The sequence below is a fragment of the Populus euphratica genome, unplaced genomic scaffold (assembly GCF_000495115.2).
Source record: "Populus euphratica unplaced genomic scaffold, PopEup_1.0 scaffold2.1, whole genome shotgun sequence".
Classification (NCBI taxonomy): Eukaryota; Viridiplantae; Streptophyta; class Magnoliopsida; order Malpighiales; family Salicaceae; genus Populus; species Populus euphratica.
Genome location: NW_011499846.1, coordinates 3,434,365 through 3,495,746, shown reverse-complemented (window position 1 = coordinate 3,495,746; position 61,382 = coordinate 3,434,365). Strand labels below are relative to the sequence as shown.

General features: G+C 32.3%; 6 protein-coding genes across 9 annotated transcripts in view; 2 read left to right on the top strand and 4 right to left on the bottom strand.

Moving 5' to 3' along the window:
* Positions 1-1,160: 1,160 nt before the first annotated feature.
* Positions 1,161-4,065, bottom strand: PDLP8 (plasmodesmata-located protein 8). Of its 3 annotated transcripts, none has more exons than XM_011035694.1 (3): positions 3,206-4,064; positions 1,478-1,585; positions 1,161-1,387 (listed from the first exon to the last, which is right to left on the bottom strand). In XM_011035694.1, exons 1-3 carry the CDS (start codon positions 3,957-3,959, stop codon positions 1,383-1,385), a joined length of 867 nt encoding a protein of 288 aa, XP_011033996.1. In that variant the 5' UTR covers positions 3,960-4,064; the 3' UTR covers positions 1,161-1,382. The 3 variants fall into 3 exon arrangements, with proteins under 3 accessions (XP_011033996.1, XP_011033988.1, XP_011033977.1); XM_011035686.1 differs by having other exon boundaries at positions 1,161-1,378; positions 3,206-4,063; XM_011035675.1 differs by lacking the exons at positions 1,161-1,387; positions 1,478-1,585 and adding an exon at positions 2,402-2,808 and having other exon boundaries at positions 3,157-4,065.
* A 7,480-nt stretch (positions 4,066-11,545) lies between these two features.
* On the bottom strand, positions 11,546-12,601 carry LOC105132279 (uncharacterized). Its single transcript, XM_011035661.1, has one exon. The coding sequence runs from the start codon at positions 12,213-12,215 to the stop codon at positions 11,703-11,705; it is 513 nt and encodes a 170-aa protein (XP_011033963.1). The 5' UTR covers positions 12,216-12,601; the 3' UTR covers positions 11,546-11,702.
* A 12,604-nt stretch (positions 12,602-25,205) lies between these two features.
* On the top strand, positions 25,206-30,145 carry GOS12 (golgi snare 12). Its single transcript, XM_011035650.1, has 6 exons — positions 25,206-25,491; positions 25,629-25,825; positions 27,173-27,262; positions 27,350-27,421; positions 29,650-29,779; positions 29,883-30,145. The coding sequence occupies exons 1-6, from the start codon at positions 25,350-25,352 to the stop codon at positions 29,978-29,980; spliced, it is 729 nt and encodes a 242-aa protein (XP_011033952.1). The 5' UTR covers positions 25,206-25,349; the 3' UTR covers positions 29,981-30,145.
* Positions 30,146-39,672: 9,527 nt separating this feature from the next.
* Positions 39,673-42,621, top strand: AFO (Plant-specific transcription factor YABBY family protein). The gene is made up of 7 exons (XM_011035638.1): positions 39,673-40,078; positions 40,247-40,399; positions 40,637-40,757; positions 41,607-41,655; positions 41,837-41,912; positions 42,045-42,119; positions 42,255-42,621. Exons 1-7 carry the CDS (start codon positions 39,983-39,985, stop codon positions 42,321-42,323), a joined length of 639 nt encoding a protein of 212 aa, XP_011033940.1. The 5' UTR covers positions 39,673-39,982; the 3' UTR covers positions 42,324-42,621.
* A 6,077-nt stretch (positions 42,622-48,698) lies between these two features.
* LOC105132248 (uncharacterized) lies at positions 48,699-51,175 on the bottom strand. 2 transcript variants are annotated; one of them, XM_011035626.1, is made up of 2 exons: positions 50,316-51,175; positions 48,699-50,231 (listed from the first exon to the last, which is right to left on the bottom strand). In XM_011035626.1, the coding sequence occupies exons 1-2, from the start codon at positions 50,578-50,580 to the stop codon at positions 49,120-49,122; spliced, it is 1,377 nt and encodes a 458-aa protein (XP_011033928.1). In that variant the 5' UTR covers positions 50,581-51,175; the 3' UTR covers positions 48,699-49,119. The 2 variants fall into 2 exon arrangements, with proteins under 2 accessions (XP_011033928.1, XP_011033920.1); XM_011035618.1 differs by having other exon boundaries at positions 48,699-51,174.
* Positions 51,176-59,735: 8,560 nt separating this feature from the next.
* LOC105132239 (uncharacterized) overlaps positions 59,736-61,382 on the bottom strand; it is a 2,554-nt gene continuing 907 nt past the window's right edge. The window contains exon 2 of the mRNA XM_011035605.1: positions 59,736-61,339. Coding sequence (XP_011033907.1) covers positions 60,228-61,339 — 1,112 coding nt within the window. The 3' untranslated portion in view covers positions 59,736-60,227. The remainder of the gene's footprint in view (positions 61,340-61,382) is intronic.

Below are 61,382 nucleotides of genomic sequence, written 5' to 3'. Positions count from 1 at the left end.
CGAAGTTAAAATTTAAAATAATCTACACAGCACAAGCGAATCCACGAAAACTGGAAATCTTTTTTGTTTTATAGTTAAGCGTTATTAAGTTCACTTTTTATCCCATAAAAAAATAATTCTTCATATAATAAAAAGACTTATAAAACTTTTTACTTCTTGCTGTATTCCTGATCATAAGGCATTAAAAAACAGGGTGTCAATATTGGGCCTATTATTGGAGTGGTACAGCAACAGAAAACTGATAAATCATCCAAGATTTTTAACGGAAGGCCATGCATGGAATTGGGTTCTGGCTCAAGAGGAAGAACACTCAGAAAGGATTGAATTTAAGATTCTTAATTTAATTGTCGAGACCTTATAGATATTGAAGAGAGCTCATTGACCTGCAGGTGATCGTGATCGCATATTCCATCAAAACCTAAAGAAAAACCGTTTCCTGATCGAAAAAACCAGAGATTTTTTCAAAAATTGAAGAAATGCAAAGTGAATAGTCAGAACAATTCCATTTTAGTTAGTCCTGATTAACTAGATTAACTTGAACAGTCAGTTAACTCATTTCTAGGGCTGCTGACAGAAAACTGAATTACCCCACGATATTTAATACACAATAGAAGGTGGTAGTAGGCTAATAGCTAACATAATTGTTTAATCCAAGGCCAAATAGCAAAAGAACTCCCAACTCAAGATGCAGCATCAGAGTTGGAGATAATCATAATTTGGATCAGTTTCCACTTTAACATCTTCTAGACTCAAGATGCAGCATCAGAGTTGGAGATAATCACAATTTGGATCAGTTTCCACTTTAACAACATCTTCTAGACTTGATCTAGAAATGTATAGCCTTGTAAATGAGGTTTCCTTTATTTATGCGTAGCGGTCCGGTAAAGTTTGCGTTTCGTTCCATGAATTTAAAATTATTTAATTAATCAATAATTATCATAATAATTTTTTATGAATTCTCCTAAAAATCTTTTTAACTTTTTGAAAACCTCTATATATTTTCAAATTAAAAAACTTATTATCAAACACACACCCAGCAGTAATAAAATAAAATAATATGCTAAAGGATTCTGATAGGGTTTTGGATAGCGTGAATTGAAGAGAAGGGAATCAGCAGATTTTAAAGTTCTGATAGGGTTTTGGATAGCGTGAATTGCAGAGAAGGGAATCGGCAGATTTTAAAGTTGATTGAGGTTAGTGTTACTTTATACCAGAGGATAACACCACCTTTTTTTTTTGTGTCAAAATTCATTACATTTGAAAGGACAAAAGTAAAAACGGATCTCTCACAGAAATATTAAAACAACGATATACATAGGGACCTAGCAGCTTCCACATGACTACCCTTCAGTAATTTGCGAGATGTCTGTCCTTTACTCTTCTTAATCTGCATTGAAGAAGCTATCATTCAATAATTTTTATCATATATAATTAAAATGAGACTAAAAGTAACATAAATTTGCAGAAAAATTCTTACCCATAGCTCTTCTGCAAAATGAGAGGAAAACGATGAGGATGGCTAGACCTGCTAGCACACCAACAATAATGGCTACTGTTTTTCCCACGTCATCCTCGCTAGGGGAATCTATACAAACACCAAAAGCAGCAAAAGCAATAGAATTAGTCCTCTGCAAACGGCTTGAAAAGAGACTAAACAAAGCTGCCACTAGCACATAACGTTGTTCCTTTTAAAGCATATATCCTCAACCCTTTAACTCTGCTGTGTTATTAATAGATTCTACATAAACAAGTATTGTGGCAAATAATTTAGTGAAAAGGAGATTTTCGCACTTGGAAAAGTTCAGACATTTTTGTTCTTTTAAGTCCATTGAATTGTAACAAGACAAAGGAATTAAGGATCATAATCATTCAACTAAATGGGGTATAAAATATCGATTGTTCTGAGATTCCATCTTGCTCTTCTTTTCGTGCATCCAATCAGTCATCAAGTGGAACTTTGAGGAAATCATGACACCTAATTGTGCCAACTGCATATAGTAGAAGTGTGCAAGTGACCTGATCACTGAAAAATAATGTAAGTCGACACCTTTTCTATCCACCGGACTATTTAACCACGCCTCATACAAAGAAGACATCTCTTTTTGAATAGTTAAAAAAGAAGAAGATGGGGGAAAAGCTAGATAGAATAGAGAAGAATGCATTAAGAAATGAAAGTGCCTAAAAGAAAGCGACCAAAGTGCCCATATCCCTTGATGCTTTACTTTATTAAAGAAATATTTGTTGACTTCTTGCTTGGGAAGAAAATTCAAATGGTCTCCTACCACCCTTCTCACTGCTTAGAAAAAAAAAAAAAAAAAACCTAGAGAGGTCACTTTCGTTTTCTTAACTTAATACAACCAAGGATTTACCACCCTTCTCACTGCTTAGAAAAAAAACCTAGAGTGGTCACTTTCGTTTTCTTAACTTAGTACAACCAATGATGAATGGATCCACAAAATGACAAGGGATGTAATGGCATACAGTGTCACTACGGGCAAATTCTAGTGTGCTTTTAGAGCAATCCATTGAGGCATGGCGACACAGTTGCATATAACAACAACAACCAAGCCTAGATTTCGAACTAGTTAGGATGGGTTATATTAATCAATTTTATGCTATTCGATAGGATCATAATGTAATACAGATTTAAAGATTTTAAACAGATATTAATATCTACGAAACTACTACAAAAATCTTGCTCTGCTTTTCAATACCATTGCAATATGTTTTAAGCCCCTTTTTGTAACAAAGGGACCATGTGTTTGTTTGCAGCCTACCTCTATAATTGGTGAACAGAAAAAACATAAGCTTTTGTTTTTTTGCTAAATCCATTATTAATTTGCACCTTGCGTTTTTGCTAATTTATCAAGAAAAATCCCTCGATCAATTTTGTTTTTTTAGCCAACTGAATACAATTTGCTAGCTTAAAAAGAATATGAAAGAAAAATTGATGATAATAATCAAAGGTGAAATTTGTTTTTCAATTGGCTAGATAAATATTTAATTTTGACAGAATGTATTTAATTTCTTGAAATAAAAAATATTATAGTTCATTTGAAAAAAATCAATAATAATGGAGCTCTTTTGATGAATTTATGAAAATAACGGATGAAATAATACATTTTACCTTTGTGTTTAGTGAAAAAATCAGGGCACCTTTCTACTTTTAGAATCACATGAAGAAAGGAGGAAGCATGGAGCAAACCTGAAGAGCGATCATAGTAACCAGATGCCCAGTAACGAGCATAGCACTGACCCAGGTACACATCAGCTGCAGCAGCTGATCCACATAGATTCTTCAACTGCGCAACAGCAGCCACGAGGCAAGCAGAACAATCACTTGAGCTCAAATCCCCTAAACACTGTGCATAGCCTTCTACTGAACCTGAACTACTAACTTTAAATCCCATAGCTGTTGGCAAGTCAGCAAGAACATCATCTCTACGCTTAAAGAACTCAACATCATTGTTTACACTTTTACTGCACTTCTTGTATCTCAGGCTCGTATCAGGCCTTCCCAAGAAATCAACATGCTCATATCTTACATAGCAACCTTCAAGTTGTAGAGTAGCACCATAAGAGTATGGACAAACCAAACTTATCTGGTTAACAGCACTTTCAATGCATCTTGAACAATCAATAGTCCTCAAATCTCCCCTGCACTGGTACAAGCCATAGCAAACTCCTTCGGGGGGTGTTGAGCTTCCATTTCCAATGGCAAAGCTATGATAAGAAGCTTCAGAAGATGAGCTAAAAACTGAAGACAGAATCGAGTTGTGGTTTCCTTCATATGAAGAGTTGGGATCATACTTTTCTTGAGAGCAGCCTGCATAGATGAAAACATAAGCTTTGACAAAGTTGCCATAGTTACTGAGAGAAAGGAAGAGAAAGAAGAGTGCAGTGAGTCTCAGAGCTGGGGTTTTTTTGTGAGTGGAGTGCAAGTGAAGCCTTCTCAACATTTCTTTTCTCTTGTTTTTTTTTCTAGCTTGGCCTTCCTTTCTTTTGTTTTTGTTTTGTGCTTTGCTCTGATGGCGAGAGAGTGGGAATGTGGTTGCTTTTTGGATTTCTATTTGGAGAAATATTCCCCGCCAAGAAAAGGGCCCATTTAGTCTTCATGGCCTTTTTTTTTTTTGCTTACATTTCAACTTCTTACTTCAACCTCAATAAAGATTAGCATGTACCATTGCTTTTAATTCTAGCCAAGACCTAAAAAGTAGTTACAAATCAGTATTATTCCGATTTGATAGTGAGAAAATTGTTGCCACAGCCAATAAGATTGTAACGATGCCTTCTTACATATTTGCAACACGATATAAAACACTCTGCTTAGGTAACTAAGCTATTAACCAGCTGTCTAAATCATGAACAGATGATCAGTTCCACAAGAATCAAAAACCAGATCAGGGAATGCTATGCCGGAACTGCTTCTTCTTCTTTTTTTTATCGCGAAAAGAAAGCGTAGTTTATTTGCCTGTTACATTTATCTTGTTCTTGTGTTTGTCTAATTACTTCCGGTGTACAATGCTCTCCAGAGTAGATCCATTCCATCTGTCTCGACCATTGTTTTTTTGGCACGGTAATCGGAAGTTTCTGAAGATTAAGCTCCTCTACAGTGAACGCTGCAGGCACATCGGAAACCTTAAAACAGTCATCGTTAATAATTAATCTTTCAAAGAAGGAGGTAAACAACAGAAGAAAGTCTTGCCACTGTTCCTACTCAATTATTCAGTTTGATTCCCGCGTCCTAAACACTATCACAAGAGAAGAAAATACATATTGATTCTGCGAATTGTGCCCCTTCGTAGTTCGTGGCAATTTTCTTGACCAAGCGGTGTATATGTGCCTCTTGACTCAATTAGGATACAGAAGATGACCTGTCCTATCTCAAGTTGTTGCGTTACTCATTCTGTACCTCGCCATCATCAATTCTATTGTGTGAAATGTGAATACTGCAATGTGGATCCTATTCGTTGTTCATGTGTCGTGGAGAGGGAGGTATAAAATTACTTCTACATAACAATTTATTAAAAAAGATAAAGTTGGATTAAAGATTATTGAAGTTGAAATTATTTAATTAATTTTATATAAAACATAGAAGAAAATTTATAGTGTTTATGGAGTAATTAGTAGTATTTTATTAATTACTTTATGAACCGACTTTGAAGAAATAGATAACAACTAGTAAATGTAAGAAATTCTAAGTGAAAACATTTTTAATTATTACTTTTTGTTCATCATATTTTTTTTTTTACTTGTGTTTGTTTTTTTTTCTTCAAAGTAAATCTAGTAAGTAACTAATAGTATATCATTAGTTATTTTCTAAGTACCATAAAGATTTTTAAAAAATATAAACCAACTTTGTGAAAAAATAACAAAATGACTTAAATTTCAATTATAAAAAAAATACAAGAATAACAAAATTAAAATTAATAATATTATAAAGAGCTAATGACCTTGTAGCTCCAAACTCATGAGTACTATTTATTAAAATAGTATAATAGTATTTTATCTTTTCACCCAGAAAACTTAATACTTGCTTTTGAAGTCATTGCAATCTTTCATATGCTTCATTTATTATTTTTGAATCGACTAAAAATCAATAAATATTTTCTCATCTTAATTGTATAGTGAAAATGACCAGAATATATTTGAAAGCAAAACATTTAAACCTAGCATCAAAGGATATTTTAGTATTTTTACCATGATTTTTTTGTCATTACAATTAAACTGAGGGATAATTTGATATTTGATCAAATATAAAAAATAATAAGCAATTAAAATGGATAATAAAAAAATAAAAATACTCTAAAAAAATAAGTCTAAGGTCAAAAGGTGTTTTCAATTTTTTTACAATTATTTTTTTATAATTAGAAAGTCATCTTATGAGCACTTTAATATTTAGCTAATTACAAAAAATAAAAATAAATAAAAGATATGAGTAGGTGACATGCTAGAGGATGTGTAGGAGGCATATGCGCCGTCTCCTAGCATTCAAAAATGTCTTTTTATCATGTTGTTGGAAGCATTATTGTGTCCTTTTCCTGTTGATGTGGTGCTTATCTCTCTAGTGGTGATTCAATTTGTCATCAATTGATTTTTTTTTCCTTTCCTTTCCTTGAAAATTAAAGTTTTGCCTTTTTAATTGTTAATATTTCAACTTTAGTTTTTTTTTCTCTTAGTCTTTCTATATAAGTTTTTTTATTTTATCTTTTAATCTTAAATAATCTTTATTTTATTCTCTGATTTGATCCTTATTCTTTAGATTTTTAATTTTTTGCCTTAGCTCTTTTGTAAATTTTTTATTAATTTGCAATTTCATCTTTAAATTTAAATTGATAATATTATATTTTTTAATTTGATTATCATTTTTTTGATTTCTAACTTTTTTCTTACCTTTTTTAAAAATTATTATTCTTTTTAATTTCATCTTTTAATCAAAACATTATTTTTATGTTCATGTTAATTTTGGCTCTTATTTTTTTTAATTTTATCCTATAATCAAATATGATATTTATTTTATATTTTAATTTTGATCCTCATTTTTTTAATTGTTATTTTTTTAATTTTTTTATATAATTTTTTTTTTTAATTTTATCCTTAAATATTTGATTGATTGAGAATTAGATTTCACGATCTTTCTAGATTGTTTATTTCAAGTCTAATAACTTAGGTTATAAATTTTTATGTATGAGTTTTATTATTTTATTATTAAGTAATTTTAATCTCAATTATTGATATCTCAAGTTAGCTGAAACATAGTTATTATTGCTGAACCGACTTTGAAGAAATAGATAACAACCAATAAATATAAGAAATTCGAAGAACAATTTATTAAAAAAGATAAAGTTGGATTAAAGATTATTGAAGTTGAAATTATTTAATTAATTTTATATAAAACATAGAAGAAAATTTATAGTGTTTATGGAGTAATTAGTAGTATTTTATTAATTACTTTATGAACCGACTTTGAAGAAATAGATAACAACTAGTAAATGTAAGAAATTCTAAGTGAAAACATTTTTAATTATTACTTTTTGTTCATCATATTTTTTTTTTTACTTGTGTTTGTTTTTTTTTCTTCAAAGTAAATCTAGTAAGTAACTAATAGTATATCATTAGTTATTTTCTAAGTACCATAAAGATTTTTAAAAAATATAAACCAACTTTAAAAAAAAAACAAAATGACTTAAATTTCAAATATAAAAAATACAAGAATAAAAAAATTAAAATTAATAATATTATAAAGAGCTAATGACCCTGAGCTCCAAACTCATGAGTACTATTTATTAAAATAGTGTAATAGTATTTTATCATTTCACCTAGAAAACTTAATACTTGTTTTTGAAGTCATTGCAATCTTTCATATGGCCCATTTATTATTTTTGAATTCACTAAAAATAAACAAATATTTTCTCATCTTAATTGCATAGTGAAAATGACTAGAATATATTAGGAAGCAAAACATTTAAACTTAGCATCAAAGGATATTTTAGTATTTTTACAATGATTTTTTTGTCATTACAATTAAACTAAGGGATATTTTGATATTTGATCAAATATAAAAAATAATAAGCAATTAAAATACATAATAAAAAATAAAAATACTCTAAAAAAATAAGTCTAAGATAAAAGGTGTTTTTGATTTTTTTATAATTAGAAAGTCATCTCATGAGCACTTTGATATTTAGCTAATTACAAAAAAAATAAAAATAAAGGATGTGAGCAGGTGACATACTAGAGAGTGTGTAGGAGGCATATGCACCGTCTCCTAGCATCTGAAAATGTCTTTTCATCTTGTTGTTGGAAGTATCACCGTGTCTTCTTCTTGTTAGTGTGGTGCTTGTCTCTCTAGTAGTGATTTAATTTGTCATCAATTGACCTTTTTTTTTCTTTTTTTTTTTGAAAATTAAAGTTTTGCCCTTTTGATTGTTAATATTTCAACTTTAGTTCTTTTTTTTTTCTCTTAGTCTTTCTATATAAGTTTTTTTATTTCATCTTTTAATCCTAAATAATCTTTATTTTATCCTCTGATTTGATCTTTATTCTTTAGATTTTTAATTCTTTGCCTTGGCTTTTCTGTAAAAATTTTATTAATTTGCAATTTCATCTTTAAATTTAAATTGATGACATTATATTTTTTTTTAATTTGATTATCATTGTTTTGATTTCTAACTTTTTTCTTACCCTCTTTTAAAAATTATTATTCTTTTTAATTTCATCTTTTATTCAAAATATTATTTTTATTTTCATGTTAATTTTGACTCTTATTTTTTTTAATTTTACCCTGTAATCAAATATAATGTTTATTTTGTATTTTAATTTTGATCCTTATTTTTTTAATTATTTTATATAATTGATTTTTTTTAATTTTATCCTTAAATGTTTGATTAATTAAAAATTAAATTTCATGATTTTTCTAGATTGTTTGTTTCAAGCCTTATAACTCAGATTATAAACTTTTATATATGGGTTTTATTATTTTATTATTAAATAATTTTAATCTCAATTACGGATATCTCGAGTTAGGTCATAATTATTATTGAGTTATCATTATCATGAATAAAGATTTATTATTTTACTCTATTTTGTCAATCGAATACGTTAACGGAGGCTATTACAGACTAAGGACCGATGAAACCTCTTTGTTATTACTGTTTTGTGGCTTGAGGCATGGAGGCTCTCCCAAGAATGTAATTCATTGTAAGAGACAAGTAGAAACATAGTATGCCAGGTTGCTAATTAAACAAGTAAAAATACTCTAAACAATCTTATCTTTTCCATTAACTGACAACATACTAGCTATTGGCTAACGGTTTTGCAGTCAGTGAAATTGTCGGAGTGACATAAAAACTTGCTTTACCACCTCTGCAACTACGAACAAGCAGCATTGAATACAAGGGAAAACATTTCAATAGTCAAATTTGGTGACGAGACATTTGCTTTTTACAAATAAGCTTTGCAATAGCAACAAAATTCCCAATTCGCTAGAAACACACAGTGTCATAATGGTAGAGTTCTAATGATTGACGCAACATCATTCACTATCAGATGTACTAGTTTTATATACAGTAAATTCTGTCGGTGTTCACAGCGTAAAACTTTCACCTCTTATCTTAAGCTAACTCAAAAAGGCAATGATGTCAGTTTGATTACGGGAGAGGGGTGAAAGGTCTCTTTGTATATTGGCAGAAGACAACAGGCATCATGCAGCGCTAAGTAAAATTCTTTCCTCTAATTTGATGAATAGAAAAGGAAAACTTAATTTCATCAAATGTAATTGGCGTAGCATCACACGGAGGTTCTATAGGAATCATTATGCATGCATGATATGTAAGTTAGTTTGGTGCAGCACAAAGGCACATGAATGATTGAAACAAGGAATAAATGATTTACAAAGACAAATCACCTTTCCAGGTTTTCCATCTAATTACAAAGACATGAAAAAAAAAAGAGAGAGAGCTAATGGTTTACACGTAAGTAAATCATACTAAATCTTCATACAAAACTAATATCAACACTCGTCGCTTTGGCTAGCGAATGTTGGGAGCGCTATGCTTTAAAGAGACGTTGTTCCTGCTTATTATCGTTTCCTTTCAAAACGACGTCGCACTTGTTTATAAATTTTCACTGCTAGAACGGCGACGTATTTATTGGGGCCTTGCAAATCGGGCTTGGCCCATTGGACCACTTCAGCTACCTGACCAAGTGGCCTTTACGCTGGTCGCCCTCGCATCAGCTACTTGCTTAGTTTTTGGCAGAAACTTCGTTGGAATGGACAAATTGACCGATTCCTGTAGTGACACGCATAACATAGCCTTCTGCCGTTATGTACGAGAAAAGAATGAACCTTTCCGTGCTTGGGCATACCTGCCTTTAAGAACTCAATTCAGATTGGATCACAAAATGAGTTTGTTTCTATTGGTCCAAATCCAGTGCAAATTGGCAAGTCTTGAACATGGCAACAATTTTTTGTGATTTTGTTCTTTTCCGCTTCATGTGAATAATAGACACCGGATTAAAGATATTCCTTGCGTAAGGAAGGACTCAAGTGCCGGGAGCTGAATGCTCTAGTTTGTTCACTGACCTTGACAATTATGAGCCTTGATGTTGCCTTTCTTGACCTTATCGAACCATCCACACTTCGACTGATAGCTACACCAGCTAAACCAAACCACGAGGAAGTTTACTGGCCATTATATATAGATATTTTCTTCAGAATATTGCCAAAGGCCTAGAGGCTAGAGTAAAATCTTCCAATCTAGGCATTTTTTGGTCCCTTGGTATTATTATTTGCCAAGGTACTTCTTCATCTGTATAATTGTTGCTGCTCCTTGCAATCAATTGTCATAAGAACCCAACAACCAATCCCACTTCCTTTTCCAGATTCTGCAAGATTGCTACCATCCTAGAAAGTGGAAACGTGATGCAGTACCTTGCCAATTGATAGTTTTTCCTGGAAGGGTCGCTCACATCCATCCACCAAGCTTCAATAGACAGCAATACACCATTTGATCCGTAGATCTTGACACAATCAAAGGACTGGCATTAGCCCCATCAAGTTGTGGTTGGTATGCGTAATATTCAAGTTGATTCCGGCCATAGGATTCTCCACTACTGCTGATAAGGACACGAATGGTGATTAATGAAGGGACGGCAAATTATCTATATATCCCTTTTAATCAAAACTAAAGTTTTAGGTGAAATTGGAAAAAAAACAGAATTCCTCAATCTTTGTCCAATCGTGTAGCATTTAGGCGCTTCATTCTGACCTAAAATCTTACCCTAAAAGAACCTTTGAAAACTCTGCATAACAGAAGAATCCCTTGCATTCTTTAGCCTCCCACAACTGTAAAAACAGTATGCTATCTATGATTGCAAAATTCACCTAAAATCAGACTATTTTTCTAAGCAGGAACCAGAACTTCAGATCTGTAGACGTAAGTGAACCCATCATGCCACCCAAGTCAAGCACGTTATCGGTTCGACTTTATGGACCTTTCATGCCACCCAAATGAGTACCGTAAGTTCTATGCACTGTGCCCTTTCTATCCGAAGGAGAGAAGCCAAAATCTAACCTTAATAAACTATGAATAATTATTTTCCGTACAGAAAAAAGTACTGAAAACATAGAACATCTAAATTCAAGTCTCCATTATTTATAACTTTTAACACACTGTGGTTTTGGTGGCCATTGGATGCCGGCACCCATTAATTTTCACTAGGTTTCATGTTAGAATCTCTTCCTTAAACGTGTTGTAAATAAAAGTCACTAATCATCAATAAAAGAAGATTGTTTGGATGATCACAATTATAAGGACTGTGTGATCACAATTATAAGGACTGTAATCATTAATCATAAGTTCTTTCGATATTCTTAATTTGATGAGATTATATTATATAGTAGAATTAATAACTAATCAACTAAAATGGCAAGCATCATTCTACTATCAACATCTCTATTATTATTATTATTATTATTATTATTATTATAATCTTCATCATCAACTCATCTCTACCAATTTACACCTGCAAATCCATCACTAAAAAAAGAAAAGTGAAAGACAAATGTAAAGCTTTAAAAAGTAAAATCTGACAGAAAAAATAATGTAAACTACTACCTAAATAAAAATTCCATACATAATCATCATGTAAACAGCATTATCGTCATCATCGTCATCACTAGGGGAAAAAACCCCACTTCCTCAATAGTGGTTACGTTTCCACGTCGGCTTCCTTCCAGACCCAGCTTTAATACGGGTTTGGACACTCTCAAACTCCGAGAATCGGCAAGGAATGGTAATCCCACCTTGTTGATTAAACCCATATTCCTCTTCGGCTTCTCTTAATAACTCACCAAACAAAGGATGATTAAAATAAATCACAGGCACCAAAACTCTATGAAAGTCGCCGTCTTTTTGACCAACGTAAACAGCCAGATGCCCTTTTGGTACGGTAACCGGTTTATCGCAAACCAGTTCGTGACCCATGGGTATGTAACCCGACCCTGGTTTTGCAGCGCAAAGTGATTTAGCTCCTTTAGTTAAACGGCGACCCCAGTTGATGATTTTCGATATGGGCTTTGGCTTGGACCTGCATGTTGATTCTGATAGGCCTAAAAGGTTGGAACCCGGTGGGTGGATCCGGGTCCGACGGAAGACCCATGTGGAGATCCGGACTAACCGTTTGCCAATCTTGAAACCTCTTATCTTTCTCATAATTTGTTATATTAACAGTACGAGAGAACAGAAAAGAGGGGTGCTTTTTGAGGTTGTAAGGGGTAGAGGGGAGCTTATTTAGAGTGTGATGAGGTTCAAGAAAAGGGCCATGGGTCTGCTACGGACATGGTTAAACGAGAGAGAGTAAGACATACTTCAGAAAGAGAAGTTGGTATGTTGGACATCTCAGTTTATGCTGCAAAATGAGATTTTCATTCCAGAAAGTATCAAGATGTGTCTATCTAAACGTTTCTTCTGCCAAGCTCGGTGACGGTAGTGGTAGACGTCGGTGGTGATAATTGTGGTGATGCTAGTTATTCTTGTGTGGTGGTGGAGATGAGGAATAGAGCTTTAGGGGAGATAAAGAGAAGAGGCATATATAAAGGGATGCTAAAGAAGAATCTACCACTAGCAGAGACACGGGGGAAAAGCAATTGCTATGGGAATTTTTATTTTTGGGTAACTACAAATCTGTCCCCGTTCTTATAAAATATAACGTATCGGTCACCGACCTTAAATATTTTTGTTAGCTTTCCCCTGATCTTGCTTTGGTTTAACAAGATCATCCTCCTTGTTAGCTCTATAAGGAAGTGTTAAAAGAGACACGTAAGATTATAAACACATATTTTGATTATTTATATAGGAAATAATCGAGCAGTTTCACCAGATCAAGTGATAAGAAATATTTTTCTTTTCATATTTTTTTAAATAAACTTTATTATATTTTAATTAAGGTTTTTAGTGGAAGTAAAAGAAAACATAAAAAAAATCAAAACCTCATACTTCATAACCAATTTAAAAATTATATGACAAACAAAATCTCAAAATAAAAATCTATGTAGTAATGAATTTTAAAAATAAAAGCTTATTTTATTAAATGTCTATTTTTTAGTCAAGTTTTAGCCCTTTACGGAGCACACACTACAAGTTCTGTGGGATTAAAAGTACGGACGAATTTTAAATCAAGAAATGCAGGTGAAAATTAGCAAAGTCTTAACATTGAGGACTAATTTGTTACTAAATTATACAGCAGGGACTGATCATTGTTATAGCTTTTTCCTTCAGTTAAGTTAATTGTATGGGAATTTTAACGGGTCAAAAGGGAAGGAAAGAAGAAAGAGAAGTGGCGAGAGTTGATATTGTCGGCCACGCGATTCTTTTCCTTGAAGATATGAAAAAAAGTGTTGAAATTTAGAGAGAGGAAGTCAAAGGTCAGATAAATGAACGGTCCGATGAGCATGGTTGCGGCGAGATTTACCCGAAAGTCGTTAGAAAATTAAGGAAGAAAATCGTTGATTTGTTATAGCAAAGTCATTTTAGACCGTTTGATTGATCTACGATACCAGATTTTGACTGGAGTTTTTGTTGCTTCCGAGAAATTGTTTGATTCTGCCACGTACACTATTGGGAATACAAGAATTAAGGGACGTGGGTAAGAGAAAAGTTATTGTACGGGTGGTTATGGTACCACGCGGCCCTTGATTTTATAATGCTACTCAGTTCACTTTCAACACGTAGCAAACCCCTATTTGAATTAAATAAGCTAGTGCATGTTCCGTATTGCCAAGTATGTTATTTTAAAAAATTATTTTTTGGTTGTAAATATATTAAAATATTTTTTTATTTTCTATATTAATATATTAAAATTATTAAAAATACTAAAAACATCAATTTAATTTTTTTAAAGGAAAATATATTCTTTCAAAAGACACCCAAAGGCATATTATATAGGCACAAATTATTAGATTGAAAACATAGATTTCTTGCCAATAATATAACAAATATATTAATTTGATTTATTTAGTTGAACAAAATTAAAATGTGTGTGTGTATATATATATTATTGGTATTATTATTCTATGAATGCATTATTGAAAATATATACGACTAAGTCATGGAGACATAAATAAGCTCGTTATTAGTCTCTTTAAATCCTTTTCAACTTTTGTATTGGGGTAATTTCATCTCGACTTGTCCAGCATGACAGTCAAATAATATTAACAATCAATTAACTTATTTATTTTTCTCGTTTGGGTTTTCTACTTTTCTTCTTGTATGAGAAATTCTACTTTTCTTTTTGTATGAAAAAAATTACCGAGTCAAAAAATAAATGAAGAATATGGAAATTAAGAGGTTAGAGTAAAATTCCTATTTCGAGGGAGCCATTATACACCGTTCAGTCTCATTCATACCCATCATATATCTCCCTTTCTTAAAATGGTAATATTATTGGCTGGGGATGGAAGAACAAAAACTGATGCTAATCGGATATTTAAGACTACACTGAAAGCTGATGCTAATCGGATATTTAAGACTACAATGGTGATTGTTTTTTAAAATATTTTTTTATTTGATAATATGTTAAAACAATAAAAAATGAAATAATTAAAAAAATATTTTTTAAAAAATATTGCTAGCAGCATAATTCCAAACCACAATAGAAAATAAAATTGTGCTTTAAACATGGGAAATTAAGAAGCGAAATCATGAAAGGAACCTGTTACTTACATATATTATTTCATTTGTAAACGAATTTGACGCGTCAATCAAGTCATCATCATCTAAAAGAATGTCACATGTTTGGTGTACAAAGAAAAGAAAACATGAATAGTGTGTAGGTTGAAAATGGGCAAATGGTAGCCCGAGGATATTTCCAAGCCATAACCTAGTTTTAAGACAACAATATTGTTGACCTACATATAGAGGTAAGGCCGTAAGGCACGCAAAAAAAAAAAATGTTTCCTTTATGACTTGTCTTGTCTGTTTTAAACACCAAAGTTAAATCCTTTATTATCATATTTTAAACATGTTATCCATATTTGCATGAAATTTTATATATATAAAAAAAACTGATCCAATATTTTTCGAATAAAAATAAAATAAATCAAAAAATATTTATTTTGTATTGATACTAATTGCAACAAAGCAAGTAAATCTTATTGGAGGGCTAAAAAAAGGAAAATACCATTCATTCCCAGCTCAAAACTTCAGCACATACAGAGGGGGGGGGAGGTCACCGTTAATTTGTATCTCTCCTTAGGTGCATCCCGCTCACACTGTAGGATTTGCCCATTTGAGAGGAAAAAAAATAAAAATAAAAAAAGAGCTTGTCGGGCAGTTGCGATAGGTTTGAAGCAAGAAAGGTCCAAAACTCCGTAGACCGTACACTGTATTGTACTTTTACCTTACACAGCGAAAATGCTGATGGTAATGTGGGCCATTAGCCATGGAGTCTAGTGCCGTGAAAAATCCAAAATGGTGGGCCCATCTGGCTGCTGGCTGAGTTTTCCGTTTAAGATTGTTTTTGATGTTATTTTTTAAAGTAATATTTTATTGAAATAATACAAAGATAATATTTTTTATTTTTGTAATATTAATATATTAAAATAATTCTAGAACATAAAAAATAATAAAAAATCAAGATTTTTTTTAAAACACAATTCAAACGTAAAGACAACCACAGATTCTGGACACATGTGGCGTAGGTTGGTTTTGAAAAATGGTGGGGACTTGGCTGTCTGATAACTAGACCCGAAACTCCCAGGTGGCCATTTGGCTGTCTCTTTCCATACCCAGCCAGAATTTTTTTTTTCCAAATAATCTATGATACAAGACAAAACAGGAAAGTTCAGTTGAAAATCTAAACTGTTTTATCTTTCAAAAAGCTGGCAACGTTTTTCAAGGGCAGTCATCTTTCCAGATTTCGTTTCCCACATGAAATCTAATGGAGCGATGTCTATCCATATACTGTTCCAAGTCCTTTCTTTTCCTATTTCTTCAGTACTTTCTTTCCCTGAGCTGAGTTTTGTTTTTTTCTCTATTCTACTTCGCTTTAATCAAGTAAATTAATGGCTAGTTTGGATATTTAAATTTTAAAGTATTATTTATTTAAAGATATATATTTTAAAATTTATTCTTGATATAAATATATTAAAATGACATGTAAAGTGTTTAAAAAATTTTGAAACAAAGAATTTTTTTAATATTTTTAAATGTAAAAACACATAAGCTTTATTATTCTCTTTTAAATAAAAATCTCTCTTAAATAAAATTGAGTTTATTATCATGGTTTCATCTTCATAATCATACATATACAGTACCTGTTGTGCTAATAATAGGCTGTTTTGTATAGAAACCCAGGTTAAGAATATTTTTAGAGTCTGTTTATTTGTTTTTTAAAATATTTTTTTATTTTAAAATATATTAAAATAATATTTTAAAAAATTATTTTTAATATCAACACATGAAAATAATATAAAAACACTAAAAAATATTAATTAAAAAATAAAAAAATTTAAATTTTTTTAAATATACTTTTAATACAAAATATAAAACTCTTCTTAAATTAAGTTTCAGATATGATATCCACCTCCTCAACTCTTAGTAATGTCCAAATATCAGATCATGTTACAAGAAGTACAATTATCATCACCTTTCTTTGACAAGCAATGAAATTTTTGTTTTGTAAACAGTCCCGGTCATTCTCAACCACCTTTATTTTATCGAAGCTAATTATTACATCCTTGGTTTATTGTTTCTTTTGCTCTAAATGATGCGTGTTCTTCTGCTGTCTCCATCCTCTCATCAACGAGGGCACTTTGAGATCAAAGTTCTAGTCTCCTTTCTCTAAACGCTGCCTTGGAGTACCTCTAGTTTGAAAAACTTGAAATTAATGTGAATAATGGGAGAGTATATATGTCCTAGTACTTTAGCACAAATTAAATTGAGTACGGAAACATGATCCCAAACTTTGAATAAGTGAGGTATCTCAACGGCGTGTGATGTGGAAATTGACTAGTTAAGTTAATTTGAACAATACTGTAAGAGCAGAAAGTTCTCAACTTTTAATTTACGCGTTGAAAATGTGAAGCCGCTGCAAGCATAGTATTAACTTCTAGATTTCAATAATATTTATATGAGGACGATATGGTTGGCTCAAATTAACAAGAAACACGTATAATACGACCTCAAAATGATGCACAAAGCATTTTGGAACATCCAAGCTTTCTAGCCGTCCTCTTCTCCTCTTGATGGTTTCTGAATTTTACCCCCATATGTTACTTGTATGCTAGAGGTGGGATATGTACATTCTTTTTAATGTTTTTCTTAACAATTCACGGACTTAATTTTATATAAAATATCACGAAGTGGATGGTTTACAGTTTTTATACTGGGATCTCCTTGCAATGTGTTTGAATTAAAAAAAAATGAATATAATAAAAAAATATTTAGTTAATAGAAAATTATTTAGTATTTTTACTAAATTTATCCTAATGATTCAATTTTAAAATCTCTTGATTTAACTTCTTACTTAACTTGAGTTTAATATTAAATTATATTAGAATTGTTCCAATGTGCAAATATATCTTATTCAACTAATTAATTAAAAAATAATAAAATTAATTTTAAAAAAACCTCTCAAATTGAATTGACTTGATGTGATTATCTTAACCGATTCAAGCGCAACTTGAATGATTATTAAAAAAGAATTGAGATGCAATTAATAAAAAAATAAATAAAAGGAGGAATGAAAAAGAAAAAAGAATGAAAGGGGAGGGGTAATTGAAAAGAAGAAAAAGAAAAAGAAAAAATGGGCTTCAGTGAAGCTTCATATTAATTCTCAATCAATCTTTTTAGTAGAGAAGAAGTAATTTTTTTTTCCACCCAACACATAAAAAAAATGAATATAATAAAAAAATATTTAGTTAATAGAAAATTATTTAGTATTTTTACTAAATTTATCCTAATGATTCAATTTTAAAATCTCTTGATTTAACTTCTTACTTAACTTGAGTTTAATATTAAATTATATTAGAATTGTTCCAATGTGCAAATATATCTTATTCAACTAATTAATTAAAAAATAATAAAATTAATTTTAAAAAAACCTCTCAAATTGAATTGACTTGATGTGATTATCTTAACCGATTCAAGAGCAACTTGAATAATTATTAAAAAAGAATTGAGATGCAATTAATAAAAAAATAAATAAAAGGAGGAATGAAAAAGAAAAAAGAATGAAAGGGGAGGGGTAATTGAAAAGAAGAAAAAGAAAAAGAAAAAATGGGCTTCAGTGAAGCTTCATATTAATTCTCAATCAATCTTTTTAGTAGAGAAGAAGTAATTCTTTTTTCCACCCAACACAGACAAGATCAAATTGAACAATCCTACACTTGAAAAACAAATAAACTCCTCGATGTCTTCCATGTTCATGAAGCTTGTGCTATTTCTCTCTACAAACGTCATCTCTTGTATGTGCGTGTTTATCCTGGAACTGGCAATAAATAATGAAAAAAATCACAAGCATATGATCAAGATGTAATTTCTCAAGGGTTTAAGAAGACAAAAGGTCTTTGGGATCACCAGCCAAATCTCCCTCAGTACAACCACAGACATTCCGAGCTGACTCTCAGGGTACAAGAAATGAACTTAGCTTTTTATGTTCCAAAATTGCCAAGAGGACTCCCTCAAGAGCTAGGGTGTGAAAATGATCTCGAAATGTGAAGATAAACATAGCAGCGTCAGCCAATATGATCCCATTTTCCTTGTCAGCATGCTCGGAAAAGTAAACCTCAAACTTCAACGTCGGTTGCGGACATTGAAAGCCATGTCTCACCGGTGCCGTGGGGTATTAAAATAAATTCATTGACTATTCCAATAATGATGATAAATATTTGATTAATTAATTGCTAAAAATATTGCTTTAATAAATGTAACCTTCCTAGCCTTTTCCGCTGACATGGAGTGTTTGATTTTATTTGTACGAACACATGCACCGTACCCACCGTTGGAGGCCTATTGGCTCTCTTTCTTTCTTTTCATTTTTTCGAAAAACAAGATGCTTAATTAATTGCATAACGTAGCGTTATTAGTTATTTTCTTGGATCATCAGCCGCTGTCTGCAAATTTTATTAAGCTTCCAGCAGCTGAAGCTTTATAAAATTTGAAGTTGTTGCGTGGCATGGAGCACGAGAGGAATATTAGATAATCCGAAAACTATCCATCATTTAGAGGTAAAATTCATTAATTATTTTTTATGAAAGCAACAATCAGAAGTACATGGCCAATCTATGATTTAGACGGTACAAGATTAACTCCAACGTTACATGAACAAACTGATACGAGAATATTTTAACCATTCCAATAATTTGCTTAATTGAATATACATGAACAAACTGATACGAGAATATTTTAACCATTCTTGAATATGTGTGTCATTGTTGAATTACTAAGAAGCACTGTTTAACAAAAATGGGAGGAGAATCTTTATTAGGGGTTAATATTTTTTGTTTGGTTTGGTTTTTAACTAAAAAAACCAAACTAAAACTAGTTTAAATTGATCAATTTCAGTTTAATTTATTCAGTTAATTAAAGAGAAAAACTAATTTTTTTATTTTTACTTTTGATGGGGCCATTTAAAAGTTTCATGATCATATAGAAAATTTATATTTATTATTTAACTTTTCTTTATTAGAATTCATCTCCATTTACAGAAGAAATATCTTTTAATTTGCATCAATCAACTCTAATTAAAATTCAAAATTAATTACATAGCAAATAATATAAAAAATGATTAAGACATTGAAAACAGTGGGTTTAGACTAAGAAAACAATACCCCTAATAAAACTTTAAAAAATACAATTTACAAGAGTCCTTGAAATTGGAATAAAATGCATCCATTATCTTTATCTCAATATCCATAAAAACAAAACAAAAGAAAAGATTTTACTATCTTAATATTATTGTTAACTAAACTATATGATTTTAACATTTTATTGCTTGTATTTTATTAGAAATCAAGTGAGAAGAAACTGTATAGAAAAAAAAATCAACTATTGAGATGCATTTGCATGGATAGTAAAACTATATCTGATTCTCTTGAATAATTCACCTGAAATGTTTAACAAAATAGATTAATATAAACTGATAAAAATTAAAAACAAAAACAAAAAAAAAAACAATTTAGAAAAGACAATAAATAAATTTCTTATCAAATTTGAAGAGACAAGGAACTTAAAAAAAAGTACCTGTTAGCTTTGATTAAGAGACAAGAAGATTGAGAGATGAAAATTTTTATTAGAGAGATTAAATAAAAGAGAGTGAGGGGGGAGAGTTAACTGGGTTTGGAAGCGATTTATAGTGATGAATTTTGCGCGGGGGGAGGGGGGGGGGAGTTTGGGAGTTATTTATATTACCACTAGTTTTTTTATTTATATTTAAATTAGTTTGGTCTGGTTTATTTCATTTTAGATTTTTAAAATTGAAATTATATTGAAATGAATTATTTTTTAATTAGTTTTTTTTTATGATTCAGTTTTTTAAGTTATTTTTTTCTAGTTTAATCAGTTTTTTAATTTTTTTCTCACCCCTAATCATTATATTTACTTACATAAACCAAATTATTTTTATACCATTTGCTTCAAGATTTTATTTTAATTTAATCAAAATCCGTGTAGTTGTTTGCTTTTTCCCTCGTGAGAGATGGAAACATCACTATTCTGTATTGTTAAATGAAATCACATATATTAATGATAACCCGTTAGCTAATTAACACATGGTTTATCATGTCCTTGCCTCTTGTTTTGATATTAAATTAAGAAGCATCTCATATTCAGCTGCCTAGCTAAAACGTACAATGAAGAACCTGTACACTTTTCCCATGCATTAACCACAGTTTGGGTTTTGCTGTGGAAGTTCTTCAGCCACAGTTTGGATAGCTGGCTTGAGTCTCTGCCCAAGTCAAGCATCCTAGCTAGAAGACGAAGACTTGCTAAAATTTACTCTACTTCGTTTGATTGACTGTCAAGATATCAATAATATATTTGTTAGTATTTTCTAAAAGAACTTAAGTAAATCAGGTTTATCGGGTTGAAACTTGATTTGACAAAAAAAAAAAAATATATCTGATGCCATCCAAACTTTATTTTTTGAACCAATATTTTCTTGAACTTAGGAAAAAAAATATCAGGTGGAGAACTTTTTGATAATATAACTAGATTTAACTTAGCAAGTTAACTTGAAACCTTCTTAATTATATATTGTTTATCCAATATAAGTTTTAAATTAAATATGTGGAAGCTGTAATTAGCACGTTTAAAAATAGACTAGACAATCAGTTAAATTATTGGATGGTTTTAAAAAATATCAAGAAATTTTTTTATTATTATTTAATATAAAAAACAAAACATATTAGATTACACCTAGTTAACTCAAACATGATCAAAATATATTAAGCTAGATAAGTGGTTGTCTCTTTGTTCTTCTATTTGGGCCTTCTTTGAACTTTAGATCAATGAATTTTGATACTAAATTAAATTAAAGAATTGTTAAAGATTAAGGGGAAAGATTTAAAGGAGATGAGATAAGCTGAGGTGAGATAAGATTAAAAATTCAATTAAAAATTAAAGGAAGCAATAAAAGTTGAGTGTATATAATGCAAGTATTAACATGAGTCGAGTTGTAAAATTTAAGTGGTGTGTGTAACATTCTACAACATTAAACAACCTTATTGTTGGTGTGATTAAAATCTCCATAATGAGGCCTTTCTTTCAAGATGAAGCACGTTGGTTAACTCATTTTAAGTTGAATTAAAAAAATAACTAAAAAAATGATCTGAGTTAACCAAGTAATCTGTTAATTTCATAACCAGATCATGAAACTGAATGAATTAAAAAAATAACTAAAAAAATGATCCGAGTCAACTGAGTAATCTGTTAATTTCATAACCATATCATGAAACTGAGATAACCTTATAAAAAGTAAATCAAACTAAACTATGGACCCCAATTCCAAATCAACACAATATTTAAAAATTAATTTAAAAAATCTGATTTAACTCGAGAAATTGGTCAAACTTGTGACCTGTCCTATTAAACTAGAATAACCTTATAAAAAGTAATCTGAAACAAATTATAAAATCTAATTTTCAATTAAAATAATGTTAAAGAATGAAATTTAAAAAATAATTAAAAAATAATCATAGTCAACCAGGTTAATCCATAAAATCGACAATCCGGATCATGAGACTAGAATAATATCATAGAAAGTAAACTAAACAAATTATAAAATCTAATTTTCAAACAATCAAATATTAAAAAATAAAATTAAAAAAAAAAATCAATTACTAAATAAATCTGGAACCATGGTATTGAGATAACCTAATAAAAATCATATATAAAAATTATAAAACTTAATCTCCAGTAAACTATTATTAAAAAAAATAAATTAAAAACTAAAAAATAAAACATTAAAACATTAAAATAAAAAAAAATTAAAAACTAAAAAATAAAACATTAAAATAAAAAATAAAACTAGGAAAAAATCATCAATGCTCCCATGTTTCCCTCCTGAATTAGTGCTTGTTGTAATATCGTTATTTTTTGGGTTTCTATGGTCTTCTCTCGCATTAAATATTTGATATAATGTTGATAATGGTACTTAATCCTTAATGTTTTACTGTGGGCATTTGCTAGAAAGATTGTTGGCTTATGCTAAATTGTCATGAGTGCTGAACAGGTTTTCCTAAATTCTGCCTATCATTTTGGGTCAGGCTTTACTGCTTTCATTATGGTTTTCCATGGGATATTTTTTGCCCCTGAAAAGAAGAAGGTTAGTACATTGATTTGTTGATTCATATCTATGCAATTAACCTTTTTTAATGAATGCATGTATGATTAATCTTCTTGTTTGGATATCTTTTGCCCACCACGAATATATTAAACAAATAAATGCATTAGAAAATACAAGTTGGTAAACAAATCTTCGCTCGTCTATGATAGATACTTCTGGACACTTTATGTCTATTATGGTGAGGTAAGATTTTTTATTTTATTTATTTTATTTTTTTTAAGGAAAAGGATGCTTATATATAACGGAAAATACTATGTGATTTAACCTAATTAAATTGTACGATTACTTCAAGCACATTTTGTGAGAAAACGGGAGTTTTCCCCGCATAAAAAAGAGGAAGTTTCAGTCGGTAAAGACATCAAAGGAAAAATGAAGGAAAGACTAATTCAACTTTTACTCGAAACACGTCGTTTTGCATCCAAATTAAATTCATGCAGTACAATCTTCTAGCTGTAGTGTATGAAAAACTATTACACAATCAGCTTGAATAACCTTAACATGTTCAACTGTGCATTTTAATTTAAATATAACGACTAATCAAATTATCTCTAGAATTGTTTGTTATCCGAAATTCACAAGTAAAGATCGGACAAGCAAGAAGAATACGTTTAGTTTATAATTATACAAACATATAAAAACATTGTAATTATTTCAAAAATCTAGTACACATATTAAATAAATATATAAACTTGCAAAAACTATAGAAAAAATAATCATAGCATAGCATCCAAATTAATTAAGTATTGAAATTATACTAACATAAAACTAGTTTATAGTACTTCTTTGTTGAAATTCTTAGAAAATATCCAATCCAAATCAAGAATTAACCATTTGTTTTTAAGGTTTTGTTAAAAACTTTCTTCAATAACAATTCATCCTTATTTAAGTGCACTCCCAGACAAATTCAATGAATTTAAAGAAATAATAATACATATCTCTACACAGAAAAAAACCTAAACTTTGAAATAGATAAAACAAATTAAATAACAAGTCTTTAAAAAAATCAATAGCATATAAAAAAAGAACTCAAGAAAATTCTTAAATTATTTATAACCCATTCAAAACACATCTATTTATAGGAGTTGGAAATCAATATTAATACTTATAATTCATGAATATCTATAATTCATGAATGTTCATAGTATATGATTTACTTATAATAACATTTATTTTTATTATATGATCAATATATTAATTCATCTACTAAAATGTTTTATGGTCTAAAAAATTTTACTATCAAACAAAGATTTGATAGAAAATATTTTTTATTAATAAAGCCCAACTGTAAGCTCGTGAGCCCATAGGCTCATTGTTTAATTCAAAAAGCTATTTTAAGTTTAAAAATTTTGTTATCCAAAAATGTTTTGAGAACAATTTCTCATGAAATTTAAATTTTAAGTGGATTTTTTAAATAATATTAATATTTCATGCTAAAATACTCGTGTAGTATTACACATTTATTATAATTTTAACAGAGTAGACCTCACATATAATTTAGTTTTAAAATAATATCATTATATATTTTATAAACCAATTCTAACATTATTTCACACAGTTATAATTTCTTTTTAATCAAAATTGAAGTTAGATAAAGAATTAACAGTTGAAGGTGTGAAATTACTTAGTAGGTAGCGTGGATATAGCTTTTTTGTTCCACTTATATTACGTGCGGTTAGAAAAACAATTAGGAAAAAATGAGACATGGAGGAAAGTAGTAGGAATCAAAAGGCTACAAATTTCTTAATAGGGATGAAAATGGATTCTAAAGGGTTAAGTCTTGTATTATTCATACCTGAATTCAAATAATTATTCAAATTCAATCAAAACTAAAACATGTATAAATTTTTAAAAAATTAAACTTTGATTAAGTTTTGGTATTCATAACTTCAATATGACTCAAACTTGAAACTTAATCGATATAATTTATAACTATTTATTATATAATTAGTTTTATATAAATATAATATTTTTCAAAATTTCAAATTATTTATTTATTTTAAGTTGAATTTGAATTCAAATTGGGTTTCGTGCTGACCCTTTGCCTTCAAATAAACTGAAACTTGATCAGGGTTCCATTTGAAATCGCCACCATGCGATTGCTAGGTCGAGCTTAGAGGGAGGGATGCTTCAAGGGCAGGCTTTCTCCGAGCTGGTTCAGTGAATTATTGGCCACTATGTATTGGCCCAATTATTGAAAGCCCATCAAAACCTTAAGCTATCCTTCGAGGTCTGGCTTTCTCCAATCTGGCTCAGTGAATTAAAGGGCATTATTGTTTGGGCCTATGATTGCAAGCCCATAAAAACTGTACATTTAAGGCCCAGTAAGAAATTGACATTATGATCTCCTTCCCTCTGCGAGTGCCAGTGGGGATGATGAAGCTTAAAGGAGGAGAAGAAAATAAATAGACTACTACCAATCAAATCAAACAAGTGACTGTAAATAACTGTCGTATCGTTAGCTCACGAAACAAAAGAAATAGCAAGTATTAGGATCTAGATCCAGAATGACGGATACAAATCTGGAGTTACAAGAATCCGGTTGGGAGGAACTAAGAAGAGAAGCAAGAAAGATCGAAGGAGATCTCGATGTTAAACTCTCTTCTTATGCCAAACTTGGCTCTCGTTTCTCTCAAGCGGGAGGAGGAGGTTTGGATTCACTTTTAATTTGTTTTTTTTCCTTCTTAATTTCCAAGTGTAATAATGTGGTAATTGTTTCTTGGAAATTCAATAATTTTGAGTCATTAGTGGATTATCGGTGTTGATTGTTATGGAGTGTGATTCAGGTTATGTCGAGACTGGTTCGCCAACAGTTGGATCCAGCAGGTCATGGAAATCAATGGAAATGGAAATTCAATCGTCACTTGAGAAGCTACTTGATATAAATGATGCTATGAGTAGATGTGCTGCGTCTGCAGCACCAGCAACTTCAGTTACTCAAAAGCTAGCAAGGCATAGAGATATCCTTCATGATTTTACGCAGGTTTGATTTTTGTTTTGGTAAAATTGGTAATGAAGTGCTTAGGAAAGTTTTGTTGTATCGTATGTGATGCGTGTATTGGCAGCAATGCGGATGGGAAATCTGATAATGGATTTTTGTTTTTAGATTAATGTGGCTTTGTTTCAATTTGAAAAATTAGGAAATGTGGCTTTATTAATATGGGAGGAGTAGGAGTGGAGGAAAAAAATACAAATTGCAAACTGTGTATAAGAACCTTATCCGGAATGTAGAAATGTTGGTCATTTTAATCTTTTTTCGTGGGAAGACAGTTGATTTGATTATTAATGTCATTGTGTTTAATTTCCATCATATTGTCGTGATTGCGGGCATAATCAGTTTCAGTTCTTTCCTTCTTTCTTTCTTTGTATTTTGCGTTTTTTTATTGGTTGATTATATGATTCACACTCTGTTTTTCTTTTCCTTCTCTTTATTTTTTTTTTGCATTTTTTTTTTGGTTGATTATATGATTCATGCTCTGTTTTTGGGACTCAATTGCTAGTTCCGCACCTTAAACAGTGTGAAAAAATGCATCAGTAACAAGTTAGTTTTTCTTGTGGTGCTCAATCAAATTTTCAAAGGGTAATTTGAATTCAGCAGTATGCATCTGATCTCATAGAAAGTTTCTTCTATGAGATGTCAAGAACCCAGCTGGTTTTTTTCAAAATCATCAAATTCCAAAAGATTTTCTTGCATCTGCAAGTGGAATCTCATTTTGAATCTGATGTCATTTTAAAATGAAGAGTGTTCCATTTAAAAATATTCATGCTTGAGTGCTGCTTGTCTTGAGCAATGAAGTAAGCCAGGAGAAGGTTTAGGAGCCCAACTTATATACATGTGATACTGATGCACACAATCACTGTTTTCAGTAAGTTCCATCTTCTCTGGTCTCATTCCCATTGGCGTCTAAGTTCAACTCAAGTTCTTAATCAAAATTTCTCTTTCTAGTCGGCAGTGGCAGCATTATTTTTGCAGCTTCTTGGTTTATGATTGATAGCAAAGCCCACGATAGCGCTTCAAAGATTAGTGGAGAGGGGAGAAGAAAAGGGAAAAATTTCTATACAGAATTGGTCCTAAATTAACTTTTTTCATATCATTGTATCAGTTCCATTAAACAAATTAGCAGATTAGTTAGATGCTAAATCTATAGTATATTAGGAATTTTCGTACAGCTTTTATTTCAAACTGTTTTTCTCCTTTAGGACTGCTTCTCATTGTATTATATTCCTAATCATTTGATTTCATTGTGGACATGACATCTATTCTCTTGAGCTAAGAAATGGTAGTTTATTGGTTTCTGTCACATTGATCAAATAAGATTTGTTACTTTAGGAGTTTCGACGAATCAAAGGAAACATAAACTCTATGAGGGAACATTCAGAGCTTCTGAGTTCTGTCCGAGACGATATTAGTGAGTACAAGGTGAGTATCATTTGAACTCTTAAAACTGCTGTATGTTCTCATGTTTTTGTTTCTCAAAATTGAGGTTTGTTTCCTGTTTACTTACAGGCATCTGGTAGTATGTCCCCGAGAGTGCAGTTACTACGAGAAAGAGCTGCCATCCATGGAAGCATATCTCACGTAAGACTTTCTCGCTTTCTTTTGGTCATATCCATGTCAGATTCTTTAGATTAATATTTCTCCTTGCACATTTCTTGCCATGTATGTTGATGGAAAAATAAATAAGAATGTTGGGATGGACAACTGGCAGTATTGAACTGGATGGAGTTAAATAATAAGTTTTACTAGATAAGAGGTAGAGACTGAAGAAAATATGGATGGTATGAATAGAAATCATTGACTAGTTCCAGTAGCGAAAAATGGCAGAAAATGAATGTAATTGGGTGTAAATAGCAGGAGCTTTTTTTTTTCCTCTGGTGCACAACAGTTTTACTTATCTGTCACTAGACCCATAAGTCTAACCACCACCACCACCACCATCCCACCTTTGGTTGGGTTTGAACCTTGAACCTCTACAGCTTAACTCCACTTGCACTCTGTGAAGTGGGAGGTACATCACTCAGCTAAAAAGCTTGGTTTATGAACATTGTAAGTTTAATGCATTTAGATTTCTAGTTTACTAACAATGTGTCGGGCAAGGGTGGATTTTTTGGGGATTGAAAATAGGTGGAAGGGAAATATGGTGAGGAATTTGGTTTTCCACTCTATGGATCACCAGCAGAGCAAGGAACTATGGATCACCAGTAGAGCAAGGAACTAAGGAATGGAATGTGGAAAGAAATTTTCTTTCAATGCCTACCACTTTCAATCTCTCTTATTTGGAGAGAAAGACTTAACATTAAACATATATATTTCCCCTTCATTAGCTAGTAACTATGGATCACCAGTAGAGCAAGGAACTAAGGAATGGAATGTGGAAAGAAATTTTCTTTCAATGCCTACCGCTTTCAATCTCTCTTATTTGGAGAGAAAGACTTAACATTAAACATATATATTTTCCCTTCATTAGCTAGTGTTTCTCTATGCCTACACAATCCAACTTCTAATTTTACTAGCCACCTGTCCATTCCCTTCTTCAGTTTATCTCTTCAAATTCCTCTTCTTTGATATGTGGTATTGTCATAACTTTGTTATATACACATGTTGGCCTACTTCCCAACACCATAGAAATGGATATCGATGTATTAAATCTATCTTTACATTCCTGTAGAACTTTGCGATATCAAATGTCAAAGATGCTGTGTCCAAACTATGGTTTATTTGATTAGCAAATCTTATGTCCAAATAAATGGAGACAAAAATGGAAGGGAAGTTGATTACTAGTTAGAAGTTAAACTTTAATAAATAAGGCGATGAGCATAATTGCATCGTTGCATTCATAATTTTCATTCCACCTCTTTTTTATGTTTTCAAATAAAACAAAAACTTCCATTTTCATTCCTCTCCTTTTTCACGTTTCCCAAGCATATGGACTGAATATAATATTCCCTTCTAGTACTTTCATTCCTTCCACGGTCCCATTTCTTTTCTCACAACTTTTTAGTCCCAAACATAGCGTCAGTTACTCACTAAAGAGCAGTTGTCAATACTATGTTCATAGCATCTATTTTCTGATGCCTGCTTCCTAAACAAAGGGCTCGACGTCATGGAACAATTTAATTAAATGTTGACCTAAAATGGTTTAGAAAGGTAAGTTGCGTTTGTACATTTTACATTTGGCTGTGACTAGGTGTGTGGCCTCCTTCTATCCCTTTCACTGATCTCAATTAGCAGGCATAAAGATAGCTACAATCATTAGTGACTTTACCAGATGTTTATTTAAAAGCACTGCACCCAATTTCCTGGTTTTTTACCACTGAAAAACTTTCTACCGGAAAAAGCTGTTTTTGTAGTTTTTAGGTCTACACTTGTCTGAATTATCAGTTGTCATACAACGCATTGTGCAGATCAGGAAATCCATGTTCTTTTCCTTGTCATATATAGAATCAAGTTGCAATGACACAGAGCTACCTCAAGTGGTCCTTATAGAGAATCCTGTTATATGGGCTAATTAAAAATGAAGTCATACAGCCTATAAATGTTGCACGTGATGAGTTGACTGACTTTGTCCTATGCAAAAGTGGTAATCTTGAAACACCAAGTTGTATCTGTAGTTTATCTCACATGATTTACTTTTGAATTCTGAAGCCCCCCTCAGTAACCATTCAATTGATTTACTTTTGAATTCTGAAGCCCCCCTCGGTAACCATTCAATTAATGGCATTATGGTATAAGCTGTGGACTTCCTTTGTCAGCAATTGCTTCTCTGATCTTTAGTCAATTGACAATGCTGGTTCACGTCTGTGCAGATTGATGATGTCATAAATCAAGCTCAAACGACCAGGGCCGTTTTGGGTTCTCAAAGGGCTTTTTTTGGAGATGTTCAGGGGAAAGTGAAGCTTCTAGGCGACAAATTTCCAATTATCCGTGGCCTTCTTGGTACTATACAGTAGCCATTTGTATTATAAACACTTATTTTCTGATATTCAGCAACATTCTTCAGTTGCATAACCATTTATTTTTTCTTCTTCTGTTTTCTAAGGTTCTATCAAGAGGAGACGATCAAGAGACACTCTCATTCTGTCGGCTGTTATTGCTGCTTGTACGTTGTTTCTTATTATCTACTGGCTCTCAAAATAACAGATGCTATTTATTGTTACAAAATTTACAAAACGATGATGGTCTTCCAAAGCAATTTTGCTTCTGTAATATGTTAGGATGGATGAAGTTTTGTTTGCATCCATGTGGTGCCATTACGCCAGAAGCATATCATTTTGTTTTATATGGGATTTGCTATTCCAAATACATGGCTAGATGTACCACTGTACAGATGAACAGCCACCCAAGGATCTAGATATCATCAAAAGAAAGAAAACGAAGGTCTCAACATGTCTCGTTGCTGCATAGGAACTACCTCTCAGCTTGATGACTCCTTTTCATGCCTTAAAGCATCAATGTCTCTTCTGGTGCAGCTTTAAGCCTTGTTTGGATTACCTCAAACCTTTGCTGCACGGAGTGTTTGCATGTGCAATGACACTGTTTTTCCAAGTCATCAACCTCACATTGAATGCACAGAAATTTTGCCAGAGGGCGCATGTGAGTGCCAGGCACTTCTCTTGTTGTCTTCATTTCTTGATATGGAATTGTCCATCATGTCCTTTCTTGTTCAAGTCTCAATGTAGGAATGACCGTGGGGGAAGAAGATGTATCCTTCATCTTCGCTTTCACGAGGCTTCTTAACTTCCGTACCTGCCTTTATTTTATCCAAGTTAATTTGTACCCTCCAAAGATCAAGGCTGAAAAAATAAAACCTGAGCAAAACAGATTAAATACAAAAAAATAATATAAAGAATACAAAGAATACCAAAATAAACCACGCAATATGAAATCCAAAACATGTTAGATTTAGTTGACATGATGACACATAATTGTTGGAAATCATTCAATGATCAAGCATTAATTTATTTTAATTATCATTTAAATATCATGATTTTATCAAAATAAATTTCTATTCAAAACTGAAATTTTAAAATTAAAAATTATTTAAACACTTTATTGATGTGAATAAACACTAGATTATTAGTTGATTATGTATAAAAAAAGTTTTTGATAGAAAAATAAACTAAAATTGGTTCCAACCTAGAGGCTAAGACAATGTTTTTGTCAAAAACATGAATAATATTGTTTAAAAATTCAGAAAAATGCCTAGCCAAGATAGCCATTGTCAAGCCTAAAATGAGTATTTTTGGCTTTTAAAACATGCAATTTTTGTTCCAACAGGTTAAAATATTATACACAAACATGTTTAAACCAAAAACTAAAAAAAAAAAATCAAAGCATCAAAATCAACATTAGGTACTAAATAAAAAAAATATCAACTTAAAACAACATATATATTCAGACAACATAAATTTAAGATTGATTTTCTGAACCTATTTTGTGCATGAACATGTCCAACAAACTCAAGATAAACATTCTTACTTTAACATCCATAGCTTTAGTTAAACAAAACTTAAAATAATATTGTATATCAAAAACAAATTTAAAAAATAACTTTAATGTGATAAAAATATCAACAAACTTCAAAAGAGCCTTATTAAATAAAAAATATAGCAACAAAAAGGTGAGTACAATATCATTTGTTAAGCATTCTAAACCTCTTTTCTATGATTATAAATATAAATATAAAACAAAAAAATGAAAAAAAACAACAAAAAGAGGCCATAAAAGATCTACTTTTAGATCAATTAGGTATACCCAGAATAACTATTTTCTTTTGGTTTTCCTTTGAAAATTTTTACCTTTCACAAATTTGCAAAGTTTAAGAAAGCTTTTGTATAGGCTTTTGAACCTTTACACTTATTTTTTTTTGTTGATATTTTTCTTCTTATCCTTTATCTTATCTTATCTTTTTTTTTTCTTTTTTTGTTAGTTTTTTTTTTAATTTTAAAGGGGTATTTATAGAGTTTTTAGAAGTCTTAAATCTATTTCTCATATCTTGATGTTGAGAGAAGTGTTGTAAACCCTTGATAAAAACTCATTAAGAAACCTTTATGTGTGAACACAAGAAAAGCAAATTAATTTTTGCATGATGGTTATACTATTGAAGCTGATAGAAATGCCTACTTTCGAGGCTTCGTTGAAGCAATTATGACATCATCATCATCATCTCTTAAAGCCACATGAAGTTGGTAGAAGGAGAACACACCCTTAATTTAGATCTAACTTTAATCAATTTAAAAGTCAGTAGCTCCACATTCATTCATTTGAAGTTATTAACCCAATCAGTAAAAAATATTAAAACAAAGATGCAAGTTAGCAAACGACATGTCATTAACTTTGTTTTCGTTAAGTCTAAACTACAAGTTGTTAAGGGTTTTTAATTTGGAATTTGAAAAATTTCAATTGAGTCCCTATTCTTTCAATAGCTTTTAATTATATTTGTAATTAGCTTTAGACTTTTAATTTTATACAATTTCATCCTTGTCAAACTCAATTGTCAGTTCCAAAGTTTACCATTATCTTTATTTTCATGATTGGTCCTAAATTTATGCATTTTGACTCGTAATTTTCCAACAAACTTCTATTTTCTTCGATTTGGCCCATGATTTTGTCAAACTTAGCCTTTACATTCACACATTTTTTTTTAATTTGATTCTTGATTTTAGATTTATTTAAGCAAGTTCTTAATTGACCGTCAGACTTCAATATTTATGCAATTAAGCCCATGATTTATCAAATTAACTCATAAAAAATTATAATTAGACCCCTATGCTTTAATTTCTTCTAATTAAAGACAAAATTGACATCAAAAATTAATTTTTCTTGCAATTAAACCCTTAGTGATTTCAATTAAACCTTGAAAATTTTCAATTGAGTCCTTAAATATCTAATTTTGAATTTTTCTCCTTAAATTAATTTTTTTTATCAATAGAGCCTTTATCAGTTGAAAATACATGTCAAAATTTTCAATCTTGTATATTTTGATTTTCCTCAACCAATCTTTGAAAATTTCTTGGACGTTCTAGTGTGTGTGTTATTTTTTCTTCTATTTTTTTTTTGTTTATATATGCAGGGCCCTCAAAATGGGAACAACAATATTAACGAGCATGTGAATAGCATTTCCAGATGTATATCTTGTCCTTTATTTTCTTGCGAAAGCTACCAACAAATGGCCGAGACTCTCAATAGCCATGTGAATTTAAAGCATCACTGAAAAATTGTATGCAAAAACTTTCGACCGTTGAGTTGCTGTTGCATAACATAAAACAACTATGGTCCATCAGTTAACCCAACGTGATTTGGCAGTTAGAAAGGGGTCATATATGGTACCATTGGCAACAAATGGTGTATACGTATAGTGATTCATGAAAAAAGAACGACAAATTTAGTGTATTGGAGGCGATTTGGACTACTTTTAAGATTGATGATGTACTTGTAACATTAAGATATAAAAATGTAATAATAAACTTGCATGGCGTGCACTATACCCGCCTTAAATTTCAAACAAAAGGTTCAATGTGGCGGAACAAGTGAGATGGCCACGTGCCTTTAATTAGACATACATGCATGATTCATAATTAATAAAGTTCACAGAATCATTTATAAGCAAGGTTTCTTCACACACACACACACAAATATATATTAAAGATATATTTCATTGTTGTATGTTTTGCTGCATGATGCAATCAAGGCATCGGCTGCAACAGAAAGAAGATGATCAGGAATGGTTTAAAGATAAGCGATATCCTTTTCATCAAGAAATAAGGGGGGGAATGCAAAACATGAGAGGAAAGAATTTTAAAATCTAACTGGCATCCTTCTTGTGGCTAGGCTGGATTTTGGCAGAAATTGAACACCGTAAACTGCTGAATTCATACCAATTTATGGCGAGACAGTGAACGTGAGGTGATTTACAAAAACAAACAAGAAATGGATCTCATTTTCATGTCTTTTGCAACAAGCCTCGAGGTTTACAGCTTGAGATGGCTCTGTGTAACAGAGGCTTGGCTACCTCCCTAACTCAGCGATACAGTGGCAGTACTTTTTTGTCACTGTAAATTTGTACACAACCACATCCACACACCACCCTATTACCCAGTGCTTGAGATGCCAAAAGAAACAGCACAGGCCTATTATCATCATCATCTTTATTGGATTTCTACCCTATCCGTATTCTTTCAGGCTTTTTACGCAGAAGGCTTGTTTTTAACTTTTGTGCATGTATATATGTTATGCTTGTTCATAATGGAAGACAAGATTGTTGTTGTTGTCGTTGTTCTTACTATTATTATTTGTGTGTGATTATATAATTGTTATATGAAGTTTGATGTGAATAATTGTTAGAAATTTGATGCATTGATGAGAGAAACAAATACTACTACTAATTTTTCCCACCACCTCTAAATTAAATAGTTCAAATCTGATATATATTCCATTTTATTTGAAGATCTCAGATTTAAATCCTGAAATTTGTCTAGGATGACGAATTAGGAAGGGAGGTGAGGATATATATATATTTGGTGTGATTATAAATTTCTTCAAAATGTCCTCTACCTATAAGAGGGATGTTGGTAGTGTTCCCAAACAGATGATGCCAGAGATTTAGCTGGTGATTGCTTGTCAATAGTGTGATAATTCTAAAAACCTGGATCAATTTGGACATGGCACCTGCCAACATTGCTTGATATTTTGTCGTAATTAAAACCTTTTCTGCCATAAAACAACTCCCTTACCCAAAAAAGAGAGAACATTGAAAAGTTACAACATATTTGCTCAAACTGTGCTTGATGCTGTAGGACTTAATTTACCAAAATCTTCAAAGGATTATTTCCAAGTATGTGGAGCACGTAAAAGAAACAAAAACAGCTGGTCCTTTTACGAGGCTTGAGACCTTTATAATTATCTGTATATTATATACTATGCTAATGATTATATTCTATTTATACATATATAGAAAAGAAAAGGATATTGTCAAGGGTTTAATTTCTTGTCTTAGCAATCACATTTTATGTGGACGCTACAGAAATAACTTTCCAATCATAAGGCCTCCTTATACATATTTGGGAAGGCAAGACAGGTCCCATGTTCTCTGTACATATATAGTCTATGTTTTTTTTTTTTTAAAAGTGCTAAATAATCTAATGAAAGTTATTGGTTGATGGAGGTTCCAGCTGCATATGCATATTGTTTAATAAGATGTAACATTAGCTAGAAATGGCCATTAAATCTGGCAAAGTAGAAGTAAAATAAATTATGAGGGTACGTACTTCCATTAACGACAGCAATTTTAGACAGCGAAATTCGATCTGCCGTGGAAGGTTACCCCAGCAGGATATGATCAATTGTATGTCTGATTCTGATATCCATGTAATGTGTCCCACAATGAATATTTACAGTATTAGTATATGCCAAAGAAGCTGATATGTCGAGACCTACTTATCAACTATCATACGTACAACTTGATTACTATGAAACATCTTCTGTCTCAATTTATTATCTCTGTTCAGATTAATTACGATATTCAAGTTAAGATCTTCCCATCTGTAAATTATCATGTAAATAAGATAAGATGAATTATAGGTGTACGAATTAATCCTATATATATATATATATATAATTGATGTGCAGTAAATTCAAAAAAAATTGTGATTGGTATGATCCAATGAACCCTTTATGAAAAATCTTCCTTCCACCATATTTATCGTATCAATCATTAATTATTTAATTACTAGCAGGATCAGGTTGAATATGTATTGCTTATATTATTTATTACTGTAATTATCATAAAAGCTTTATTGTTAAACCCTAGACTTAATCATAACCCAGTTTAATTTGTTTTGCAGTATTTTCTACGGATTAAAGAAAAAACATGATTAATGATGACCACGATTTCTTAACACGAGAACCAAACAAATCCTTGGAGTAATGAGTTTTGTAGTCCCTATACTACTCAATATTTGCTAGTATGGTAACTTTTTTTTATAGGCACGGTTTATTCGGTACTCGGATATTTGGAACTGCAGAGTAAACCAGTAAACAGCAAGCATCCGCTTCAACGCCGTTTCCAGTACTAACCCTTTTTCTAAGGCACCGAATCCTCAATGCTGAAAACAAAACATAAATAAACCTGTGCTCGAATCCTCATATAAATCTCTAAATAAATGCCGCATATGCCGTTTTCTATTTAACGAGGAACCAAACAAAATCCTCAGGTCCAACGAGGGCAACCACGAATGCTGTTAATTAATTATATATATATATAAGAAACTTAATTTAGAATGACAAGTCAGGACTCTGTCATTTCTAACCGCGTGACTGAAGAATCTTCCCTTTAAAAGCACTTTTAGGGAAGAGACAGTGTGATCCATTTGCACACATGAGCTAGGATGGAAGGATGGTGATGCTTTTCAAAAAATTCAGAGAAAAAATGATAGCCATCTGTTTTAGCAAACCTGGGGTGTTGCAAGAGAAAGTAAAACCTATATATAGGTCATACAGTGTAGACCTTGGTGGACTAACTAGACGAGCTAAAACTTGTCCCAAAGATAGAGAAATCTATGCAAGGACAAAGAAAGAAAAATTCAAATAATAAAGTATCTCTGGCTTCCTGGTGCCCCTGACAACTACGTATCTCTGTGCATACATGTGTGTGTGCGAGAGCGAGATGGGGAGATACCTGAGTGGTCAAATCGGTAAAGATATGAAAGCTTTAATGTTTCCTAACCTTATATGCTATTTAATTTTTTGTTATTTATACTATACAGAAGTATAATAATGTGGTGATGAATTCCCTCTTATAATTATTACTACAATAATTTGATTGGTTTCTTTTTCAGGTTCTTTTACCGGATGTTTGTAGTGTCGATCAACGAGGTCTGAGTTTTTGAAAGGCACGGAAGAATTTACTAAAATCTGGTAGTTAAGTCGAGAGCTGTAAACATTTCTGCAACAATTCTATTTTCGTTGCCATGCTTGGGATCACCACATTACGCATGTATCATAAAACTTTATGATCCTTTAATTATTAGTGGCCCTCGCCTACTATTTGGCACTATTCTCCCGTGTTTCTAACTTGTTTTTTCTCATAGGATGAACCCTAACACTTATTGGCGGTGGCAGATATTTTTTTTTTCTTAACAAATTGTTGGGCATTTTGTATGTGATATAACTTCAACAAATCACCCGAGCTAATCCAAAACTAGCAGTAAAAGATATGGAAAGTTTCAGCTTTTGAACAGCTTTAAAACTGTAGGATATTTGATTGTTAAATCGGGTTTAATTTTTTTAAATAATTCTATGGGTAATGTAATGTTGTTATGAACAATTATAAAGTCACTGCTTAAACTATCTATCTTCTATAATAAAGTTTCAAGCTCCAGAGATTTTTTTTGAGCTAATTTTGTTATTTTACCATTATTTTTTATTGGATTCTATGTTTTTTCGGACTTCTTTTATTTACTTTATGTTTTTATATTTCTAATTTTTTTTCTTGTAGAGGTAGGATTTTCTAATACATTTAAAAGTCTTATAAATATTTTAAAGAGACAAACACTAAATATTTTAATTTTAGATAATAAAATTGTGAATTCAATGTTTATACCTGCAACTCTCTTCGCTTATTAAACCTTTAGTATTTTTACATTGTTGCTATTCTATTAAGCTTTCTCCTTCATAAATTGTAGTATCCTTAAAATATACACATATAAAGCCCCACGCTACTAGTAGAAAAAACCATATATATATATATATTAGCATGACCAAAAATAATCTGATGATTGGCAATCCATGTGATACACGAATCTCTAATGCACCTAAAGAGCGGCACCAAAAATCTGAAACTATCATAAATAATGAAAAAATGATAGATGAATATAAAATGAAAATCAAGAGAGAGAGAAACTTAAAAATTATCTTGTAGGATTAACAAGACTGCAAATGATTATTACACTACTGGAATTCTTTTATTTACTAACAATTTTTTTTTGTCAATATTTGTATTCCATCGATGAATAATTTATCGATAAAAAAAATTTTATTTGTCAGTAAGTCCGTCGATAATAAAAAAATATTAATACCGATGAATTTACTAAAAGGAAAAGCATGCTAAAAAAATTATCTGCTTCATTCTGTTTGTATTTCCGTCGAGAAGCTTGTCATATAACCGATAAAAATATTGTATGCAATTTCATTGGTGATTATTTAAAATATATTTTTTAAAAAAATCTATTTAACAAAAATAAAAAAATAATTAAAATCTATTTAAAAATTATATAAATAAATTAACTAAAAATTGATCTCACATGAAAAAATTCTACAAAAACATTCATAAAATTATTAAGAACAAAAAAATTAAAAAACAAAAAAAAAATCTTAATATAGTTGTGAATGATGCTGAGAAGAGGAAAAGATAAATTCATAAAGTATGTTAATTAAAAGAACTAAGAAAAAAAGAGAGAAGAAGACATACCTGAGCGTGGAGGAGAAGAGAAAGAGTTGAGAAGAGAAGAGAAAAGAAAGAATGGGATGTTGATATTTTTTATATAAGGGAAAGAAGAAGAGGAGGAGGAGGAGGAGGAAGTCCGTCTGTCATGAAATGAGGGATTTTAATCTTTTTATTGGGGTATTTTACTAATGATTTTATTGATTGATAATTAAATATTAATATTTTTAACCATTTCATCGGTGATTTCGTTTGTAATATTTAATTTAAAATTTTAATTTAATAAAAAAATTTAGAAACTGTCAAATATTACCGATGACTTTTCAATATATCGGTGATTTTATCTGTAATATTTAATTTAAATATTTAATTTAATAATTTTTTTTCAAAAACCCGCTAAATAAAACCGACAACTTTTCATTTCGTTGATAATTTCATCTCTAAATAATAGTAATTAATAGTATAATTGAGAAGTAAACTACTCTAGAGTTCTCTAAAAAATTCCATAAGTAATTCTATTGGTAATTAACATGATAAACAATATTAACAAGATGTGAACAATTAATTTATTAACTAATTTACAGACAGATTTTAGACAGATTTTAGTGAAAGTATTAAAATCATTGATAATTTTGTTGGTATAAATGATATATCATCATATTTTTGGACTTTGTTTTATTTTTTTCACTATAATTTCTTCTATATAAACTAAGAGAATATTTTTGTTGATAAAATTCACTAAAATTTATCAATAAAAACATACTCTTAATATTTTTATTTTTATTTATTAATTATCTAGCAGTGAATTTATTTTAGATGGGGGCAGTCCTCCAGCGTTTTTTTCAAATTGCACCAAACAGCCTCATAATTAGGAACGGATAGTTAGTTAATTATGAAAAATAAGTAGATGAATATCATCAGTTAGACAAGACTTATGAAACCAAAACAGAATGAAATGACAAACTGGGATAGAGGCAGGGCTTATAATTAGAAGTCAAATAAATAACCAAAGTGTAGGAATGCAGGTGCCCGAGTTTGAGGGCTTTTATTTACTAATTGAGTCAAAACGAGGGTGTAAGTGCATCAGTTTTTTTTTTTTTTTTCCTTGTGGCCTTATCGAGGGCACCATGGAATTGTAGTGAACCAAGAAAATGGAGGTTTTCCCTTCCTTCTCACCCATCTTAACTGTGAAAACAACTGGTGAATGAACCAAAGCCCATGCAAACGTCCTTTTCTCGCTCCCCCACCTCTGCCGCCTCTGCGCTCTCTATGTCTCTCTCCCTCTCTTGCACACACATCCATTCCCTTTTTGGAATGCCAACCATTCATTTGCTTTCTCTGTAACCTTCTCCCTCCCTCCCTCTCTCTCTCACTCTATTCTGTGCACTATTTATGATACATCAACAACTTTACATACAACAAAAAAAAACATGTAAAGACGTTTAAAAATAAAAAATAAAGAAAAAATTATAATGTCAAGAAACGGAGAGAGAAAGTAAATACTTTCTGGTTCTGCTCTATCTCCTAGTATATTTGTAGTAGCAGGTTCCTCTCTTTCCACATCTCTCTCTTCTCTTTTGCTATAGTAACAAGTCAACAATCAAGAAGATTAGATCCGAGGAAGAGGATTATTATCTGTTCCACCGATCAGTCAATCCATCAATCAAATCAACAAAATCTCTGAAAGAAGCATAAAACAAATGGCATCCTCTTCAGCTGCCTTTTCATCGGATCACCTCTCTTCATCAGACCAACTTTGTTATGTCCATTGCAACTTCTGTGACACTGTCCTCGCGGTATCATTTTCTCCCCATCTTGTCTTATCCCTAAGTTTCTGCTCCATAGTGTAGGCTTGAACCTGAATCCGAGCCAATCGGGCGAATCCTCATTTGCTTCTTCTTTTTCTTATTCTTCAATGAATTTCTTAAGGTTGGTTTGAGTCACATCTCTTGTTGGTGTTATAGGTGAGTGTACCTTGCTCTAGCTTGTTCAAGACTGTTACGGTTCGATGTGGTCACTGCACCAACCTATTTTCTGTGACCATGCGTAGCCTACTTCCTGCAGCTAATCAATTTTATCTTGGTCATGGTTTCTTCAATCCTCAGATTAATATCCTGGTATATCAAGATATTTTAGGGTTTCAAACATATCAATGCTTTCTCTTTTTACTCATTCTTTTTATGGTTTTAATTATACCCTTTATACATTAGGGTTTGGAGCACTAAAACAGTTAAAAAGACTCGATTTCCTTTGATTTCTCTTTCATGATTCCTTAATTATATAGATAAGCATAGAAATAAATCTAAACTTGGAATTTAATTCTTGGCTTTCCATTGTTACTGGCGTAATTCTAGGAGGGAATGAGGAGTACTGGAGCACCGCCAAGTTTGATGATCAATCAGCCAAATCCAAATGAATCTCTTATGCCAATTCGAGGTGTTGAGGAGATCCCTAAACCACCAGTGGTTAATAGACGTGAGATTCTTCACACTTTCCTCATTTCTTAGACATATTAATGGCCTTTTCACTGGTCTATATATGAGCAGCAGCACTCCAACAAATTGGATTTTTGTGTCATTATTAAGTGACTTCACCAGTCCCCTTTAACTTTCTTTAAAGTTTGTCAAGCACCATTGCATTTTTGCATTTCTTACACATAGTAGCTATAGTCTTAAGTAATCAAGAAAAGGTGAGTAAAAAAAAAAAACAGTGCCCTAGATATCTTGGTTTTGCTTGATGTACCAAGCATCTTTCGGACAATCTTATCATGTCTAGCCTTCTTGATGCTATTCAACATTTATTTAGTGCTACCAAAAGGGATACTGTAGATTTGTACTTAGTAGGTCAATTGCATTTCTTTGAGGCTTTCGTAGCTATCCCATCTGTGTCGGTACTTCTCCCTTTAATTTTTTTCTCTAGAAGAATTTAACTTCTTTCTTTTATAATATAGAAGAATTTAACTAACATGCCCAAATTTTACCATCATCAAACAGAAGTTACCTTTGATGAAATGAGTCATTGAATTTCTTTCAGTTTCTTTCAATGCATGTACTATCTCATTATGAACCCAGAAATGTATAATGTAGATTACCTTTATATAATTTCTACTACATATGAATAGGAGAGAGAGAGTTTTCAGTTTTCTCCCCCGGAAATATAGATACAGAATCCATGGATATTAGTCTGATTAGATCCTAGATGATGATGAAGTAATAATGAGAGAGAGAGATAATAAAAGCAGAAATCTTACACAAAGTCAGCGAAGTGATTTCAAAGATCTGTCTGTTTCTTTGTCGTTTTTATGTCTCTGTTTAACATGTCCAGCTCCAGAAAAGAGACAAAGAGTCCCATCTGCCTACAACCGCTTTATCAAGTAAGTAAAATTCTTGCTGTAAACTTTACATTTTTAATGTGAAGGAAATCAAGATTTAAAACTTGAATTTGGTGTTAATTGTTTTTAAAACAAATCTCTGTATGAATTGCAATTGTCAGAAATATGTATTTTTCTATGAAGCACATGCATGATCTTGACATTATTATGTACCAATTTGCAGGGACGAGATCCAACGTATCAAAGCAGGAAACCCTGATATAAGTCACAGAGAAGCATTTAGCGCAGCTGCAAAGAATGTGAGATCCATGAAAACTCAAACTGTTATTAATGTTTACCCATGGTTTCATGATGCAGCCAATGCTACATTAGCTATGATTAGCTATTTAATTAGCTAGTAATTTTGTTAATTTGCTGTTTGTTTGTTTCAGTGGGCCCATTTTCCACATATCCATTTCGGACTTATGCCTGATCAACCGGTGAAGAAAACTGATGTGCGCCAACAGTTACTTTTGATTGAAACCCTAAGAATCTAACACTTCTTTTAACATTTTGTCATACAAACTATTTAGAATTGGAGTACGTAGTAAGCCTATTGACAAGGGCATTTTAGTTTTTAAATATTTTTTATTTTTTTGCAGGAAGGAGAGGACGTGCTCATGAAAGATGGGTTTTTCGCTCCTGCAAATGTGGGTGTCACTCCCTACTGAAAAGTGGAGCTATTAGGGTTTTCTTTGTTACTCTCCTCTCTACATAGCATGTCTTTTCTTTGACTGTTGTTAGGGTCCTTGCTTTAAGCTTTCTTTTTAGAAAACCCCTAAGAATAGGGGCAGCTGTTGGCCTTTTTTGGCAATGTTTTGGGAGAGGGTTTTGAATTCTAAAATGTATGTGAAGCCTAGCTGCTAAAGCTCCCCAAAAGCATCCTATCTATGATGTTGATACTTGCTAGTTCTCAAAACGTTAGCGCTGTCAACGAGTAATGATCGACAATCCTACGATTTTATCCAACAGTTTTATAGAACTATAGGAGTACTGTTAAGTAGTTTGTCAATTCAAGCTACAGAAGCACATCCACATAGCACACCGAGTATGTAACGCATATCTTATTGCTTCGATTAAAAATAATTGCATTTACAAGCCATTATATATTAATTTCTCCAAGTTCATAAAAAGAGAATTTTACAGGCAACATAATTTTAGCAAACGAATGCCTCGTATAAATTATAAATGAAAAGCATTCACAATTTTGTGCTTAACATAATAGATTCAAAGTTCACATATAATCGCATTCACTGAGCATCTGTAGAGTATTCTGCTAATTGATTACATTAGAGGATTGTACTAATTTACCATTCAATAAAATCCCTTTTCTCTTATCTTATCATCTTCTTTATTATCTATATTCCACAGTACAAAACATACTACCAGAGTTTGTTCCAAGACATTCAATGATTAATGGCCCGGATCTCTGTTTGTTTTAGCTATATATATATATCTTCAAGTGAAATTTTCTCAACCTTACTGTGGGAGCAGCACAAAATAGGAAGGTGCATATGCTTTCACAATGTGCAAGAGTACAGTATTGCCTCTGTTAATATTCAGGACCAATGTTGTTGAATGGGAGGGATATCATGGACCATTAATTGGGTCCCTGGTTGTTTACAGTAACTAGCGGCAGCTACAATCTGGTTCCAGTAGGTGGCATGAAGGTGAGGGAGACGATGATGAAACTGCGGCATTAATTTTGAGTAAAGTTTATACAACAATTAATTGTAGTACATTGTCGCGTGCGAATTGAACAATCATAGATCGAAGAAAACTGAAGTTGATAATGCTTTTCAAAGTGAATGCAGGATGAAATAAATGGGGTTTAGGAAGAGACATATTATGAGCACATCATAGAAATCCAAAGAAATTCGTTATCTATACAAAACAACAAATTCTGAGGCTAACAAACTCCACAACTAACACATCTGTTAACGTGAGATTTTTGTATGGTTTGTTCGTTCGTGAATTGTTTTTCCTCAATCAAAGTGAAGTGATGGCGATCCTCAATCAGGGGCACAGACTTTATGAGCCTGCACAATAGCAAATACACATATCTGATATCTCGGACTGGTGCGTGTGCGTAATCAATTGCTGCACAAATAGCTTTATTGAATGGGTCAAAAAACTATTCCTGATTATGAAATGCAACTCCAATAGTGCTACTACTTATCATTCTAAATGAAGGGACTTGGTGCTTATACTGAAGATGATAAATATTTTCATGAAGCAACAATAACTTTACTGGATAAGATATCTCCGGTTCGTCAATTCAGTTTTCCTCCAGTAGTACGATTTGAAGGTAAACTACGATCTTCCGCTCCTCCAGAGCTCAGATCCAGAATACTGAAAAGCCAAGCAAAGGTGGTTCACAAAAGCTTAACTCCAGAAAAACCTAGGAGTTTAATCTGAAACTTGAGAGAGGGAGAACTTGTAAAGAGAAATCTTTAACAGCCAGAAAAATAGAGCACCAAATGAACCCGTGATAAATATTTATTTGATTGAATATATTAGTTTAAAAAAAGAGGATGAACTAGTATGGATAGGTGAATTTATCCCAAGAAAAGGAGGCAAGTAATGAGTACTTTGTGTTCATGTTGTTTATTACTAATAGTGTAAACTTTGGAGCAAGTTGAGTCAGGGATACGTAATGATCTGTGTGTGTGCTTATTTGACGGAAATTATAAAAGGTGGTGATGATTGTTTTAAGAGCATTACCCGTTGAGTAGTATTATCAATGCCAAGCCAAAATTAACATCTTTTTTCCCCCCTTCAAGTCAAGTATTCATTAAACTCCTGGAGGGAAAGAAAACCAACTTGAAATAAAAAAAGGCAATACAAGAATATGATCAGCAGAAAATTGCTGTCTGGAAAAAACTATGACTAGGAAAGTAACATTCTGGTTTGATCAGTTAAAAGTGGAACTGATAGGTTATGAAGAAGAAGAAGAAGAAGAAGAAGAATTAGGCAATGATTTCCCCTTTTTAATTAGTTCTTGTTAATAAGAATATTCGTGAAATAGATTATTAGAAAGAGGAAGAAAATGTGTATTTTTGTCATAACTTATGTGTCTTAAGATAAATGTTCAAAATACTAGAGATTGAAATGAATATTTGTCATAAATTAATGAAATAAGATTGTATCGGAAGAATATATTGCATTTGGGCTAAAATATATTGTAAAAAATCAATTATATATTGTCTAAAAACAATAATATATTAGAAACCAAGATATTTACCCTATCGCGTGGGCATGCTACTCTCCCTATTGATGCATGAATATCACTTTCTGCTTCTATTTTGTGTGTTGTCTGCCCATCAATGTCCTATTTCACAAGCATTGCCTTAGATGTCCTAATTGAACGAGTTAGAATCGAATCACAGTTTAATTTTTATCAATATTGTGCCAGAATTAGGGTCATGATTTTTTATTTTTAAATTAATTATTTTTATAGATCTAATTGTACAAAATATTATACATAATAAAGCATAAAAAATCAACGATCTATATAAAAATGATAAAGATAGATAATATTTCCCTGATTATTAGAAGGGCTAGGGCAAACCATATGTTGAATCAATAAAACTACACCAAACACGCCACCACGAGTCAAGCAGTAGGGCCATGGGAGCCTAGGGATAAAAACTTTGCTGCGCACCTCTTAAAATATATTCAATTTGGTCCACCTTTGCTTTACTCCCATGATAATGAAATATTTCGTCTTTTCCCCTGAAAACAACAGCGTATTTGGCATTTTATTTTCTCAAAATATTGTTGAGGTTTAGATCAGAAGAATCTGCCCGGGGTTCTAGATCGGAGTAATTACTCAAACACAAATACATCCTCTAGAAGCATTTATAGGAATTATATTCATCGTTGGTAGAATTTGATGGTTCACATTTTCTTAGAATTTTTTAATTATCAACTTAATTACTTATCTATACTGGGCCAGGGCCTTGCCTAGAAATCAGAGCCTTGACGTGGGACGAGTTTGGGGCTATCTTTTTCTTTAATGCGGCTGGGGCTTGGCCTGGCAAATCAGGGCCTTCTTGTGGAACGTGGTTGGCCGACGGTATACATGTTCGGTCTGGTTTAAATCTTGTTTATATATATATAATATTTTTAAAATTTTATTATTTTTTATTTAAATTAATATTTTTTTTTATTTTCATAAATATCATGAATAATTTTTAAAAATAAAAAATATTTTAAAATACTTCTAAATAAAAAATATTTTAAAAAATAATCACAACTACTTTACCAAATGCACCCTTAAACAAATATTCTATCCACAATCAAGAGGTGCAAATAGCTTCGTTGGTAAAAAAATAAAAATAAAATAAAATAAATTAATTTCACTAGCTGTCAAGTTGAGGATTTTTTCAACGAGTTACCAAGGTGACTTGTAAACCGAATCTTATGAGAAGGCTAACAAAGACTACCTTTTCATTAATAATTAAACTCACATGAAGGCTGGACCAATAAAAAAGTGACTGGTAAGGAGAATCTCTGTTCTAGAAACGAACAAAAACATCGATGGTGATGGTAGCTTGCAGAAAGTGATGTTAAAAAAGCAAATACTGATTGTTCCCAGAAGATATCCAGATCCCTTTAGCGGTAATAAATAAAATCGTTGTTGTTTATCATTCCAGAAGAACCCCAACGCATTGCATTCATTAGATAAACCCATTTGATAACACACACAAAATAAAATAAAATAAAATTCAGGGCCAAACGGCTGTCACAAAGGATCTCTTCCAGCCATTTGGGCTGGATTGGAATTTTAACCTGAAACACCCAACCCTGGTCTGTCAAAATCCTGGCTTGACACACACTCTTTATGTATTTTTTTCGGGTTTTAATAGTCACGCACATAAGTTTTTCATTTACTGGCAACTTTTTATATGCAGAGCAGTACTATTTTTTACATTAATGGCATTATTCATCTCCAACATTTACAACAATTACGTTTATGAAAAAAAAGGGGGGGAGCCACAATGACAAAAAGCATGGATAACACTGGCACAAACACCATTTCCCCCCTTCAACGAATTACCATCTTCGCAACCAGGGGCGGAGCAAGAAAAAAAATTGAGGAGGGCCAAATTAAAAGAATCATTTTAAAAAAATTATTTTATTAAAATATATATTAAATGAGTGTCAAGGGAGGAGCTGGGAAAATTTTCCTTGCAGGGGCCAAGGCCCCTGCCAGCCCCCCCTGCCTCCGCCACTGTTCACCACCACTGATGGTAAGCAAAAATCTATTCACCAATAATACATCTCCTTCTCCATAAAAGAGAGTTTAAGAATCCTTCTTCCGTACGAACTAAGACATGTTTAAAGGCACATGATCCATAAAGCTGAGCTTTATTTTAGTGAAAACAAACAATTTGTACTTCGTTGCTTGTCCTTGTTGCTGATACAGATTTCATAACTGGATTTCTAAAATGAAGCATCTATAGCAAGTAGAACAGGATCAAGCAGCCAAAAAAGGAGTAATTAAATAGGGCACAATCGAAGCATGCAACAAAAACCAGACGAGGTTTCCATATAATGGTGTCTGGTGTCCTATCTAATGAATACTGATTAATTTTCCCAGTTTAATCTTGCAGTAAAAAAAATGGACGACTAATGACAGATTACTGGAAGTATATCTGTTCAGCAAGCTGTATAACAACAGTAACCTAACCTGAACTAATGTTCAAAGAGAAAGGATGCCCAGAGAACTGCACTCCTCATGGGGCGCCTGGGATAGTTGATTATTAACCAACAGACTTCTATGGTACATTATGTTCAACCCTAGTGGAACTGCAGAACCATGGAAGAGTAAACCTAGATATTCCACAATGATTTATTACCACTATTCTACTGTTTTACAGAAACATAAACCCTGCTCCTAATCCATTCGAACAAACAACAGTATAGGAATAGTTGAGCAACAAGAACAGGTGGAGAAACAGCATAAAAGGGAAAGCGGAGTGGGGGAGAGGGATGCTGTGTGATACCATGTCATCTGCACTAAATAAACATGTGCGTGTAAGCAAACAAAACAGATAACCATTTACTGATAGTTTGAGTAACAAATCATTGAATGAATAATTGATTGACCTAATTAGGAGGCCTAAGCACCACTGTTCATTTCAATACAAAAGACTAGAAGAAAAAAGACACCAAGGGTATGTTTTACAACTTCATTAGTGAAGAACCCATCACAAAACCAACTTTACAGAGATGACAAAAACAAACTTGAGCACCGACACAAACTTGCACATATAAGCAACAAAACAGAATAAACAAATGCTGACAGTCCCCCATTCCTGATGCCTCTATCAATAATGAGATTAATTCATTGAACAATGCAATTGCCTAACTGGAAGTCTATACTCCCTTGTCATTTAAAGACCAATGATTCCAAAAAATAAAATCATTAACACATTATTCAGCAGAGAAGAACTCATAATTTCGGCCATCATCCCAAATGGCAACATAAAAACCCAAAAGATGTAGTACATTAACACGCTAGCCAAGGAACAGCTAAATCAGCGCAGCAACTAATAAGAAGCCAACCCTGTAAGATACTCTATCTAAAACATTCTTTTTGACATACAACGTGGAGTTAAGAGGGAAAAATCTTTAAGTTCAGACACATCAAACTAAGCATAAAATCAAACAACCAAAACATTGGCAAAAGCTAAAATGCAATTGGTCGAGTCAGAAGATGTGTTACGGACAGGTGGATTCTCAATCTAATTGCTTCACATAATAAATAATGCAGATATTCTAAAAAGCCAAAAGGAAGACAAAATGGATGAAAGTTATCCATCCAAAACCTAAAAGAACTCCGAAGTACTTGGATAAAAAGGAAATGGAATATTGCCCACTCCATTGGCTTAATAAGAAGTACGCTCTCAGGCACTTGACAAAAATAGCTTCAACACACAATTTATGATGAACAGAACCATGTTACAGCTCAACGTTCCATTCCAAGTAAATTTGCATGTATCTAAAGAGGCTTAAGGCCAGATGCACTATGTGTAGTGTGAGTCAGAAGAGAGCTTGCAATCAATACCAAAACAGAAAAGTTAAAAACATACATTTACAGCCATTTTTACACGGGACTTGAAGCAAGGAAAGAAAAATGAAAAGGGGTGTGTGTAAATTCACAACCTAACTGTAAGTATAATCCTATAACTGCACATCAAAAGATAGCCAAAAGCTGCATGCCATAGTTGCTCTTAATGCCAGGTGAAACAGCACAATAAATAGCTGGTTCGTCTGAGCATATATATTTCCAATTCCTCCTTGAGCATATTTAACTGGTGTATGCATTAAAACCCTGACCTGTTACCTTCGGATTCTTGTGCCACTGTAGTTTTGAGTCCAAGCCTTTGATGTTCAAATTTAGTGCAGAGATTCCAAGCAAGACATAAATTGCTTTGCTTTGGCAGAAAACGTAAACAATTATTCTGTACATGTTGAGCCACATAAATAAACCTGAGATTGGATAACTGTTCTTCCGATTTTAAATCCTGGAACCACTGTGAACCCAACCTTCAGCCTGGTTTTACCTGGCATGGTGCATCTCCTCATGACATCTTCCATATACACCATTGAAAAATCAACCCCTCTTTCCACTTGAAAAATATCAACCACGGGATCAAAAGAAAACGCCAGCTTATGAAGTGTCCATACAGAACTAGCCATGTTAACAAATGACTCATAGAACATACCAAGTGACCTCCATGAATTCAACACTAATTCATTTTGATCGAAATTGCTGAAAATCGAGGATTCCATTGTTGGGTGTACAAGCTCTTGATACTTCTTTTCACAAAATCTCAAAAATTCACTCGTAGGATTCCTACTTAGCAACTCCATAGGATTGCTAGATACATGCTCAAGTAATTGCTTCAACGCACTATTACTCTTAGCCGAAACAGACTCATGCCCGTTGCATAAAATCTCACCGTCACTCTCCAAACCAAACCCTTCTAAATCAAAACCTTTAAACATCCCCAAACAAACATAAGACAAAAATGCGTAACGATTATGCCCTCTTTTCACATAACCAACATCAGAATGAACAGAATTGGCCGCCAAATCCAAATCCCAACCAGCTTTTCTCATCAAATCAACCAATATCTTAGTAAACTTATGCATTGTTCTACAAGCATCATTTAGCACAGAATCAAAAACCTTAACAGTCAACAAGACCTCAGAATTCAAATTCAAACTACTGCGCAACCTCTTAGAAAATAAAGAATTGGACCTTTGTACCTCAATCAATTTCTTCTTCAAAGCCGAAACCTCGCAATCTTTTTTATCAATCTCTGCTTGCAAACTATTAGAAACAGTCCCCAAAATTCTCAACTTGCTTTGATTCTCTTCTACTTGAGCTTCCAAGGAAGATCCAATTGGCAAATCATCACCAGAATCAGGATTCTTACACATATCCCTATAAACTTGCTTCAAATCAGACAACCTTTGAAGAACTGAAACTGAAGCCTTATCAGCTACTTTAATGTTCTCTTCATTAAAAGGAACGTGTGCAATTTGTAACTGCAAATAAGAAGCTTCAAATGAAGAAACTTTAGCAAAAACTGAAGAAATCAAAGTATTAGCCAGCTGGGTATTTAAATGCTTGATCTGGGTCTCACTCTTTTTCACTGTCAACTCTTGCAGTGCCAAAAATTCTTGATTTTGATTCAAGGGTTGGTCAGGTTTCAAGATTATGACTTTCTGGTCAGGGATAAAATCCTCGGCAGAGTCAAGGAGGGAGAAGCCTTCGTCGGCGTCAGAAATTTCATCGGCGAAGAATTCGAAAGTTTTGGTCTTGAAAGCTAGAGCAAATTTTGAAAACATTTCAGAAATTTGTGGTTGTTTTGGTGTTGTTGAGGTTGTAGTGTCCATGGTTTCAGTCATGACAAAATGGGAAAATTGTAAACAATAGAATTGAATTATTTCTTTCTTTTGTTTATGGGTTTGTTTGTAAGAAGGGAATGGAATTGAATTCCCTTCTTCTAACTTTCTCGAGGAAAGAAAAACAGAGAGGAAAAGATGGAAAATTCTGAGGTGTACTAATGGTAATACGGCTATTTTAGTGCTTTTGTTTTCTTGGGAGGGAGGATTGTGCCTTGGTTGTCTTGGGAGGAAGGTATTGTGTGGGTGTGGAGTAAGGTAATGGCTGAGTTTGGTTTGCTGCACTTTTCTGCTGTTTTCACTTGCTTTTTTTTATACTACTCTGACGGAGGATGAATTTTCTCTACTCTTTCATTGCTTAGCTTTTTGGACTCCTGTGTGCTTCAACGGTAACAAGAGAAAGATAGGGCAACATGAGACTGCCAATGGTTAAACGGGAATGGAGCACGGGTTGGGCCACGGTCGGGAGGACCTAGGGTTCAGGCTGAAGTTGAACGCCCTGGCCGTGGAGGGTGTAAGAGTCAAACCAAGGTCACGATGGGTTCAGCTGGGTCGAGTTCAACTTGCTAAATTGTGAACTAAGTGATTCGAGCATTGGGAAAACAAAAAAACAAATTGTTATTCAATAAATTAAAAACATCAAATTAAAAATACAGAAAACACAAATAATAGCAAATGAGCCCTGAAAAGAAAAATCCAAGATAATTAGAGCAGTTCGTCTTTCCATTTTGTTTAAAAGAGATGGTATTAAAAAAATACAGTCACGAATCCATGATGGTGATATAGTCCAAAAAAACATAACCCTTTTAAAGTCTTTCCATTACAACGTAAGAAGCCAAGACGCATCGGTAGCAAGCAGTCGATGTTAAGTTAGTATTTAGGGCAGTGATAATAATTGCTTTCTAAATGTTTTTTTTTAGTATATGAAAATAATATTTTTTTATTTTTTAAATTTATTTTTAATATAACACATAAAAAATTTAAAAATACTAAAAAATAATTTTAAATAAATAAAAATTTAAACTCTTGACAAATACGTGTCCAATCACGTTGCCATACGAGTTTTAAGTATCGCAAAATTTACAAGAAGATTGGAAATCAATCAATATTGTTAGGCAGCATGTAATTATCATCAGTGATTGCTCTAGAGAAGATGACTCTTCACTTGTGCAGTTATTCTATGTTTGGAATTTGTTTAAATTTGTCAATGCTTAGCGAAGTAGACAATTTAAGACAAAATAATACTGTTTTTTTTTTTTTTTATGGTGTTTGAGAGTTTAAAAGTTGTTATTTTTTAAAATACTTTTTATTAAAAAATATATTATTACTTTTATTTTTTTAATACCAACACATTAAAATAATTTTAAAATATCAAATATCAAATTTTCATAAACATTGTTTCATTTAAACCCAATTATAAAAGCGTGCATAAAGATAGCAAAAATACAAACATGAATCATTGTGGCACTTTCACTACCCTAGGGATTGTTTGGTGCAGTGGGAAGTATCGTTTCATTATTTTTTGAAAAATTTTTTATTTTTTTATTTTTTTGATATGTCAATATAAAAAGTAAAATAAAATATTATTTTAATATATTTTCAAATAAAAAATAATTTCTATTACTAACTCAAACAATTTTTAATTCGTGCTTGAAATTATAGTGTTCAAAATAGTTTTTTGCTTATAGATATATCAAAAATAAATTATTTATTTTTTATATTTACACATTAAAATAAAAAAAAATATTAATTTAATATTTTTTATATCAAAAATAATTTTAAAAAACATCTCCTTTTTTTCCTAAACGCATTCTTAACACACCTTGAAATTATTAGAAGCCTACAGAAAATATAGTGATGAAAGTAGTAGCAACAGAAGAAATGAAGTTGGATGCCGCTTCTTTTTCGCTGGTTACTTGGGAGCTGTCCAAGCTTCACAAACTTTGATACCGATGTGATGTTCCTGTTGTGTTATCACTGTGAGATAAAAATGGATTAATATGCTGCGTTTATAAATATTTAAAATAGCTAAATGATATTTAATTAAATTCTACTGCTACGTTATTTAAATATAAATGGACAATAAGTACTTTATTAAAAATATTTAAACAAGTCGATTTTATTTATATTAAATAATTTATGACTTTTTATACCTTTATAATACATGAACACATTTTTTATTAAAGTAATTCTTAAATTAAAAAAAAATGAATAGGGTGAACACACAGACACGTGTGTACACATCATTTGAAAAAACTCAATGATATTAAAAAAAAAATGAAATAAAATTATGTAAAACACTAGCATATTTGTTATATGTAATTTGAAAAAATAAAGTTATCATTTTAAATCTCAACAAAGATATGTTGCTTTCCCTTTACTAACATAATATATTTAAAAGAATAAGATAACAGGTGTCTTCCCTTTTCCTTTTCCTTTTTTTAAAATTATTATACTCAAAGGTGAAGTGTCTTTTCTTTTGGCGTTTCGGAATGATTAATTTCAGACTTTAATTTGGTATCTCGCCGCTGTCTGGTCACTTTAGATATATTGCCAACAAGTTCACTGCCACTGATCTTTCACCACAGAGAATGCTTCCACTCAAAGAGTTCACTGTGATGTCTTGTTCCTACCGCAATATTGTTCTTCTTAGGGGCACAATCATTGCATGAATGAGTCCTATTTCCTGAGATCAGCTGCTGCCGCGGCAATATGGCCTTCAAAGTAACTTTACGACATGTCTTCCAGACTTTCCTAATTCCTACTCCATTTAATTCTTATAAAGTAATCTCCTGTATATCATGCTGCCTTTACGCACCCTTTTAAATTGTTTGTGATGCTTTGAGCCGACACATTTTAGTGGCAAGCCTTCACAAACTGAGAGCCCGTGCATTCTTTTTAGCCTTTCCAAATAAATCAGAAACTCAATTATTGCATTCGAAAGACAACAAAAATATTATAGGGAAATCTTCGATGCTCTTAAAGAATAAGGGTGAGTGGGCAGATGGAGGTGAACGATATGATGAATGCAATATTTAGAAGTGGCAATCTATATTATAGCTGTAGGGCTAGCACTCAAAATATAAACGAATCCCATGGGAGTTGGTTGATTCTAATTACAAGAACCAACCAAGAAAACACTTTATAGTATTAGCCTAGCAGGCTGTATTCTTTTGGGGTGTTAGTAGGTAGGATTTATTACGGGTTAACATTATTATAGCGATTGATTTTTAAATTAAAAATATATTATTTATCAAAACTATTTACCCGTTTTGACTCTGGCTGGTGCGGCAAGTCATGACATGTATATTAGCCAGACTGGGGCCATTCAACTCCTTGAGAGCAGGTTGCTCGGTTGGAGGTTAGTTAATTTTATGGAGTCAAAAGGAGACCCAGAAAGCAGTGGAAAAGATCAGCAGAGTTGTGACAGTTTAAAAGCAAAAAGAATTTAAACTATTTTATGACAATGACACCTCTTTTTGCAGTTTCGTCCTATATATATATATATATGTGCAGTGAGGTCATTTTAAATTTGGATGTAATTCTACCTTATTTCTCGCCATCCATTTAGATTAAAAAAAAAACTATGAAGTGCATTATATAATTTATTCTGTGAGTCAGATGTGGGTTGCATGTCACTGTCACCGTGTCTGTATGCGGACCGTAGCTGACCGTAAGAATACAATAATAACCACTTCGTTAATCAATTTTGTCTCTCCTGTTGAAAACCAAAATCTATATATTTTGTTTTTTCAATAGGAAAACATAAGCAAGACAACGACGATGGGGGGAAAAAGGCATAAAAATGTTTCGGCCCAAAGAAGTACTGTGGGACTGAGGGCTTCCGCGTTATTTGTTGCATTGACAGGCTATACCAGCCCATCTAGTAAATCAATCACTATAATTCTATCAAATCAAATTAGGATCTGGACCGGTCCGAATAATTGAAAATACACAGTGATATTTGGAATTGTATTTTTATGAAAGTTTAAAAAAATATTTAAATTATATATATATATATATTTAGATCATATTTAATATAATAATGTTAAAAATATTTTTAAAAATTAAAAAAATATATTATTTCAATATATTTCTAAATAAAAATTATTTTAAAAAAATATATCCTACAACATTTTTATTTAGAAAAAACAAAGAGTTTTGCTACCTCTTAAACTAATTAATTAATTAACAATTCAATCCTTTTGTAATTGATTTTCTTTGATATAGATTAGCAAGTGATCCATCGCCACCTGTCACATCGTAGCCAGAATCCGAAAAAGGACCCAGTTCATGATCTGATCACAACCTAAAAGAATGCGCTTGATGTTTCAGAATACACAGACAAAGCATCCTTTGACTTTAACAAGTTATCAGAGGCACTTAGTCTAGCCGAAGAAAAAGGGAGAGTGCAGAAAAAAAGGGGATTATACTACCAACACTGAAACCAAGGAGCGTGACTCTGCCATTGATTCGGGACAGGGATGTGCTTGTGGATGTTGAACAGATTGGTAGAAGATGGTAGCTTTTGGTTCGGATCAATTTGTGTTGAGCAATCACCATATTTTGGTTGCTTGCCAGCAAGGTGTCAAGGCTTTGGGATGAGAAGATTCCGAGCTAGATTATCCGGGCCAATAATTATAAGGTTGAGTTAATTAAAACGATGACTGATTGTTTCAGAGGGATATTGACTAAATGGTTCTTATGTCTCGTGTTATTGGATTCAAGAGTTCTTGGTTCTTATCATTTTGTAGGCGTGGGATTGTTCTGCTAAATGAAATATGAGATACCATCAATATTGATCTGGAGTTTCTTACAATCACAAGCTACGTTGCAGTTAGCACACAAGTGTAAAGACCAGTTTGAGTGTATCAGAACAGAAATTGATCACTCTTTGATTTGATGGTTACACGGCTTATACAGGCAGTACTAATTATCCCATACGCTTTTGGCATTTCTCTTTTTTCACGGTTATGAATGGAAGATGAAGCGTTGCTCTTAACTCACCTGTGATTAGCTAGCAAACCTTATTTCTTGAAAATAACTCGTGCATCGCATTAGTTGATTACTGTGGTAGGTTCATCTGGTTAGTTGGAACTCTAATCGAGTTGTGTGTTTCCCTTGTTAACATCTGGATATGCAATTGCCGTCTGGGTCAGAGCTAGCGTGAGGAATAGTTGGAAAAACTGCTGCTGCTGTTTTTTTTTATAAAAAAAAACTGGAGTTGTTATGGAGTCTTGGATGGGATAAGGTCCAATTCCATGGAGGCCAAGTCATGATGAGCATTTATTCAGAACTAGGGCCATTATCTAGAGGCAGCTAGAGATGCATGGGATTTGTTTTATTTAGTCAAACTAGGGCAATTTCATGTTGGAAATTGTCAATTCGTCTGAACAAATCTTGCTGCAGAAGATGCGTCGTGCATCTCTGGCAGGGAGCAAGACCCAGGATCCCATTGATCATGATTCATAATACTTCCAAAAATTTTAAATATAAATTTCCCACTTAGTTGTTTATTGTATATTCTTATTGTATATTGGTAATTTGGTAGCTCTCCTATTGATCATTCACTAAACAATAGGGATAGTTAAGAAGCCTTGGTCGCCTTGTCTGAAAGAAGAGCTGTAGTTGACCTTGTGATTATAATCTGCTTTGTTCATTAGAACATCTTACTTGGACTCGAGTTTTCAACACCTACATTAAACAAAAGGGCCCAGACAACCATAATTAGAAAATGGCTAGAACAAGCATGAGACTAGGCACGTCTTTTTATTTGTTAAATGGGCTTCGATATTAGGCCCTTAATCATTTCATACCGCAGCTGACTTGAAACTCATGCAAATCCAGCCTCCGGCATGTATGGTTGGATTCCGATGATAATTTGGAAGGAATTATATGAACCGCCTGCCCGTTAAAAATCAGTCCCAAAGCCCTGTAAATTAAACAATAGATAATCGTCCTCCTTGTAAATTAACCGATAAAAATCTATACAAGCCTAACTTTGCAGCTGCTGCATTCCACAATCTCTTTCTTAGTCTCTCCTTTGCCTAGTTTTCTATAATCTTCGGCTTCCGCACCGCTAGGCAGACCTTCTCTGTTTTCTCTTTACCACCCTCTCCTTAGTAACCATGAAAAGAAATTAATGGGTGTGTGTGCCTAAACACACATATATTTGTGGATTGGGAGGGTTACATGTTGGTTTATGGTTGGATTAAAAAAAAAAAAACAAAGATTTGAAAGAAAAAAACTCCACAAAAAATTTTATGGTATTTAGAGGAGTTACTGATGAAATACTATTAGTTATTTTGTAGGCTCAACTTGAAGAAAAAGATAAATACAAAAAGAAAAAAGAATATGAAATTAATAACTTACCAAAAATTATAAGAATATTCTCACTTTGAATTTTTCTTTTTTAGTTTTATCTATTTTTTAAAATAATAAACTTAAAAAATAATTAATAGGATGTCATTAGTTACTTTCCAAACACCATAAAATTTCACAACACCCTCGTATAATTACAACTTAATATTCAAAAAATAAATGTTATTCATGATTTACAACTCTAATTCCAATGAGGTGAATGGTTACACAAGAGAACTTACAAGAAAAAGGAAATGTTTATACAACTTAATATTCAAAAAATAAATGTTAATCATGATTTACAACTCTAATTCCAATGAGATGAATTATTACACAAGAGAACTTACAAGAAAAAGAAAATATTTGCACACAATGAAACTTTATTGGATTCAAAATTCAAATAGTTGACTTGTAAACCGAATCTTATGAGAAGGCTAACAAAGACTACCTTTTCATTAATAATTAAACTCACATGAAGGCTGGACCAATAAAAAAGTGACTGGTAAGGAGAATCTCTGTTCTAGAAACGAACAAAAACATCGATGGTGATGGTAGCTTGCAGAAAGTGATGTTAAAAAAGCAAATACTGATTGTTCCCAGAAGATATCCAGATCCCTTTAGCGGTAATAAATAAAATCGTTGTTGTTTATCATTCCAGAAGAACCCCAACGCATTGCATTCATTAGATAAACCCATTTGATAACACACACAAAATAAAATAAAATAAAATTCAGGGCCAAACGGCTGTCACAAAGGATCTCTTCCAGCCATTTGGGCTGGATTGGAATTTTAACCTGAAACACCCAACCCTGGTCTGTCAAAATCCTGGCTTGACACACACTCTTTATGTATTTTTTTCGGGTTTTAATAGTCACGCACATAAGTTTTTCATTTACTGGCAACTTTTTATATGCAGAGCAGTACTATTTTTTACATTAATGGCATTATTCATCTCCAACATTTACAACAATTACGTTTATGACACAAAAAGCGACGAGCCACAATGACAAAAAGCATGGATAACACTGGCACAAACACCATTTCCCCCCTTCAACGAATTACCATCTTCGCAACCACTGATGGTAAGCAAAAATTTATTCACCGATAATACATCTCCTTCTCCATAAAAGAGAGTTTAAGAATCCTCCTTCCGTACGAAATAAGACATGTTTAAAGGCACATGATCCATAAAGCTGAGCTTTATTTTAGTGAAAACAATTTGTACTTCGTTGCTTGTCCTTGTTGCTGATACAGATTTCATAACTGGATTTCTAAAATGAAGCATCCATAGCAAGTAGAACAGGATCAAGGAGCCAAAAAAGGAGTAATTAAATAGGGCACAATCGAAGCATGCAACAAAAACCAGACGAGGTTTCCATATAATGGTGTCTGGTGTCCTATATAATGAATACTGATTAATTTTCCCAGTTTAATCTTGCAGTAAAAAAAATGGACGACTAATTACAGATTACTGGAAGTATATCTGTTCAACAAGCTGTATAACAACAGTAACCTAACCTGAACTAATGTTCAAAGAGAAAGGATGCCCAGAGAACTGCACTCCTCATGGGGCGCCTAGGATAGTTGATTATTAACCAACAGACTTCTATGGTACATTATGTTCAACCCTAGTGGAACTGCAGAACCATGGAAGAGTAAACCTAGATATTCCACAATGATTTATTACCACTATTCTACTGTTTTACAGAAACATAAACCCTGCTCCTAATCCATTCGAACAAACAACAGTATAGGAATAGTTAAGCAACAAGAACAGGTGGAGAAACAGCATAAAAGGGAAAGCGGAGTGGGGGAGAGGGATGCTGTGTGATACCATGTCATCTGCACTAAATAAACATGTGCGTGTAAGCAAACAAAACAGATAACCATTTACTGATAGTTTGAGTAACAAATCATTGAATGAATAATTGATTGACCTAATTAGGAGGCCTAAGCACCACTGTTCATTTCAATACAAAAGACTAGAAGAAAAAAGACACCAAGGGTGTGTTTTTACAACTTCATTAGTGAAGAACCCATCACAAAACCAACTTTACAGACATGACAAAAACAAACTTGAGCACCGACACAAACTTGCACATATAAGCACCAAAACAGAATAAACAAATGCTGACAGTCCCCCATTCCTGATGCCTCTATCAATAATGAGATTAATTCATTGAACAATGCAATTGCCTAACTGGAAGTCTATACTCCCTTGTCATTTAAAGACCAATGATTCCAAAAAATAAAATCATTAACACATTATTCAGCAGAGAAGAACTCATAATTTCGGCCATCACCCCAAATGGCAACATAAAAACCCAAAAGATGTAGTACATTAACACGCTAGCCAAGGAACAGCTAAATCAGCGCAGCAACTAATAAGAAGCCAACCCTGTAAGATACTCTATCTAAAACATTCTTTTTGACATACAACGTGGAGTTAAGAGGGAAAAATCTTTAAGTTCAGACACATCAAACTAAGCATAAAATCAAACAACCAAAACATAGGCAAAAGCTAAAATGCAATTGGTCAAGTCAGAAGATGTGTTATGGACATGTGGATTCTCAATCTAATTGCTTCACATAATAAATAATGCAGATATTCTAAACAGCCAAAAGGAAGACAAAATGGATGAAAGTTATCCATCCAAAACCTAAAAGAACTCCGAAGTACTTGGATAAAAAGGAAATGGAATATTGCCCGCTCCATTGGCTTAATAAGAAGTACGCTCTCAGGCACTAGACAAAAATAGCTTCAACACACAATTTATGATGAACAGAACCATGTTACAGCTCAACGTTCCATTCCAAGTAAATTTGCATGTATCTAAAGAGGCTAAGGCCAGATGCACTATGTGTAGTGTGAGTCAGAAGAGAGCTTGCAATCATTACCAAAACAGAAAAGTTAAAAACATACATTTACAGCCATTTTTACACGGGACTTGAAGCAAGGAAAGAAAAATGAAAAGGGGTGTGTGTAAATTCACAACCTAACTGTAAGTATAATCCTATAACTGCACATCAAAAGATAGCCAAAAGCTGCATGCCATAGTTGCTCTTAATGCCAGGTGAAACAGCACAATAAATAGCTGGTTCGTCTGAGCATATATATTTCCAATTCCTCCTTGAGCATATTTAACTGGTGTATGCATTAAAACCCTGACCTGTTACCTTCGGATTCTTGTGCCACTGTAGTTTTGAGTCCAAGCCTTTGATGTTCAAATTTAGTGCAGAGATTCCAAGCAAGACATAAATTGCTTTGCTTTGGCAGAAAACGTAAACAATTATTCTGTACATGTTGAGCCACATAAATAAACCTGAGATTGGATAACTGTTCTTCCGATTTTAAATCCTGGAACCACTGTGAACCCAACCTTCAGCCTGGTTTTACCTGGCATGGTGCATCTCCTCATGACATCTTCCATATACACCATTGAAAAATCAACCCCTCTTTCCACTTGAAAAATATCAACCACGGGATCAAAAGAAAACGCCAGCTTATGAAGTGTCCATACAGAACTAGCCATGTTAACAAATGACTCATAGAACATACCAAGTGACCTCCATGAATTCAACACTAATTCATTTTGATCGAAATTGCTGAAAATCGAGGATTCCATTGTTGGGTTTACAAGCTCTTGATACTTCTTTTCACAAAATCTCAAAAATTCACTCGTAGGATTCCTACTTAGCAACTCCATAGGATTGCTAGATACATGCTCAAGTAATTGCTTCAACGCACTATTACTCTTAGCCGAAACAGACTCATGCCCGTTGCATAAAATCTCACCGTCACTCTCCAAACCAAACCCTTCTAAATCAAAACCTTTAAACATCCCCAAACAAACATAAGACAAAAATGCGTAACGATTATGCCCTCTTTTCACATAACCAACATCAGAATGAACAGAATTGGCCGCCAAATCCAAATCCCAACCAGCTTTTCTCATCAAATCAACCAATATCCTAGTAAACTTATGCATTGTTCTACAAGCATCATTTAGCACAGAATCAAAAACCTTAACAGTCAACAAGACCTCAGAATTCAAATTCAAACTACTGCGCAACCTCTTAGAAAATAAAGAATTGGACCTTTGTACCTCAATCAATTTCTTCTTCAAAGCCGAAACCTCGCAATCTTTTTTATCAATCTCTGCTTGCAAACTATTAGAAACAGTCCCCAAAATTCTCAACTTGCTTTGATTCTCTTCTACTTGAGCTTCCAAGGAAGATCCAATTGGCAAATCATCACCAGAATCAGGATTCTTACACATATCCCTATAAACTTGCTTCAAATCAGACAACCTTTGAAGAACTGAAACTGAAGCCTTATCAGCTACTTTAATGTTCTCTTCATTAAAAGGAACGTGTGCAATTTGTAACTGCAAATAAGAAGCTTCAAATGAAGAAACTTTAGCAAAAACTGAAGAAATCAAAGT

Excerpts from the sequence above, each read along its gene's own strand:
- PDLP8 (XM_011035675.1), bottom strand. The coding sequence starts at position 3,959 with ATGTTGAGAAGGCTTCACTTGCACTCCACTCACAAAAAAACCCCAGCT. Across the intron at positions 2,809-3,156 it reads GTGATTCTAAAAGTAGAAAG|CTTATGTTTTTTCTGTTCAC; the intron begins GTGCCCTGATTT and ends AAAAAACAAAAG.
- LOC105132279 (XM_011035661.1), bottom strand. The coding sequence starts at position 12,215 with ATGAGAAAGATAAGAGGTTTCAAGATTGGCAAACGGTTAGTCCGGATC.
- GOS12 (XM_011035650.1), top strand. The coding sequence starts at position 25,350 with ATGACGGATACAAATCTGGAGTTACAAGAATCCGGTTGGGAGGAACTA. Across the intron at positions 25,826-27,172 it reads TCCTTCATGATTTTACGCAG|GAGTTTCGACGAATCAAAGG; the intron begins GTTTGATTTTTG and ends TTGTTACTTTAG. Across the intron at positions 27,263-27,349 it reads ACGATATTAGTGAGTACAAG|GCATCTGGTAGTATGTCCCC; the intron begins GTGAGTATCATT and ends GTTTACTTACAG.
- AFO (XM_011035638.1), top strand. The coding sequence starts at position 39,983 with ATGGCATCCTCTTCAGCTGCCTTTTCATCGGATCACCTCTCTTCATCA. Across the intron at positions 41,913-42,044 it reads TTAGCGCAGCTGCAAAGAAT|TGGGCCCATTTTCCACATAT; the intron begins GTGAGATCCATG and ends TGTTTGTTTCAG. Across the intron at positions 42,120-42,254 it reads AAACTGATGTGCGCCAACAG|GAAGGAGAGGACGTGCTCAT; the intron begins TTACTTTTGATT and ends ATTTTTTTGCAG.
- LOC105132248 (XM_011035618.1), bottom strand. The coding sequence starts at position 50,580 with ATGACTGAAACCATGGACACTACAACCTCAACAACACCAAAACAACCA.